Raw genomic sequence first — 69,166 nt, 5'->3', positions numbered from 1 at the left:
TATTCACCTGTCCATCCAGGAGCGCAGAACGAGATGTCAACCCACCCTGGTTACTATGGCGACTTAGTGGAACAGGCCATGGGACTGTGCTCATTGGCTACAGAGGAGATTGAGCGTGACCTCCATCGCTCGATGCCTGAACACAGAGCCTTTCAGAATGAGACAGGCATCGCTGCACTGCGCCGCGTCCTCACCGCCTACGCCCACCGCAACCCGGGCATCGGATACTGCCAGGTAATGTAAAGAAAAACTTTTATATTTAATTCGATTCAATTCAAACTGTATTTCAAACTCGCCAGAAGGTAAATTAAAAGAAAGACAAGACATACAAGATTTAAAAAGCTGATGGGTATTTAAAAACAAAAAAGCAGTGGGCGTGGCTAGCAGCCTACCTGTTGTCAGTTAGGTTAAGTTAATTCAGTTTTTTAAATAACTGTCTCCTCCCCTCAGGCCATGAACATCGTCACCTCCGTCCTGCTGCTCTACTGTACGGAGGAAGAAGCCTTCTGGCTGCTGGTGGCGCTGTGTGAGCGGATGCTGCCTGACTACTACAACACCAGAGTCGTTGGTCAGTAACACAGTCAACAGCCTGAGCTTTGACCTCTGACCTCCTGTCAGGATTGAGTGCTGGACTCTTGTCTGATGTGGTCTATGTACCTGCAGGAGCTCTGGTGGATCAGGGCGTATTTGAGGATCTGACCCGGGCCTTCCTCCCCCTGCTGTATGAACACATGCAGGAGCTGGGAGTCATCTCCACCATCAGCCTCTCTTGGTTCCTAACCCTCTTCCTGTCGGTGATGCCGTTCGACAGCGCCGTCCTATTGGTCGACTGCTTCTTCTACGAGGGCATCAAGGTCATCTTCCAGGTACTGGCCCCGGTTCTGACTGGTTATTTACTGGTTACTGACTGTTGACTGGTGAGAAGAGAAACAGTGTTTAGCTGACTCAGTATACAGTGGTGTGTTAGTGGTACTGATACCTGTCTGTCCAGGTGTGTCAGGTGTGTCAGTGTACATCCCTCCACTGACCTCTGCCACCTGTAACTAAACTACTTCCTGTCTACCTGCAGGTGGCACTGGCTGTTCTCCATGACAACATGGACGCCCTGTTGTCCTGCAGCGACGAGGGAGAAGCTATGACCATCCTGGGCAGGTAGTAGGAGTCAGACTGGAGTCAGACTGGGAAGGTTGCAGTGATAATTATATACTACTGTGTGTGCGTGTGTGTGTAGGTACCTGGATAATGTTGTGAATAAACAGACCGTGGCTCCGCCCATCCCTCACCTGCACGCCCTGCTGACGAGTGGAGACGACCCTCCACCTGAGATCGACATCTTTGACCTCATCAAGTCGTCCTATGAGGTCAGAGCAGAACGATGACACATCATGATGTCATCACACTCATTCACTGTCAGTTGATTATCATTGTGTGGCGCCCCCTGCAGGTGAGAAACACCTCTCTGACGTACATTACACAGAGTGATAAAGATCTGGATGAATAAACAGTCCAGTGACTCTGACTGTAGTCTGATTCCTGTTCCTGCACGGTGTCTGTCTAATTCCTCCAAGTGTTTTTGAGCTAATCCCATTTTCTTCTTCTCCGAGCAGAAGTTCGGTAGCCTGCGCTCTGATGTCATTGAGCAGATGAGGTTCAAACAGAGGTTAAAGGTCATCCAATCACTGGAGGACACAGCCAAGAGGAGCGTGGTGGGTGATGTAAGCGTGCTGCAGGCTAATGCTGACATGCTAATACAGATTGAGTGTTTACAGGTCTCGTGTGCGCGTGTGTGTGTGCAGGTGAGGGCGATGATGACGGAGTCGGCCTTCAGTATCGAGGAGCTGGAGGAGCTCTACTGTCTCTTTAAGGTCAGAACAAACACACAAAGCTGTTTACACCTGGAACCACGGAGTCTAAATAAAAACAACAAGTTCTGCAGGATGTAGTTTTAGTGTCATCTTTGTTTTTTGGCAGCACATGGTGGAGGTGTCGTTCAGCCCTGAGTTGTGTCTGTCAGGTTAGAGCAGCCTGTATGTGGCCCGAGGCTCACACTGACTGAAACTGAAAACTGAAGGACCTGTTGTTATTTGGGCAGTTGGGGGGGGTGTGATTGGTCTGTCCTGTTTGTGGTAAATCTCATTCTCAGTTTGTTCCGCGAGATGTTTCTGACAGCTGCTTTGACTTTTTGTTTTGGACCCCTTCAGTCCAAACACATGACCAGCTGTTACTGGGGCTCCAGCAGCTCTGCAGCTGAGCGACACGACCCCAGTCTGCCGTACCTGGAGCAGTACCGCATTGACCCGGCCCAGTTCACCCAGCTCTTCACCGCCCTCGCCCCCTGGATCTGTGGAGGCCACACCCCCACTCTGTCAGCCCGCCTCTTCAGACTCCTGGACCAGAACCAGGACGGACTGGTCAACTTCAAAGAGTTCATCACTGGGCTCAGTGAGTTCGGATCCGGATCCAGATCCAGGGGACACATCGATACACACACTCATGGGTGTATAATGAATGGATGATGACAGATAACAGATGAATGGATGATGTGTGTTGTTTGTCGGCAGGTGGGATGTATCATGGCGACATGACGGAGAAACTCAAGCTGTTGTACAAGCTCCACCTCCCACCAGGTAACACCCACACAACTCACCTGGACATGTGACTATTGAGGGATCAGGATCAAACATGGTGGTCTTGACCAGTGACACCCCCCTAAGAACTCACTGAGTCTCCTGATCGTCAAACTCATCAATTCACCAGCTTCCCCCAGTTAAATTCACAAGTGGTGTGCAGTTGTTCTTCTGCTGTGACCCTGTCTGCATATCGGACCATAACAGACCCCATGTAGGACCCAGAACCAACGTTTTAGAATCTCAGGGTTAAAGCCAATTGTTTCTTTCTCTCTGGAAAAAAAAGACACAAAAATTGTATTTAATTTAATGAACAGTGGATTTGTTCTTGATAACTTCCTCTTGTGTTTCTGTATTGTGGTTGTCTGTCTATTCTATTGGTTTTGTTTTGCTTTGTTTTCAGCTCTGTGTCCTGAAGAGGCAGAATCTGCTCTGGAGGCGACGCACTTCTTCACTGACGACGAAACACAAGGTGAAAACTGAAAAACACAGTAAATGACTACTGCTACTACTGCTACTCATACCAGTACTACTACTACTGCTACTACTGCTACTACTGCTACTGATACCAGAAGTACGACTACTGCTACTACTGCTACTGATACCAGTACTATTACTGCTACTACTGCTACTGATACCAGTACTACTACTACTGCTACTACTGCTACTGATACCAGTACTATTACTGCTACTACTGCTACTCATACCAGTACTACTACTACTGCTACTACTGCTACTGATACCAGTACTACTACTACTGCTACTACTGCTACTGATACCAGTACTACTACTACTGCTACTACTGCTACTCATACCAGTACTGCTACTACTGCTACTACTGCTACTCATACCAGTACTACTACTACTGCTACTACTGCTACTCATACCAGTACTACTACTACTACTACTACTACTGTTACTACTTTTTTTGATTTGCCTGAAAAATCTTTTCATTAACAGATCTGAGTGTTTCCTCTCAAACTGCTTCCTCTTCCTCTTCCTCTTCTTCGTGTGTTTCCCTCCAGAATCTTCCTTCTTGTCTGATCTGGACATTTTGGGGCAGCAGGAAGTGACATCAGGTTTGTCTTTTGTTGCTCAGAGGTCTGTACTATGAAGCAGGATCTGAGGTCAACGACGTAACTTCAGGGTTTACGTTGGTGGTTCAATTGTAACCGGGGTACATCACCATGGTAACTGCTCTGGAGCAGGTTCTGTTAGAGATAACAGATTAACATTTTTAAAAGCTCCGCCCACTGACCAATTAATTCTCTGGGAATACAGCATCACCATGCGTAGAGGATCCTGTGGCGCTCAGGGTACAGATGGCCAGAGGGTCTGAAAGGATTCTTTACATGAGCGACCCTCATATCAGAGCCTCGTAAGCAGGAGTGCACTCTAAACCTAACCCTGTTCACAGCCAGTGATGTCACAACACAGGTATCACTGTGCTATGACATCATTGATAGGGACGTGGCCAGAGGTGCAATGTGCTGCAGTGTTTGAGGCTGCAGATCAAAGCAGGAAATGGAAATTATTTTAACCTGATGTCTGTTATCAGGGTTAACTAGCTTAATTAGTTTAACTCAGATTTTAACAACCTCAGTGTTTTAGTTACTGTCACAGTCTTGATGATGATTCTTCTCTGTGAACAGGTGAGGAGGGGAAGGATGGAGGAGGAGACAGTGAGGAGAAGAAAGGTAAATGCCCCACCCCTGTTGACAGGGTGTACAGGTGATGTACCTGTCTCTAACCTTCACTCTGTGACTGTTCATGGAGGAGTGAGCAGGACATAAACAGAGTCTGAGATGCAGGTCCAGTGTGGATCAGGTCCACAGGAATCTTGTCCAGTAAAACAGATTGTGATCCGAAGTGAATTTTGGTTGAATACTGTACATACACCCTGGACTCTCTGACATCAGCAGCATTCCCAAGATTTTCAGCAACTTTTAGTCACTTTACAGAAACATGGCTCCTGACCTGTGACAAGTGACCTCTGACCTCTGACCTGCTGTTGTTGCAGAGGAGAAGGTGAAGGACTACAGGTACTACCTGAGAATGTGGGCCAAAGAGAAGGAGCCCAAGAGAGAGACCATCAAAGACCTGCCCCGGATGAACCAGGTGAGGACCCGGCCAGGTGTGGGCTCAGGTGTAGGCTCAGGTGTGGCAGTGGCAGAGTTAACCTGTGGTTGTGGTTGCAGGAGCAGTTCATCGAGTTGTGTAAGACTCTGTACAACATGTTCAGTGAGGAGCCTCTGGAGCAGGAGCTCTATCACTCCATTGCCACTGTGGCAAGTCTGCTGCTGCGCATCGGAGAGGTCGGCAAGAAGTTCAACAACGGGACGAAGAAGACTGACACTGCTGCCTCGCAGGCCCTGCCCCCCACCCAGACCCCGGCCTTAAACCCTCAGAGGGAGGAGGGGCCTTGTGAGGGGGGGTCAGATGAGTCTCAGGTGTGCCGGGCTCTGGCGGACGCCCAGCTGGAGCCGGCAGCTCTGCAGACATCTGATGAGGAAACCAAAGATGACACATCGGTGTCGTCGTACTCGGTGGTGAGCTCCAGTTCGCTGCAGTGCGAGGACATTGCTGACGACACCGTGCTGATTGGCGGTGAGCAGAGGCGGGGCAGCACCCTGGATGTTGATTGGTCAATCACCTTCGAGCAGGTACTGGCGTCGCTGCTGACGGAGCCGCCGCTTGTCGACTACTTTGAGAGGAAGGTGGACATCCAGAACAAGATGGCCGCCTGTAAGGCCCAGAGAGCAGTGGAGCGTCAGATAAGCTCCGCCTCCGACCATGAACTCACCCAGCACTCAGTATGACTCAACTGTACCAGTCCACCTGACCAACCTTTACCTGTCTACCTAACTCACCTTTAACTTTCCATCTAACTCACCTTTACCTGTCCACCTGACTCACCTTTACCTGTATTTGTTTCAGCTGGGAAGCTCCTTGAGAGCAGATCCTTGATTTCAAATCAGCTGATTGATCAAGTGGTTTATGATGACGTCACCTCCCGATTTGAGCGTTCCTGATTATCTCACACTCTTGTCAGCAGCAGACACTCTCTGATTGGCCGGTATGTCCTTAGACACACAGAGAGGAAACACGTCATCAGTCTGATTATTATGGTGTGATGTCACTACTCTGTGATGTCACGGACCCTTTTCATTCAGGCTATTTTGGACTAAACCCCGTTCCAGGACCAGACCATGGTCCAGATCCAGGTTTTATTCTTCATGTCACACTGACACTGAAATCGTCCCTGAAGTTTTTGCACTGTTTCCAGATCATTGTTATTAAATGCTCTCTCTATTGATCTGGTATTGATTTGGTATTGATTTATAGATCTTGTGTGTGCAGGTGAGACCTGTATAAAGTCTCTGCAGGATCAACCAGTCAGCTGAAAACTAACAAACTAACTGATGGACAGGTAAACAGGTCAACAGGTAAACAGGTCAACATGACACTAACACAACTACAGAAGCCCCAAAGTCCAAAAAGGTGATTTTGTTTTGTTGAACAAATGTTTTTTCACAATTTGAAATTCAGAATCTTTGAGGTCATGCGATCATGTGACCATATGATCAGCATGTGATGATCATGTGATTATGTGTCTGTGTCATGGAGTCCTAACATCTTATTATTAAATGATCTGACAGTGAACCTCAGATCCGACTGAATGAATTCCGTTGGTGCACCAGGTTTATCTCGGAACCTGGTCTAAAGAAGTTGGTTTCTGTTGGAAACAGGCAGAACTGAACTGATAGATTGATTTTAAGAAAATAAAATGCAAAATAGGGAAGTCGAAACTTTATTTAGAGGAAATAAAATAAACTTGTTTAATGTTTAATGTTTAAATGTTTTAGTTTCTGTACAGTTCACTTATATTAACTGTATATTGATAAAACCACAAGGTCGTATAAATGAAAAAATGTATGTTTCACCAGGTGAGTTCACACCTGTAGAATCTTATTTTGACGTCACTGAAGCCTTGTTTGTTTATCTGCCTGTGTGATGACATCACTCCTGTTTACTTCTTGACCAGTCTGACTTCTTTACTTGACTTGATGTAAGAGGATGTTTCTGTGCTTTTATTCTTCTCTGTATATATATTCACCAACCTCCTTTTAAATCTGTCATATCGATCAGTTATTGATCTGTATTCTGTTCTAATAAATACTACAGGAAAAAGCTATTTTCTTCTATGGTGTCATGTTTTTAAAATTATAAGAATTAAATAAGTTTCTGCTCATTTCACATGTACATTGAATTATTAAAAAAACAGAAATCTGTCAAATTTACTATATTATATTATATTATTTTATATTAATAGTCAACAGTATATACATCTATTCCTGGTCTTCGGGTCACAAAATCGGATCCTCCGGCCTGCAGGGAGCGCTCTGACGTAACACGTTCACTGCTGCCGCTTTGACGTAGGGTGTGACGTGCAATCTCGCTTCAAATACACCCGGGAAGAACAAGAAAAAGCTGGATTAGGACTCTGAAGACCAGAACCAGGGCTAGATCCGTTTCAAACCTTTTCGTCATGGTCCAGGAGTTTCACGTGGTCAGGTGTTTCTCGTGTGAGAGTTTTCAGGTTCAACAGGTAACACATTACACACACACAAATGCTGCGGAGCTGAATGCTAAGCTAACAGGCTAACACAGGATTCCTTGATATTATTGTTTCCCAGATTTACCTTGTTCAGTTCTATCGCCGCAGAGCACAGTGTTGTTGTGTTTTTATTAAAGACCAGATATTTATTCAAAATAAAAACCAACAGGGTTTTAGGACGAGGAACTATTTCCTCCCAACCTCATCAAATTAAAAGTACTTAGAAATATTGAGTGACGATTTGGTCTGATTCTTGTTTTATTCTGAAGGCATGACTGCAGAGATACTTTCCCCCTGTGTTGTTTTGTGTCTGACAGGTGAAGAAGGTGAACAGGTGGAGCTGTAAAGTGTGTGGAGATAAACAGTCGCTGCTCAAGGTCAGAAAATAACTTTATTGTTGAAACACAGGAAACCGTGAACACAGAGGTCCACAGAGTAAAGATTATTATTATTGATTATTAATCAGTATTTTGGTCATTAATTGTTTTGTCTTTAAAATCCCAAAGAGATTCAGTCATTGTGAATGTCGCTACACATTAGTCGCCTGAGCGTCCAGTTCAGGGGTCATCTAGCTGGGAACAGGTGTGACTCAGCTCTGTCTGGTCTACAGACCCGAGTCAGAGACCTGGTCTTGGGTTCTGTACTCTCGTCACTCAAACTGTCAGTTTGATCTGATCGATCAGAGAATTAAAACCAGTAGGGCAGGTGCTATCATGTAGTCCCACCTGGACAGATGTGACTGTGATGAAGCATGTGTGTCACCTGTCAGCCTGATTTATTTACCAATTGACAGGAGTTTGGGCGGGGCACTGGGGCCGACTGCAGACGTCATGTTCAGAAACTGAATGCCATCAGAGGAGCCATGATTGAGGAGCAGGAGCAGAACACTTGGTCGCTATGGTAACTAACCTGTCCCACAATACACTGCGGCTTCTTTGAGCAGCCTCAGTCTCACCTGTGTCTGACTGATGTTTGCTAACAGGGAACAGGTGGAGGCAGATGGAGAGGAAGAACCTGAGGAGGAGCGAGACAACCAGGTGAGAAGACACACACACACACACACACGAACACACTCACACTCACACTCACACTCTCTGCTCTGACTGTCTGCAGGTGAGTCAGACTCAGGTGAGCCGTTGGTTCAAGTACCTGGATGCACCAAAGGAGGCGAATGAAGAGGGGGAGCCGGAGGAGGACAATATTTTGATGGACAGACAACAGCTCCATGGCATCAACATGACTGACAGGTGGGCCCCACCCACCTACCTGTAGAGACAGAGCAATTCTGATAGATAACTGATCAAAAACTGATTGATAACCAGGTGAGGGGGCGCTGTGGCCTGTTCATTAAAGAATTACCTCTGACCTTTAACCCTCTGTGTTCCGTCAGGAAGAGGAAGAGAACCACACCTGTACAGGTAACGTACTGACATCACTGTAAAAACTAACACTACCTGTACAGTTATGGACACATCACTTACAGTTCCCCCTGCTGAATACAGTCAGGTACAGGTGAGTTGAAGCCGTTGTCATCATTAAATTCACTTAGGAACCAGTTTGTAATGACACAGAACCAACACCATGAATCAACACACTCGATTCTATAGAGGAATCTGGACTGATGTGTATCATGTTTGATGTGGACAGAACTTAAATTGATCTAATTAGTCAGAACCATCAGGACTCAGAACCATGAGGACTCATCATCTGCTCCATAAAACCAGTTTTTACTTCAAATGTTTACGTTTACAGATTTATTTACTTTGTACGAATCAAAGTCAAATTAAACCGCTCTGGTATTTGGATTGTCCCAGTCTGAACCTTGTGGACTCTGGACTGATGAAAACCTGGAGAACCAGTGTTGTGTTGTTTTTAATAAGAAGGTCAGAGGACCCAGGATGTTTCCCTGAGGAAACGCAGAACCTACAGAACAGGAACCTTGGACTATTAAGAATTAAACCTCCTCCTTCTTCTTCTTCTCTCTGCAGTCCAGCTGCTCCAGACCCTCAGCCACAACCACCAGCATGACCGACACCAGACCTCCCAGTCTGACCCACACTAGTCCTCCTAGTCTGAACGAGTCCAGTCTGACCCACACTAGTCCTCCTAGTCTGACCCACACTAGTCTGAACGAGTCCAGTCTGACCCACACTAGTCCTCCTAGTCTGAACGAGTCCAGTCTGACCAAACATCCCAGTAAGAAGAGAATTAATCCTCCTAGCCTGAGTACTGCTCCAGTCTCCAAGTGGACTTGGTTCCTCAGTTCTGACTGTCAGGTGCAGGTGGGGCAGGAACCTTCCATCAGTGGGCAGAATCAGCCAATGGATAGAGCCACCTCTTTGTCCTGTGATGTCATCAGGCCCCACCCCCTGCGTCCTGGTTCCTCCCTGTTTGAGACCGAAGAGGAGTTCAGCTTTGAGGACGAGGAGTTCCTGACGGATCTGAGCGTTTAAACCATAGAGTAGGTGAAACTGGTTCTGAAAGAACTGGAACTGAACCTGTTTCATCTGAAAAGTTCAGTCCTGAAACCTCTGGAGTCTCGTTCTCTGGTGAGAACATTCTCATGTTTCTGACTCTGGGTTCTGGACAGAATGTGAAATTAAAACTCACTCATCAGCAGGTTAATGAAGGTGATCAGCTGTTCTGAAATTGAATAACCTGCTGATTATTTTGTTATAAATATCAGTTTACTGATCAGAGAATGATATTGATCAAACATTAATTAGTTATTGAATAATTGTTGCAGCTCTAGAAGAAATAAAGACTTAAACTTAAAATAATATTTTGTTGATTGATTAATGAACTGATCGTTTCCTCTATGAACTGTAGCTTCTCTTTAGCCACTGATGTATTGATCAGAGCGGAGACAATATATAATCAATTAGTAGATGAATCTGATTATTTTCTAAATGGATTATTATAATGATAATAATCAACAGGTTAATTCATAAAAATACTGATTAGTTACAGCTCAGATAAAATAACTGATCAGAGACGACTGAGTTTCCTGTCAGTCAGAAAAGTAAAAACATCAGAATGAATTGATTATCAGAATTGTCTCTGCTCTAAATATCAAACGTGAAGTGAAAACTGGCTAATCTATCAAAATAGCAGCTGATTAATTTCAGCTCAGAAAAAACAGTCAGCAATATTTCACTTTATTTACTGATGATTTTAGAACCGATCTGTAATGATCAATAACAACTGAATCAGTTTAAAGTTGAGTTTAATAAAGTTTTTATTTAGAAACGTGACTAATACAAGGAAACACTAATCAATGAGTTAAGAGTATTGATTTATGATAACAGCCTCAGATTATGGGAAACGGTATAAACAATCTCATGTCATTGGTTTAGTATGGGTGATGATGTCACTGATGTCATCAGGGCTGGTGTGGACGAGGCTGTTTGGCGTACTGGATGGCGTCGAGTGCGGCTCCGATGTCGAAGTTTTTGGCCTGAAGGAGTCGAGTCAACCACCCCCCCTCGTCAGTGAAGCCCATGGACAGCATAAGGGACAGGGACTCCACCAGGCGAGGATCTGCCTCTGGGGGGGGGGGGATCAGAGGTCATTAAAGGAAGGGGTCAGTTGTCTCAGTTAGTTCAGACTCAGGTTCAGGATGTGGTCTTACCTTGAGGCAGGTGGGGGTATAGAGCTGCCTCCCTAAGACCTGTTGGACCCTGCTGTCCTCCTGACGGGGGCCCTTGCTGTCCCTCTGACGGGGGCCCTTGCTGTCCCTCTGACGGGGGCCCTTGCTGTCCCTCTGATGGGGGCCCCTGGTCCTGGTTCCCAGGCTGGAGGGACTGCAATTCTCCAGTGGAGGGGTCGACTTCTCTGGAGCTCAGGTGAGTCCACTCCTCATCAGAGTCTCTGCTCACCTGTAGACCACACAGTCCAGAGTCTGGTTTATACTGGGTTAGACTGATTTATAGTGGTTTATACTGGTTTACACTGGTTTATAATGGTTATTCTAGTGTCTGGTGGACCTGGTTCAGGTTTAGACCAGTCCCCTGTGAGTTAATCTCTGAACTAACACCTGTATCTCCATGGTAACAGACTGTTCTCTGACCTCTGAGCTTCACATGTTGAGTTCACTTGTTAAAATTGTGCCAATTAATTTCTGTAAGTAATCATTTCAGCTGGGGTTACCTGAGGTCACAACCTCTTGTTTCTGGTGATGATGAAGAACTGACCTTTGACCCCTCGCTGGCTCCATTGTCTTCACCGCCTCCATCAGTTTTCACATCGCCCCCCCCTCCAGTCTGAGAGGGAGGGGTCACCTTCGTCCTCTGACCCTCGTGCTCCACATCGATGTCCACGTCGATACCTGCACACATGACATCACTTCCTGTTTGAGGCCAGTCATGTTAGTCAAACTGATGTAAATCACTTCCTCCTTTAACTGAAATTTTATTTTGAAAAGAACACCATCACTTCCCGAGTGTCAACCAATCAGAAAGCGTTGTTAATCTCAGGTGTGATCAGTGACATCACTCACCCAGTGGGCTCAACATGGCCGCCACACCCTCCCCGATGTTCTTCAGGAAGTCCACATTGGCCTGAGAGGCTGCGGATAGAGGTCAGAGATCACTGATGATGTCATTAGTTAGGAGAGGTCAGAGGTCATCAAAGGTCAGTTATTGATTATTAGGTAAAAGCAGTTCCTGATACTGACCAGATTCATCTGCAGGTGTGGAGGGTCCAGCCTGGTCCTGGTCATGGTCCTTGTCCTGGTCCTGGTTGTGGGTCTTACCCTGGTTCAGGTTCTGGTTCTGGTTCCCCGGGCAGTTTCTGATCCTCTTCATCCACTTCCCCCGAGGAAACCACTGCTGGCAGACGGAGAAGGAACAGTTCAGCCACACACCTGACTGAGTGTTGAGGTCACCACTGGTGAGCTCACCTGTGTGTGTGTGTGTGTGTGTGTGTGTGTGTGTGTGTGTGTGTGTGTGTGTGTGTGTGTGTGTGTGTGTTTGTGTGTGTTTGTGTGTGTGTGTGTGTTTGCGCGTGCGTGCGTGCGACCCAGGTCCTGAACTGTTTGAGGAAACATTAAGAGTTGCTGTTCATGTCTGAAGCTGTAAATACAGTTTTAATAATAATAAAGTTCCTCTGGTGGTTATCACACTATGACATCATAGGTATCCCATGATCCCCCTCACCTGCAGTGGGTGCCAGATGGGCAGCAGAGCGTGCTCAGTGTGTGTCCCCTGAGCCTGGCAGGCAGAGCACAGGTCGTAGTTCGGACAAACAGAACATTTGAAGCGAGTTCCCACCACCGGACCCTCGCAGCCGTCACAGGTGACATTAGGGTGCAGGGCAGGGGGCGGGGTCAGGTGAGGAGCTCCAAGTGGAGGGGGAGGAGGGGGGCCAAAGGCGAAGGGGGGGAAGGCATGGAGAGGAAAGTCCCGGCGGTGCTCTTTTTTCTCTAAAGAGTTAAAACAGAAACACTGCAGTTTAAACCAGATCATTATTATTATTAATCTGATCAACTGTTACAATATTATTTTATTCTGACTGTCACCATCTGTCTGAAGATAGGTGAGCTCCAGGTGTGTGGATCATGTGTTTACCTTTGATGAAGAGGCGGAAGGTGTCATCCTTCATACAGGCCAGCCCCATCATCAGTTCATCATCAGAGGAAAAGGCCACCAGGTCTCCATCTTCATCTGGAACAATCATCATCATCATCATCATCTCCACTCTAATAATGACATCAAAACCTCTCAAGCTGAAACATAAAAGCTTCAGTGATTGTTTAATATTCACAGAATTAAACATCATTAAACTAACACATTTACATTATATTCATATTCAGTAAATTTATATCAAATCTACATAAAGAAACATTTTTTCAAGTTATTTTTTTGCCTTTAATCTGACAGTTAGCAGAGACGCAGGGGGTCAGGGAGGGGGGGGGGTCAGGGAGGGGGGGGGGTCAGGGAGGGAGGGGGGAGGACATGCAGTGAAGGGCAGCGGCCGCTGTGGTGAGGATTAACCCTTTGTGCTACCTGCTCTACCAGGTGAAACACCATTTATTTTATAAAATAAATCAGTGTCATTCAAACAGAGTGAAATGAGTTTAAGAGAATTACATTCTCCAATAATGCTTTTAATTTAAATGGAAATAAAAAGTTAATTATTATATTAGATTGTTACAGTAACATCATGATTTTAGAGTTAATTGTTATATTATATATTATATAATTATATTATATTATATATATTATAGTTTTATCTCCTCACCAACATATAATGGTTTTAAATTATTTAAAAGTCACAATCTGAAGTTTAACTTTATTATTGTTTGATCTGAAAAATAATTCTAATAAAAATAAATCTAACACTCCTCTGTTGGTCTGTCTGAAGGTGTGAGAACCGTAGTGGACCTGATCCTGACCTGAACCTGGTCTGACACCTGCGGTAGTCAGGACCATCTAGTCCTGGTCCCCACAAACACCCAAAACACTGCAGGGGGAGGAGTCAGCACACCTGAGCTCATACATAACATATCACCTGCTCTACTTGATTTTAGTGCAGCAGCTTCAGGATTCAAACTGTATGTTTTATTTAACACAAATCAGTTTTAATGACAGATATTTAACTTCAGAAACACCTGTTCACTCAGACATGTACACCTGTCCCTGCCCAGTGAAACCAGTCTGACCAGAATTCCTGAAATTAGGAGCAGGTGAAGGTTCACACCTGAACTCGAACAGAGAAACACCTGATTTAAATGTGCAGGTACATTACATGTTTATATATTTATAATCATCTCAGTGTTTTATCTTCAGTGGGACTTTTTATATTGACTGATCTGTATCAAACACGTCGATTCCGTTATCAGACAATAATCATATAAATGTCTTACCTCTGTAGTACAAGTTCAACCCGCTGTTCTTCAGGTTGTTAAAGACTCCCGCGGTTTTCTTGCTCAGGTACTCGAAGATGCAGGAAACGTCCTGATCCACCGCGAACCTCCGGATCTCCTTCACCGACTCGTCTTTCCCCAACAGGTAGGCCTTCACCGTCACTGACATGCTGCTGTGGGACCCGGGTAAACCGCACACTGAACCGGACCGAACCGAACCAGACTCTGAACCGAACCAAAGTGAGGCAGACAGAGGACTGAGACTCAAAGTGGACCAGACAACACGCACTTCTACACTCGTTGAAAAACTTTGTGACGCAGCGTTAAAACCTCTCAGCTTAGTTTATGTTTACTTCCGCGACTGACGTCACTGTCGTTAGGAGACGTAAATACTGTCGCGGCCTTCAATTGGTCGGCGCACATGACTCCGCCCAGTCGACCAATGAGAACTCAAGGAATGACTAAGCACTTTCCAATGAGGGAATTTCCCCAATGAGTCAGTGGACCAATTAGATTCACTCTGTGTAAAGTTCATGAATAATAAGATAAATAAAAATAAAACGGAGTCATCGTCATGAGACAAGATAGCAGATTGTTTAAGTGTTTAAATGGGAAGTGTTTTAGTGAAGCCTGAAATGTAAACAGACGGGTTTATTAAAATTGTATAAGGTTTAATACACAGGTGTAATAAAGTTTAATAAAGTTTAATAGAGATTAATAAGGTTTATTAGAGATGCATAAGTTTTAATAAATAGGTTTAATAAAGTTTAATAAGGTTTAATAGAGATAAATAAGATTTAATAAACAGGTTTAATAAAGTTTAATAAGGTTTAATAGAGATTAATAAGTTTTAATAAATAGGTTTCATGAAGTTTAATAAACAGGTTTAATAAAATTTTAACATGTTCTCAAACTGTTTCATTCTGTTTTCACATTAAATGTTTCTATTAATTGAACCATCAGTTCAACAAACAGATTTTTAATTTTAATTTCAATTTCAATTTCATTGATAAAATAGAATATGCTCTCCAATGCAGATATATATATATATATATATATATGGCCTGTTCTTCTGAGTGTCCGAGTGTCCTATTATAAACTAAAAGTCTAAATACACTGAAGTTTGATTTTGCGACATGAAACCTCCCAAAAATCCCCCTACAAGTACAAATACAATATAAAACATCAGTCCTTCATGTGGTTCTTCCCTGCTTGATTAAAATATTTCAATTTATCTTTGAAGTCAACTGTTTCATTTATCAGTAGATTAATCAATGAATTAATCATAAAAAAAAAAAATTTAAAAAAAGACCCAACAATTTTCACATGAATAATTGTTAAAACATTTTCTGTTACGGTTTGTTGCTGCTCTTTGTTGTAAATCACAGTAAATGTACGTTTTTTGGGTTTTGGACAGTTGGAGACCCAACATGAGACATTCAAAGACATCACTGGACCATGGGAAATTATAAGTTTTTACTATTTTCTTACATTTAAATAGACCAAAGAATTCATCAAAAACTAATAATCAGCTACTGAATTATTGATGACAATGATCGTTAGTTGCAGCTCCAGACCTGGAGCTGCAACCCCGTCAGAGGGACCAGCCAACATTTTTTTCATTCATCACTTCATTTATAATATTTTGTGTATGTCCATATTATTTTTCATGATCTATGATGTATTTGATTGTTTTATTTTAGTTTTTCCTGCTGATGGTCTTAAAGTGTATGACATTGTAGTTTTTTAAAGTTGTTTGTCTGTATCTGTTCTTCTTTTTAATTCTGTGAAATAAATTAAATGTATCTTTAAAAACAAATATTAACCCTGTTTACAGATATTCAGCTCTTCAGTTTCATTAAACTGATTAAACCTAAAATCCGTGCAGACCTGAACACACACGTTCACTGTTCTTCCTCCTGAACATGAGCTCTTCTTCATCCTCCTGTTGTGTTTGTGTTTTATTTCTGTTTCTTCAGATGAGCTCCCTTTTTTTTCTCATCTGTATTTCCAGAAGTTGCTCAGGTGTTACATCATGATATCACTCATCAGCCAATCAGCAGCAGAACAGGGGTCAGGTGACAGTGAGTCATCAGTCTTGTGATCAGAGAGTGTGAAGTGAGTCAGAGTCACAAGATGAAGCTCAGCATGAAAACAAACTGAACAGAAGCACTGGTCAAACACTGAGTACCAATACTAAAGTAATACTACAGTATGTGTGCTAATACTACAGTATGACTACTAATACTACAATAATACTACGGTGTGAGTACTAATACTCCAGTATGGGCACTAATACTATGTTATGATATTTTTCTCATATTTTTCTGACATACTATACTATGTGTAAGAAACTGCAGAGTCGTATTCCCTCCTCTCCACAAGGGGGCTCCACCTCCCACCTTGTAAATAGAGGACTTCCTCTTTGTCTCCAACCCCGTTACCTCTTGAATTCTGGTGTGTGTTTTTCATGCGTCTTTTGCTTTATCTTCTGTGTAAGTAGTATTTTGTTTATCTTTCTTCTTGGGGATTGTGGTTTATTCTAGTTTGATTTTGTTTACTCTATATGTTGTTCAATTTGTTAATTAAATAAGTAAGGGTAGGGGGCGACTCGGTGGGTCACCTGGTAGAGTGCATACCACGTAGCATGGGTTCAAATCTGACTAACGGCCCTTTGCTCAATGTCATTCCCTCTCTCTCTGTCATTTTCCTGTCTATCTCTCACTGTCCTATCAGTATCAAAAGGAATAATAAAAGGCAAAAATGCCCCCCCCCCCAAAAAAACAAAAACTTTAAATAAGTATGGCTAATAATTATTTGACACATTTATGATTTAAAGGCCAGATTTTGGATTTGTTGGGCAGATTCTGTAATGTTTTTCTCCTCTGGTGTTTAGAACCATAGAAGGCATCTGGAAATCAACATTCAATGTAAATAAATCAAATTACTGATTACACCCCTTGTTTCCTGGTGGTTTGTGGCTCCAATTAGAACCTTAAGTACCAAACACAACATTTCAATGACATTTTGATGACATACTATACTATGACATTTTTGTGATATTTTTTATGGCATACTATACTATGACATTTTTATGATATTTTTTATGACATACTATACTATGACATTTTTATGATATTTTTATGACATGCTATATGAAGAAATTTTTATGATATTCTTATGACATACTATATTAGGACATTTTTATGAAAAACTATGCTATGACATTTTTATGATACTTTTATGACATACTATAATATGAAATTTTTATGAAAAACTATACTATGACATTTTCAATGATACTTTTGACATATTAAACTATGTAATTTTTATGAAAAACTATACTATGACATTTTCTATGATACTTTAATAGCATACTATACTATGACATTTTTATGACAGACTATACTATTACATTTTCTATGATACTTTTATGACATACTATACTATGATATTTTTATAATGTACTATACTATGACTTTTTATATTTTTATGACATACTATAATATGAAATTTTTATGACATACTATACAAGGACATTTTTAAGACATACTACACTATGACATTTTTATGATATACTATACTATGAGATTTTTTATGATATTTTTATGGCATATCTTCTATGACATTTGTATAACATTTTCTATGATACTCGAATGACATACTATACCATGACTTTTTTATGACATACTATAGTATGACATTTATATGATATTTTTATGACATGCTATATGAAGAAATTTTTATGATATTCTTATGACATACTATATTAGGACATTTTTATGAAAAACTATAGTATGACATTTTTTATGATACTTTTATGACATACTATACTATGACATTTTCTATGATACTTTAATGACATACTATACTATGACATTTTTATGATATTTTCTATGATAATTTTATGACATACTATACTATGATATTTTTATAATGTACTATACTATGACTTTTTATATTTTTTATGACATACTATATTATGACATTTTTATGACATACTATATTATGACATTTTTATGATACTTTAATGACAGACTATACTATGACATTTTTTATGATATTTTTATGACAAACTCTTCTATGACATTTGTATAACATTTTTTATGATCCTTTAATGACATACTATACTAGGACATTTTTATGACATACTACACTATGATATTTTTATGACATACTAGACTATGACATTTTTACGACATACTATACTTTGACGTTTTTTATGATATTTTTATGGCGTATTCTTCTATGACATTTTTATAACATTTTCTATGATACTTGAATGACATACTATACCTTGACATTTTTATGACATACTATAGTATGACATTTTTATGATATTTTTATGACATGCTATATGAAGAAATTTTTATGATATTCTTATGACATACTATATTAGGACATTTTTATGAAAAACTATAGTATGACATTTTTTATGATACTTTTATGACATACTATACTATGACATTTTCTATGATACTTTAATGACATACTATACTATGACATTTTTATGATATTTTCTATGATAATTTTATGACATACTATACTATGATATTTTTATAATGTACTATACTATGACTTTTTATATTTTTTATGACATACTATATTATGACATTTTTATGACATACTATATTATGACATTTTTATGATACTTTAATGACAGACTATACTATGACATTTTTTATGATATTTTTATGACAAACTCTTCTATGACATTTGTATAACATTTTTTATGATCCTTTAATGACATACTATACTAGGACATTTTTATGACATACTACACTATGATATTTTTATGACATACTAGACTATGACATTTTTACGACATACTATACTTTGACGTTTTTTATGATATTTTTATGGCGTATTCTTCTATGACATTTTTATAACATTTTCTATGATACTTGAATGACATACTATACCTTGACATTTTTATGACATTTTTATGATATTTTTATGACATACTATACTATGACATTTTTTATGATATTTTTATGACAAACTCTTCTATGACATTTGTATAACATTTTTTATGATCCTTTAATGACATACTATACTAGGACATTTTTATGACATACTATACTATGATATTTTTATGACATACTATACTAGGACATTTTTATGACATACTATACTATGATATTTTTATGACATATTAGACTATGACATTTTTATGATATACTATACTATGACATTTTTTATGATATTTTTATGATATTTTTATGACAAACTATACTATGACATTTTTATGATATTTTTATGACATACTATGCTATGACATTTTTTATATTTTATTTACATACTATACTATGATACTTTAATGACATACTATACTATGACATTTTTATGACATACTATACTATGACGGTTTTTATGATATTTTTATGGCGTACTCTGCTATGACATTTTTATGACATATTATACTATGATATTTTTATGACATACTATACAATGACATTTTTTATGATATTTTTATTGCAAACTCTTCTATGACATTTGTATAACATTTTTTATGATCCTTTAAAGACATACTATACTAGGACATTTTTATGACATACTAGACTATGATATTTTTATGACATACTAGACTATGACATTTTTACGACATACTATACTATGACGGTTTTTATGATATTTTTATGGCGTACTCTGCTATGACATTTTTATGACATACTATACTATGATATTTTTCTGACATACTATACAATGACATTTTTTATGATATTTTTATGGCATATCTTCTATGACATTTGTATAACATTTTCTATGATACTTGAATGACATACTATACTTTGACATTTTTATGACATACTATAGTATGACATTTTTATGGCATACTATAATATGACATTTTTTAAGATATTTTTAAGATATACTATACTATCACATTTTTATGACATTTTTATGACATACTATACTAGGACATTTTTTTTATACTTTTATGACATACTAAACTATGACATTTTCTATGATACTTTAATGACATACTATAATATGAAATTTTTATGACATACTATATTATGACATTTTTATGATACTTTAATGACGGACTATACTATGACATTTTTTATGTTATTTTTATGACAAACTCTTCTATGACATTTGTATAACATTTTTTATGATCCTTTAATGACATTCTATACTATGATACTTTAATGACATACTATAATATGACATTTTTATGACATACTATACTATGACGGTTTTTATGATATTTTTATGGCGTACTCTGCTATGACATTTTTATGACCTACTATACTATGATATTTTTATGACATACTATACAATGACATTTTTTATGATATTTTTATGGCATATCTTCTATGACATTTGTATAACATTTTCTATGATACTTGAATGACATACTATACTTTGACATTTTTTATGATACTTGAATAATATACTATAGTATGACATTTTTATGGCATACTATACTAGGACATTTTTATGACATACTATACTAGGACATTTTTTATACTTTTATGACATACTAAACTATGACATTTTCTATGATACTTTAATGACATACTATAATATGAAATTTTTATGACATACTATATTATGACATTTTTATGATACTTAAATGACGGACTATACTATTACATTTTTTATGTTATTTTTATGACAAACTCCTCTATGACATTTGTATAACATTTTTTATGATATTTTAATGACATACTATACTAGGACATTTTTATGACATACTACACTATAATATTTTTATGACATACTAAACTATGACATTTTTATGACATACAATACTATGACATTCTCTATGATACTTTAATGACATACTATACTATGACATTTTTATGATATTTTCCATGATAATTTTATGACATACTATACTATGATATTTTTATAATGTACTATACTATGACTTTTTATATTTTTTATGACATACTATAATATGACATTTTTATGACATACTATATTATGACATTTTTATGATACTTTAATGACAGACTATACTATGACATTTTTTATGATATTTTTATGACAAACTCTTCTATGACATTTGTATAACATTTTTTATGATCCTTTAATGACATACTATACTAGGACATTTTTATGACATACTAGACTATGATATTTTTATGACATACTAGACTATGACATTTTTACGACATACTATACTTTGACGTTTTTTATGATATTTTTATGGCGTACTCTTCTATGACATTTTTATAACATTTTCTATGATACTTGAATGACATACTATACCTTGACATTTTTATGACATTTTTAATATATTTTTATGACATACTATACTATGATATTTTTATGACATACTAGACTATGACATTTTTATGACATACTAGACTATGACATTTTTTATGATATTTTTATGGCACATCTTCTATGACATTTGTATAACATTTTCTATGATACTTGAATGACATACTATACCTTGACATTTTTATGACATTTTTATGATATTTTTATGACAAACTATACTATGACATTTTTATGATATTTTTATGACATACTATGCTATGACATTTTTATGACATACTATACTATGACGGTTTTTATGACATTTTTATGACCTACTATACTATGATATTTTTATGACATACTATACAATGACATTTTTTATGATATTTTTATGGCATATCTTCTATGACATTTGTATAACATTTTCTATGATACTTGAATGACATGCTATACTTTGACATTTTTTATGATACTTGAATGACATACTATAGTATGACATTTTTATGACATTTTTATGGCATACTATACTAGGACATTTTTTATGATACTTTAATGACATACTATACTAGGACATTTTTATGACATACTATACTAGGACATTTTTTATACTTTTATGACATACTAAACTATGACATTTTCTATGATACTTTAATGACATACTATAATATGAAATTTTTATGACATACTATATTATGACATTTTTATGATACTTTAATGACGGACTATACTATTACATTTTTTATGTTATTTTTATGACAAACTCCTCTATGACATTTGTATAACATTTTTTATGATATTTTAATGACATACTATACTAGGACATTTTTATGACATACTACACTATAATATTTTTATGACATACTAAACTATGACATTTTTATGACATACTAGACTATGACATTTTCTATGATACTTTAATGACATACTATACTATGACATTTTTATGATATTTTCTATGATAATTTTATGACATACTATACTATGATATTTTTATAATGTACTATACTATGACTTTTTATATTTTTTATGACATACTATAATATGACATTTTTATGACATACTATATTATGACATTTTTATGATACTTTAATGACAGACTATACTATGACATTTTTTATGATATTTTTATGACAAACTCTTCTATGACAGTTGTATAACATTTTTTATGATCCTTTAATGACATACTATACTAGGACATTTTTATGACATACTATACTATGATACTTTAATGACATACTATACTAGGACATTTTTATGACATTTTTAATATATTTTTATGACATACTATACTATGACATTTTTTATGATATTTTTATGACAAACTCTTCTATGACATTTGTATAACATTTTTTATGATATTTTTATGACATACTATACTAGGACATTTTTATGACATACTATACTATGATATTTTTATGACATATTAGACTATGACATTTTTATGATATATTATACTATGACATTTTTTATGATATTTTTATGGCACATCTTCTATGACATTTGTATAAAATTTTCTATGATACTTGAATGACATACTATACCTTGACATTTTTATGACATTTTTATGATATTTTTATGACAAACTATACTATGACATTTTTATGATATTTTTATGACATACTATGCTATAACATTTTTTATATTTTATTTACATACTATACTATGATACTTTAATGACATACTATACTATGATACTTTAATGACATACTATACTATGATACTTTAATGACATACTATACTATGACATTTTTATGACATACTATACTATGACGGTTTTTATGATATTTTTATGGTGTACTCTGCTATGACATTTTTATGACATACTATACTATGATATTTTTATGACATACTATACAATGATATTTTTTATGATATTTTTATGGCATATCTTCTATGACATTTGTATAACATTTTCTATGATACTTTAATGACATACTATACTAGGACATTTTTATGACATACTAGACTATGATATTTTTATGACATACTAGACTATGACATTTTTACGACATACTATACTAGGACATTTTTATGACATACTAGACTATGATATTTTTATGACATACTAGACTATGACATTTTTACGACATACTATACTTTGACGTTTTTTATGATATTTTTATGGCGTATTCTTCTATGACATTTTTATAACATTTTCTATGATACTTGAATGACATACTATACCTTGACATTTTTATGACATTTTTAATATATTTTTATGACATACTATACTATGACATTTTTTATGATATTTTTATGACAAACTCTTCTATGACATTTGTATAACATTTTTTATGATATTTTTATGACATACTATACTAGGACATTTTTATGACATACTATACTATGATATTTTTATGACATATTAGACTATGACATTTTTCTGATATATTATACTATGACATTTTTTATGATATTTTTATGGCACATCTTCTATGACATTTGTATAAAATTTTCTATGATACTTGAATGACATACTATACCTTGACATTTTTATGACATTTTTATGATATTTTTATGACAAACTATACTATGACATTTTTATGATATTTTTATGACATACTATGCTATAACATTTTTTATATTTTATTTACATACTATACTATGATACTTTAATGACATACTATACTATGATACTTTAATGACATACTATACTATGATACTTTAATGACATACTATACTATGACATTTTTATGACATACTATACTATGACGGTTTTTATGATATTTTTATGGTGTACTCTGCTATGACATTTTTATGACATACTATACTATAATATTTTTATGACATACTATACAATGACATTTTTTATGATATTTTTATGGCATATCTTCTATGACATTTGTATAACATTTTCTATGATACTTTAATGACATACTATACTAGGACATTTTTATGACATACTAGACTATGATATTTTTATGACATACTAGACTATGACATTTTTACGACATACTATACTAGGACATTTTTATGACATACTAGACTATGATATTTTTATGACATACTACACTATGACATTTTTACGACATACTATACTTTGACGTTTTTTATGATATTTTTATGGCGTATTCTTCTATGACATTTTTATAACATTTTCTATGATACTTGAATGACATACTATACCTTGACATTTTTATGACATTTTTAATATATTTTTATGACATACTATACTATGACATTTTTTATGATATTTTTATGACAAACTCTTCTATGACATTTGTATAACATTTTTTATGATATTTTTATGACATACTATACTAGGACATTTTTATGACATACTATACTATGATATTTTTATGACATATTAGACTATGACATTTTTATGATATATTATACTATGACATTTTTTATGATATTTTTATGGCACATCTTCTATGACATTTGTATAAAATTTTCTATGATACTTGAATGACATACTATACCTTGACATTTTTATGACATTTTTATGATATTTTTATGACAAACTATACTATGACATTTTTATGATATTTTTATGGCGTACTCTGCTATGACATTTTTATAACATTTTTTATATTTTATTTACATACTATACTATGATACTTTAATGACATACTATACTATGATACTTTAATGACATACTATACTATGACATTTTTATGACATACTATACTATGACGGTTTTTATGATATTTTTATGGTGTACTCTGCTATGACATTTTTATGACATACTATACTATGATATTTTTATGACATACTATACAATGACATTTTTTATGATATTTTTATGGCATATCTTCTATGACATTTGTATAACATTTTCTATGATACTTGAATGACATACTATACTTTGACATTTTTATGACATACTATACTATGATATTTTTATGACATATTAGACTATGACATTTTTATGATATACTATACTATGACATTTTTTATGATATTTTTATGGCACATCTTCTATGACATTTGTATAAAATTTTCTATGATACCTTGACATTTTTATGACATTTTTATGATATTTTTATGACAAACTATACTATGACATTTTTATGATATTTTTATGACATACTATGCTATGAAATTTTTTATATTTTATTTACATACTATACTATGATACTTTAATGACATACTATACTATGACATTTTTATGGCATACTATACTATGACGGTTTTTATGATATTTTTATGGCGTACTCTGCTATGACATTTTTATGACATACTATACTATGATATTTTTATGACATACTATACAATGACATTTTTTATGATACTTTTATGACATACTAAACTATGACATTTTCTATGATACTTTAATGACATACTATAATATGAAATTTTTATGACATACTATATTATGACATTTTTATGATACTTTAATGACAGACTATACTGTGACATTTTTTATGTTATTTTTATGACAAACTCTTCTATGACATTTGTATAACATTTTTTTATGATATTTTAATGACATACTATACTATGATATTTTTATGACATACTACACTATGATATTTTTATGACATACTATACTATGACATTTTTATGACATACTATACTTTGACGTTTTTTATGATATTTTTATGGCGTACTCTTCTATGACATTTTTATAACATTTTCTATGATATTTGAATGACATACTATACAATGACATTTTTATGACATTTTTATGATATTTTTATGACATACTATACTATGACATTTTTTATGATATTTTTATGACAAACTCTTCTATGACATTTTTATAACATTTTTTTATGATATTTTTATGACATACTAGACTATGACATTTTTATGATATACTATACTATGACATTTTTTATGATATTTTTATGGAACATCTTCTATGACGTTTGTATAAAATTTTCTATGATACTTGAATGACATACTATACCTTGACATTTTTATGACATTTGTATGATATTTTTATGACAAACTATACTATGACATTTTTATGATATTTTTATGACATACTATGCTATGAAATTTTTTATATTTTATTTACATACTATACTATGATACTTTAATGACATACTATACTATGACATTTTTATGGCATACTATACTATGACGGTTTTTATGATATTTTTATGGCGTACTCTGCTATGACATTTTTATGACATACTATACTATGATATTTTTATGACATACTATACAATGACATTTTTTATGATACTTTTATGACATACTAAACTATGACATTTTCTATGATACTTTAATGACATACTATAATATGAAATTTTTATGACATACTATATTATGACATTTTTATGATACTTTAATGACAGACTATACTGTGACATTTTTTATGTTATTTTTATGACAAACTCTTCTATGACATTTGTATAACATTTTTTATGATCCTTTAATGACATACTATACTAGGACATTTTTATGACATACTACACTATGATATTTTTATGACATACTAGACTATGACATTTTTACGACATACTATACTTTGACGTTTTTTATGATATTTTTATGGCGTACTCTTCTATGACATTTTTATAACATTTTCTATGATACTTGAATGACATACTATACCTTGACATTTTTATGACATTTTTATGATATTTTTATGACATACTATACTATGACATTTTTTATGATATTTTTATGACAAACTCTTCTATGACATTTTTATAACATTTTTTTATGATCCCTTAATTACATACTATACTAGGACATTTTTATGATATACTATACTATGACATTTTTTATGATATTTTTATGGAACATCTTCTATGACGTTTGTATAAAATTTTCTATGATACTTGAATGACATACTATACCTTGACATTTTTATGACATTTGTATGATATTTTTATGACAAACTATACTATGACATTTTTATGATATTTTTATGACATACTATGCTATGAAATTTTTTATATTTTATTTACATACTATACTATGATACTTTAATGACATACTATACTATGACATTTTTATGACATACTATACTATGACGGTTTTTATGATATTTTTATGGCGTACTCTGCTATGACATTTTTATGACATACTAAACTTTTTTATGACATACTAAACTATGACATTTTTTTATATTTCTATGACATACTATACTATGAGATTTTTTCAAATAATATTTTTATGGCATTCTCTTCTATGATATTTGTATAACATTTTCTATGATAATTTAATGACATACTATACTATGACATATTTATGACATACTATACTATGACATTTTTTATGATATACTATACTATGACATTTTTTATGATATTTTTATGGCATATCTTCTATTACATTTGTATAACATTTTCTGTGATATTTTTATGACAAACTATACTATGACATTTTTATGATATCTTTATGACAAACTATACTATGACATTTTTTATATTTTATTTACATACTATACTATGATACTTTAATGACATACTATACTATGACATTTTTATGACATACTATACTATGACGGTTTTTATGATATTTTTATGGCGTACTCTGCTATGACATTTTTATGACATACTATACTATGATATTTTTATGACATACTATACAATGACATTTTTTATGATATTTTTATGGCATATCTTCTATGACATTTGTATAACATTTTCTATGATACTTGAATGACATACTATACCTTGACATTTTTATGACATACTATACTATGATATTTTTTTTGATACTTTAATGACATACTATAATATGGCACTTTTTATATTTTATTTACATACTATACTATGATTTTTTTTCATGATACTTTAATGACAGACTATATTATGACATTTTTATGACATTCTATACTATGACCTTTTTATTTATTTTCACTACATACTATACTATGATATTTTTATGACATATTATACTATGACATTTTTATGATACTTTAATGACAGACTATATTATGACATTTTTATGACATTCTATACTATGACCTTTTTATTTATTTTCACTACATACTATACTATGACATTTTTATGAAAGACTATACTAGGACATTTTTTTATACTTTCATGACATTTTTTATGATATTTTTAAGACATACTATACTATGACATTTTTATGAAATACTGTACTATGACCTTTTTATTACATACTATATTATGATATTTTTATGACATTCTATAGTATTAGTACTTTTAGTGCAGTATGCATACTTTAGTAATAATACTCACACTGTAGGATTAGTACTTTATAGTATGAGTACTAATACTAGAGTGTTTTAATATAAAATATTTATATTTATTATTTATAATATAAAATGATAAACCCTTGGTTAAGTTTTAAAAGTAGTATCTTTACTCTGCAGTATTAGTACTTCTATTGAAGTAGATGATCTCAGGTTTTCCTCCAGTACTGGTTTAACTGGTTCTGGATTGTGTGTGGAACAGAGGCCTGTACTACAAAAGTAAGTTTAACAAACCCATAACTTGTAGTTATCCGGTTTAACTGAACTTAATATTGACCATCCTGATAACCTGTACTACGAAGCTGGTTATCAACTGGTTCAGTTAACTCTGGTTTATCTGTCCAGGTATGAGCACGCTCACATGAAAGAGGCAGGGTTTTTAATTATAATCAACATCGTCAGAACCATGGGTAAAGTCCTTAATATGATCTGAGAAGACATGCCAACACCTGCAGGTAAGTTCAGTTAAAGTGATGTCATAAAGTGAAAGCCAATGAGGTGAAATGTAAACAATATGATCACACTTGCTGGTCTGGAACAAACAAAACAAAATGATTCCACTGATTTATATGAATATCTACTAATCGTTATTATTGATCGCCTGTGAACTCTTTTATTTCCATCAGGCTCCCGTAGAAATGATGACTCAGTGTTTCCAGTGACCTGATTGGTCAGTGGTTTGGCTGTACGGAGCAGGTTAGGAGTTCAGCACCAGTTACCATGGTGATTTACCTGGCCACAAGTGGACCACCAGTGTCGGACTTAAAACCAAGAGTTAAACCTGAAGTTACCTGATGACCTCAAACCCTGCTTCATAGTACAGACCTCAGGACTCTGATGTACTGGTGTGGTCTCTGATTGGTTCTTCTGATGAAGTTTAGAAAACACAAACTGTTTTCACAGTCAATAAATGTATTTATTAATTTCTACTTTTACACATGAAAATAAACATTTAACAGATGAAAACAAAGATGAGCTGGAAACTGAGGAATGGGACATCAATCAAATATCAATAATCAATCAGCTCTGACTGAAGGTTTCATGTTTCTGATAAAACACAAAAAAAATTAAAAAATAAAATTCAGCAGCAAAAAACATCCGATAATGTCACTGATGATGTCACTGGAAATATGTTGTCCAACAGCAGCAAATGTGTGTGGTGATGTCAGAGTGATGTCAAATGTAGAGGGGGTGGTACTGGCGATGGGTGAGTCTCTTCCTGCAGTTAGGACAGGTGTGTGATGATGTCAGAGCGTCTCTCAGACACTGACTGCAAAATACGTGACCACATTTAGTGGATACAACCAATCGGCCGCTGTCGACGATCTGTGGGGGAAATAACAACCAATCAGAGGGAAGAATACTACCTGCTGTTCAAACCAGCCAATCAGAACACAGGATTCTACCTGCTTTTCAGGTATCAATTAGTCTCACCTCAGAGTACGAGTCCAAACAAACGGGACAGCTGATCGTCCCCGGAGTTGACCTGGATCACAGAGAGAGAGGGAGAGAGAGAGGGAGGGAGAGAGGGAGGGAGAGAGACAGAGAGAGATTGTCAGCAGGGATCGGTCTATTACCTGGTTCTAATCTAGAGATAATGTAATGATGGATCCATCTAATACCTGGAAGTGTGAACAGAGGACACTATGGCAGCGTTTAGGACAGGAGACGTGTCCTCATCTTCATCACTGCTGACGATGTAGCTCTCACCTGTGGGGACTCTTCTGTTCTGAGGACCTGATGGAGGACACCCAGACAAATGTTAGACTGTCCCTTTAATTAAACCTTAAAACAACATGTTGTCTGTCGAGTTTTTTACCTTCATCCAGCAGCTGGATACAGCAGCCGAGAAACAAGAGAAGAAGAATCAATGTTTACATCAACAAAGTCAACTGTTACAACTCTGAGCACACAGATACTGACTGACTGATCCACTGACTGACTGACTGATCAACTGACTAATTCACTGACTGATCACCTGACTGACTGACTGACTGATCACCTGATTGAGTGAGCCACTCACTGACTGACTGACTGACTGATCCACTGACTGGTCATCTGAGTGACTGGTCACCTGAGTGACTGATCACCTGACTTACTGACTGGTCATCTGACTGACTGATCACCTGAGTGATCCACTCACTGACTGATCAACTGACTGACTGAGTGATCCACTGACTGACTGACTGGTCACCTGACTGACTGAGTGATCCAATGACTGACTGACTGACTGACTGACTGACTGAGGTTAAGATTAGGACTGACTGATGAATGTTGTTACCAGCACTGAGTCGTTGTTTGTGAGGTCGACCACAGCAGCTTCTGATCCTTCACAGGTCAAATCAACCACCTCCTCCACAACTGAACACATAACAATATATACGTCACTTGTTGATTTTATGTGCGACTACATTATTTTCAGTTTTCTGATGTATGTCATTATTGATTATTGGTTTATTGTCCTGACAACACTAATCAATAAGAGTACTGATCTGTACTAACTGTCCTCAGTGTTGTCCATCACATCAATGGTCTCTGTGGGGGGGGCAAGGTCACCATCAGCCATCCTGCTAACGTTAGCCATCCTGTCAGCTGTACTTCTAACTGTCCTGCCAGCCGTCCTGCCAGCCGTCCTGCTAGCCACTCTGTTAGCGTTAGCTGCTCTGCTGTTCTTGCTGCTAGGTCTGGAAACCAGAGGACTTCCTGCGGTCCTCCTCCTCCTATGAGCCTGAAAACACACACACACACACACACACACACACACACACACACACACACACACACACACACACACACACACACACACACACACACACACACACACACACACACACACACACACACACACACACACACACACACACACACACACACGACATCACAGCTGAGGGTGGGGCTTGATCCATCTGAACAGGTACCCTGGAGTCGTGTTGGTCCGGTGTGTGTCTAAAACTGTGATGTAATTAAATCAAAAGGCTCTGATCCCTCCAACAGTTAAGGTGCATGTTAAATAATCAGTACAGATTGATACATCAATGAAGGTGATTTCATGGCCATTGATGGGTTACCTGGTTAACTGGTGATCTATGTAGAATTGAAGACTGATAAAATAAAATGCAGCACCAACTTTGTTTTTAAAACATAAAAGTATTAATAAGAGCCATCACCTGTACTGATTAGTCAATTCAGATAAATGATGAAGTGATGACTGGATGAACAGATGAAGTGATGAAGTGATGAATGAATGTTCAGGTGCTGCAAATCGAACTACAAACTGTCAGAGAAGAAGAGGAATTCATCTTACAGAGCTGCTCATATCATCAGAGGCACCAAGGACTGACGACCAAGGACTGAGGACCCTGAGGACAGGAAACAGAGACAGACTGGGTTAATAAAAGACTCACCATTCACCATTTTAACCTCATCAGATTAAACCAGATTAATTCAGATTTGACTTTCACAGAAACACACAGAACATTAACGACTAAAGAAAGTTACCATTGGTTACTTTCAGTAACCCTCAGTTACCATCACTTAGCTTCAGTCACCGTCACTTAGCTTCAGTTACCATCAGGTAGCTTAAGTCACCATCAGTTAGATTCAGTTACCATTAGTTAGCTTCAGTCACCGTCAGTTAGCTTCAGTCACCATCAGTTAGCTTCAGTTACCATTAGGTATCTTAAGTCACCATCACTTAGCTTCAGTCACCATCACTTAGCTTAAGTCACCATCAGTTAGCTTCAGTCACCATCAGTTAGCTTCAGTCACCATCAGGTATCTTAAGTCACCATCAGTTAGATTCAGTTACCATTAGTTAGCTTCAGTCACCGTCAGTTAGCTTCAGTCACCATCAGTTAGCTTCAGTTACCATCAGGTATCTTAAGTCACCATCACTTAGCTTCAGTCACCATCAGTTAGATTCAGTCACCATCAGTTAGCTTCAGTCACCATCAGTTAGCTTAAGTCACCATCAGTTAGATTCAGTTACCATTAGTTAGCTTCAGTCACCGTCAGTTAGCTTCAGTCACCATCAGTTAGCTTCAGTTACCATCAGGTATCTTAAGTCACCATCACTTAGCTTCAGTCACCATCAGTTAGATTCAGTCACCATTAGTTAGCTTCAGTTACCATCACTTAGCTTCAGTCACCATCAGTTAGCTTCAGTTACCATCAGTTAGCTTCAGTTACCATCACTTAGCTTCAGTCACCGTCAGTTAGCTTAAGTCACCGTCAGTTAGCTTCAGTTACCATCAGGTATCTTAAGTCACCATCACTTAGCTTAAGTCACCGTCAGTTAGCTTCAGTTACCATCAGGTATCTTAAGTCACCATCACTTAGCTTCAGTCACCATCACTTAGCTTAAGTCACCATCAGTTAGCTTCAGTCACCATCAGTTAGCTTCAGTTACCATCACTTAGCTTCAGTCACCATCAGTTAGCTTCAGTTACCATCACTTAGCTTCAGTCACCGTCAGTTAGCTTAAGTCACCGTCAGTTAGCTTCAGTTACCATCAGGTATCTTAAGTCACCATCACTTAACTTCAGTCACCATCACTTAGCTTCAGTCACCATCAGTTAGCTTCAGTTACCATTAGTTAGCTTTAGTTGGCATCAAATAGCTCCAGTTAGCTTCAGTCTAATCCTCCTGACACTTAACACTTCATTAATTCAGTGTTTAAATAAAACCTGATGATGTTAGCCTCCGTTAGCTAGCAGCAGCTGTAGCAGGTACATAAAAGCAGGTGTTGTGATAAAATATTTTGCCTTTTACAAACTGTTTCCTGTTGCGCTGCTATCTTAACGTTTGGTTACGTTGTATAATAGGTGTACTGCGGGCTACGCGTCAGGTACAAGTGACAGGTAAGAGGTGACAGGTGGGGTTACTTCTGTGATCAAGTGGTTCAAGACTCAGAGTTTGGAAGAAAACAGATTTTGACATTTAGCAGTTAGCTTCTTAACCTCACCGTCAGTGTATTCCCTGTCCCGTTAGCAGGTAACAGGTGGCGGGTATGGTTCCGCGGCAATTTTAAGGTGTGTAGTTCTAAACATCAGAACCTCAGAATAACGAATATTTGACCAATTTATTCCCGCCGAACATCTGATGCTAACGTTAGCTGCTACCACCGCCTGCTTCCGGAGATTCTTCTTCTCTGACTGAAGTTGATAACAGCGTTGGAGGAGCTTCAGCGCCCCCTGCCGTCTCTGAGTGAAGCACAGATTCAAATGTGTGGTCACAGTCCGCAGCAGATCAGTTCAATAATTTTTGATAATGTGTTTTTAATACACATCATTAATGCCTCATGTTTTAATAAATCTCATTAATGTATCTGGGTTTTAATAAAGATAAATAAATGCATGTTATGTTACTGTTAAAGTTAAGTATTGAGGTGTCTCCTCAGTAAAAGAACACAATCAGTTTGAATTATGATTATCAGTTATTGAGCCGTGATTAAACAGGACATTTAACCTGCAGAGGTTCACGTTTTCTCTGACATGAACATGATGTACCTGTACCTGGATCGGGTGTCACATTAGAAGAACAAAGAGACACATGATCAGCACTCTGTGAAACCCCACCCACATAAAGTCTACCTGTACACGTGAAATCTCAAAGCGTCAAAGGGGAGAAGAAACACGGAGATTACTTCGGCAGTGATGGATAAAATCAGGACGTGGTTCAATAAACCAAAGAAGGTAAAAACTTTTAACTTTTATTTTATTGTTATTATTATTGGTGTATATTTATATCATTATAACTGCCCTTTGCTTAAAGGGACAGTTCATCATATTAATATTAGCTTATATTCATTTATTGAGAGCAACAAATTGATGGTGCAATCAACAGCAGGATCAACCTAGTAACTAAACCTGTAGAAAATCCTCAGGTCCCATTCATCAACCCATACATCTCTGACCCATCACACCCACCAGATCAGGGTGAACTGTGTGTGTCTAAATGTGTCTAAAACAAATTCCCTTGGGGAATCATTCTCTATGAACAATGACTGAACAGCCACAGATGAAAAATAAACAGACGAAACACGCCAAGAATAAATAACTAAACAATAAATAAGATAACAGTAAATCTTTCACTGCTGAAATTAGAATCAATAAAAACTAGAAACAGGAAAAACAGTGAAGGATTTAAAGAGAAGAAAATAAGACTCAAATATAAAAACAGCGGATCAGACTTATTCTGATAACTTACTACAGGTGTACTTTGTGAGGCACACCTCTAGAGTCTAATGTAACATCCCAGCTTAGCTCAGAGTTAAAGCTGCTGTGGTTTCTAATGTTTACACCTGAAGGGACAGAACACCTGATCATAACTCAGTCCACTACATCAACTCACTGATAAAACAACAAACTCAATCAATCACCTGCAGAAACATTAGAACAGTCCACTTTATGAAGAACAGGTGGGTAAGACTGTATACAGGTGTAGGTGTAGTGACTTTTCTGTCCCTCCTCAGCTCCTATATCTCTCTCAGTTTGTGTCCTCTGGCAGTTTAACAGAGTTTGAATAGAAAGTTAGAAATCTTAAACCTGGGACTGAGAGACACTTAAGGTCCAACATGTGAGTCCACATGTTGAAGAAACATGAGACCCAAGACCTGAAACTCAAATCTGAGGACACAGATTCAGTTTCTACAGAGGACAGTCTTTGTTAGATTCTCAGATTATGTTCAGATCTGATGTTTGTTTGCAGTGAATCAGACTGATGTTAAACCTGCTCATAATAAATATGTTGTACCATTTCCTAATAAGTCACCATTTAAAAAAGATAACCTTTTATTAATCAGACAGATTGATGAAATTTTAAAACTCCTTACCAAGGGCAGCCAAGAGGCTAACCTGGTAGACCACATACCACAGACTTAGTCCACAGGGCCCGGGTTCGAGTCTGACCCGTGGCCCTTAACAATAACCCTAACCCTAACCATGAATGGCATTCAAGCAGTTCATTCATTTTTACCTTAAAATAAACAATTTTAAGGTTTAAACTATACAGAAAATTCATGATTACAATTTTAACACATTACCGTCTTTTATCTTTGCAACCTCTCAATAATAAAATACCTTAAATACAGCATCATTACTAGGTGAATGAATGTGATTTCAAAGCAAAGGTTAGATCATACTAATAGTAAGCAGTAGTACTAACAGTGGTAGTAGTGCTAACAGTGCTGGCAGTAGTACTAACATTAGTACTATACCTTTTTTGTCATACTCCAACAGGAACTAAAAAATCAGCTGAGTCAACCTTTGACCTCAGAGGTCTGTCATCATGTCCCGGTCGTTACGGAGATCCTGAGCACCCCACAGCAGCAGGACACTCTGGTATTGGGCACCAGGTGATGATGTAATCGAACCATTAACACTGTTGTAAAACTATTAAAACTTTATTAGTCACTGCATTAATAGACCTTTCAATCATTCTGACAGGAACAACAATGTCTTATCAAGTGGCTTTATTTTTGGTGGTGGGTGGGCCATTTTAACAAGATTTAAAGTAATTAAATTTTGCTGAAAATATTCATCAAGCCACAACTCATTAAACTTATGAAGACAAATTATTTTAAATGATTTTTCTAAAATAAAAATGCCATTAAATTTTATTGAAGGTCATGTACCTGTAAATTCAACATTTTCAGGAGACGTTGGAATGAATTTTATCTCAAACTGAGAAGTTTCAGAGAAAACATGAAGTCAGCAAGAAACATTTCGAGTTTTACTTCCAGCTCATTTCAGATGACAAACATTATCAATCATTTGAAGCATTAAAATTTCAATCATCAGGGCGTCGAGTGGTGCAGTGGGTTGAACAGGCGCCCCGGTTTGAATCCCGCATCCGGTGGCCCTTTACTGCATGTCATTCCCCCTCTCTGCCTGCCCATTTCCTGTCTCTCTCCACTGTGCTATCCAATAAAGGCATAAAAAGCCCAAATTCTTTTTTTAAATCATCAAAAAACAAAAACAGACATTAAAATACAGAGAAAAATGTAGTTCATTCACTTTGCCCAAGGATGTCAGACTGTAGTGCTCAACAGTGGCTTAGAAATAAATAACAGAACATCCATATGTGTATGTAACTGAACATTGAAGAGTTGTGTGATTGTTTTTGGTTCTACTGGTTCTACTGGTCATACCCTTTCTTGTGTTTCTGTTGCAGAGATCTGGATGGAGGAATTATCAGTCACACAGGGACGGATGGATCTGATCCAGATCTTAGCCTGCCCACCAGACTGGGCATGCTCAGGTGAGACAGACAGGTAGAGAGACAGACAGGTAAACAAACAGAAAAGTAAACAGTCTCAATCTGTGACAGGACTTGCTGAGAACACAGACTCTGGTTATACAAGGATGGAAGGAGTCATAGGTAAGATAATGGTCCTGGTACCCCAGACTCCAACAGTGCCCCCCGGAAGACGTCCCAGGGGAAATCTTCTCCAAGTCCACTCATATAGACTGGATGGTCAAACTCCAATGACTCCCCCAGGATCCCTGCATGGGTAAAAAGCTGATCCAGGACCAGAAATAAAATCCACATTAGTCCTCCTGAATCTGATGCCGAATCATCAACTGATGATCTTTCTAGCCACAACTCTGGGCATCCACCTCCACAATGGAGGATCTGATCATGACATCATATTGTCAAAATTCACTAGGATGCAGCAGAAATCCAATACCAGCACAGAAGTCCAATCAAAACACACCATTCAGGTTCAGATCGGACTGTTCATGTGAGCCTTGAAGTCCAGGGTCTTAACTACAGAGTCCTGAGGCCTAACCCTCTCCAGGACTCTACCCAGAGACTTCAGCTGCAGCTCAACACAGTTATGTTTTTTTAAACCAACAAACTTCACTTCCCACCATCCTTTCAAAATAAGTATATTCTTTCACGGCACCTGTTCACCTGAAATGCATGGAATCTGATCCAGAAAGGTCTCTCATACCAGAGGGGAGTTGACCCTAACCCCAACGATCTTGGTGAGACTCATGGAACCTGACTTGGCCTATCAAGCCAATGAAGCCGGCCACTAGATACTGTAGAGCACCTGCTGTCTGCTGGTCAAAAGTAAGTTAGGTCGGGTTAGAGGTCTCCTGTCAGAGGGTTCAATAGATTTGTGACAACCATTGCAGAACCTAAACATTTAATATTGGGCTTTCCAGAGGAAGGATCACCCAGCCTTTTTGCACATTTTACTGTGTTCTGATAAGAGCTAGTAATTTTTGTGATTGTTTATTTTCAGGGAACTTCTTCAGGGAGAGGAAGAACATCTCAGAACAACACGGTCAGTCTGCAGACCTCAGCCCTCCGCTCCACCTCCTGTCTGGAGGTCACTGTTCCTGGTAGAACAGGTGACAGGTGAGTCGACCCTGATTCACCGGAATGTCCCAGAGGCCACCGACACTCAGAGTCCTGGTCCAGACTATGATCCCAGATCTGACTCAGGCAGTCTGACACCCGACACCTATGACATCATCAGCCTCAGACCCAAAGGGGGAGGAACCTCAAACACATCAGCGTCCTCTCATGTACTTCCTGTCCGACCTTTCCTAAAGACAAGAGACGACTTCTTCCTCCCCTCCTCCCCTCATCAAGGGGCAAGGGGGAGAAGGCTTCCTTGTTCCATGCCCTGCTCCCCCCTACTGCGGGGGGGACGCTGGAGGTCCTATCCTTCTTCCCCCGCTTCCCCCTCTCCCTCCTCAGGTCTGTCCAGGCTCTGCGTAGAAGCAGCTCTGCAAAGAAGCAAAAACAACCAACAGGTTAAACCCAATTCACCTCTATCTACACCGCACTCCGCTACTCCATGGTCCCCACAGGTGAGGGAGGAGGAGGGGCAGGAGGGGGAAGGGAGCAGTAGTAGGGAGACAGGTGAGGAGGCTGAGGAGGAATGGAGTGATAAAGAGGAAGAAGAAGAAAACCAGGTGAGCACGGTGAACACTGTCGGGATCAGACTGTCGAACATCTTCAACTTCAGATCAACTGACCAACTGCAGTGGGAGGAGGAGGGGAAGGAGGAAGGGCATGAGGAAGATTCAGACCTGTGGTGTTTGGAATCTGTGAACTCGAGGTACTGTCTGCAGATGCCCTGCACTTGTTTCAGGTATGAAATGTCATTCATTCATAAGATATAAGACACTTTATTTGTCACTGTAGGCTTACAAGCTGTTCCTCAGTCTGTTAGTTCGGGCTTTGATGGTTCTGCATCTCTTCCTCGATGGCAAAGGGACAAACTGTGATGTGATGATGTGAGTCTGATTGGGTGTGTTGGGTCCTTGCTGATGTTTTTTGGAGTAGGCAGCTAGTATACATAGTGTCCAGGTTTGGGAGCCCATTTCCCACAATCCTCTGTGCTATTTGCACCGTTTGCTGGCATACCACACTGTGGTGCAGTGGCAGAGGATACTCTCTGCGGTGCTCCTGGAAAGGTTTAGAGGTTTCTGGTACAACTTCACAGAGAGAGGAAAACTCTTAAGAGGTCAAACAGCAACACTTGCAGTAAACAGAATGAGTTTATTAGACTGATGTGTTTTGGCTTGTGGCCTTCATCAGGGTCAGTGCATTGGTCTAATAAAGTCTTGACCTCCTGTAAAGGTTTACCAGAAGCTGAGAGTTTAGCCTGTTTGAGTCTCTTAAGGGAGAAAAGCCCCTGTTGAGCTCCACTAGGTGGGAGGTGTTCAGGGACCATATGAGGTCTTTTCTTATGTGGATTCCCAGGAGTTTGCGTGGAGAGGGGGATGTGCAGTCTTCCTGGTTCTCCTAAAATTTTAATTTATTTAACCTTGAATGGTCTGAATGTTATTGATTCTAATCTGAAGAATCAGTTTGACTTTGTGCTGCTGATGACACATTGTCAGCTGCTGAACTTTCTGACAGAGCAAAACAAGTAAACGTAACAGACATTTCTGGGCGTTGATTATGGTAATGAGCACATCTCAAACAGGCAGAGTTCATACAGTTGGGTATGACTGTGAACACCGAGAAAAAAAACTGAGTTTAAGGGTATAATACAAACATGTTTTTGCATTAGGTCCAAAGACTTAACAAAGTTGACATACCTTTGTCCTACCCTCAGGTGTCCCAGTGCTCCTCCATATGAAACTATAGTTTTCTCAGCTGGAGACGTTCAGACAGTTTCTTCATTCAGCTCTGAAGATGAGAGACACAGCAAGAGATTGACTCAGCTGAGGACAGACGTCCAGAGGACAAGGGAGGACAGTGAGCAGAGTTTACAACTGAGTACCAGCCCCTGTCTTTACCCCAGTCTGAGTCTGTGGAGGATTACAGGAGACATTCAGGTGAGATGACTTTTCATCGTTTGTTCACCTGAGACGTGGCTCAGAGTCAGAGCGAACCTCAAACATTTGATTCAACATGTCAGCAAACTCGTCGTCTCTGATGGCGTCACATTTCTGACATTACGTCAATAGACAAACTGAGACTTCAAACCCTTTCAGGTCTCAGACCTTCACAATAAACCTCTTCAGCTCCTCTAACTCCAACCCTTCCATTGTTTAAATAGTTTCTCAACCCGTTTACACTTGAACTGGCACCAACTACACCTGGAAACACTTTTCAGTCTTTTCACATAAACTTTCACCTCAGCTTTGCTCACTCTCCACCATTTTAACTGCCACTTTCTGTCAGTATTTGAACTATTTCAAAAACGAAGATTTAATCTTTTCCACTTTAAAATAAAGTTCTTAGTTGTTTTAATTATTAAATTGTTTTCAGACTGAACACAACAGGAAACAGGGAATAAACTCCTATGGCTCCGACAACCCCAACAAGTCGTGTTCCCATAGCAGCAACACTGATGATCACCTGCAGCAGTTAATCGCAGGTGAGTAGAAAACTGTGATTTTGATTTAAATATTTCAACCCATGACAGAATATTTTTGTTCTCACCTGTCTGCACCAGGTAATGTTCTGAAAAAAATGATTTGATTTGATCACCTGCAGTAATAATACAGGTGAGAGTCTCACACCTACCAGACAGGAAAATCTTCATTTACCTGAGTCTGTCCTGAGTTCAGGAGTTCAGGTGAGCTGCAGGTGAAGTGAGTCATGTTGTAAACTGTTGTGTTTTTTTGTCTTTCGGCAGCTTGTCCTGTTGAGTCCTGCAGCTGCTGTTCAGACAAATTCAGCATTATCAAACATCACTGCAGAAACTGTGACCAGGTGAACACTCACCTGTGGTCATGTGAAAACTGACCGGTGACCAGGTGAATACTGATCAGTGACCAGGTGAATACTAACTTGTCCTGAAGTAAAAACAGTACAGGTGTATATGATTTACCTGTCCTGTGTTTCAGGTGTCCTGCTATGTTAGCGATTGATTATTAGTGGTTGAACTTTATCAATAAAAATCTGATTTGACTGTTTTTGATCAGTAATCAATATGTAAATGTTTATCAATAATAAGCATCTGATGGAAGATATCATTGGTTTCCACTGACTCATCTCAGCTGATATTTTAATTAACAACACATTGACGACTCAACAGATCAGTTCAGGTTTATGAGAAACATCAACAACTTGTCTGTGGTTGTTTTCTGTCAATAAAGTTTGATCAAACTAAAAAAAGTGTCCTGATGAAAGTTTCTGTTCAATAAATAATTGAAGACGATTTCCTCCACACCTGATTATTGATTATTTACAAAGAGCTGAAAGAAATCCAGGGCTGAGTCATGATTAACTAGACTGACAACCAATCATTTGAATAATTTTAATCAGTTTCAAAGTAACAACACAGTTCGTTTCCTGTTTTCAAATTAAAAGCCTGACATTAGTTTGATGTTGAATTCAAACTTCAAAAGTCACAAACTGAAACTTGTTTTTATTTCAGACATTTTGCAGATTGAATTAAAAACAGACTGACACATTAAGAGCATTTTAATTATTCATTACATTTCTGTTTCCTGTCTGTTACTTCCTCTCCAGACAGAGGCTAATTAGCATGAAGCTAAGAGTGGTACTGTAGTTTAATATTGTTCCTGCCGAAAAAACAGAACCCCAAATTAAATAAATAAAATAAACCTCAACCGACAAAAACCTGTCCTCATCCTGTCAACAGACTCCACCTGCTGACAGCTGCATTGTGGGTACTGTAGTGCTGAGCTGTGACCAGGTGTAGAGGGAGCGCTCGTTTCGTGGCGGGGAACATCCGGCCGGGCCCCGCAGAGTCTGCTTTAGGGCCAGACCTTCATGAATGCCAGCTGCTGAACGTCCCGCTGAGCTGGGACACCTGAACACAGAGAGACAGGCAGGTGAGAGAAAGGTGAGAGAAAGGTGAGAGGACAATCCATGTCAAATGACCTGTGCAGACTGCAGGGGCGGAGTCTAAGCAGACTGAATTCCACTTCCTATAGCGTTGGTGAGCTCCGGGCGGCTCTCACGGTGTAACAGCAGTTCTTTGGGCTTTGTTTCCCCCAGCTTCAATATAATTTCAATGGCTCAATTTTCTCTTCTTCTCTTCATTTATTCCTTTAATATTAGATTAAAGTTGGTTTAAAAACCAAGTACAGTCTTCATGAACTCTGTGTATGGTTTCCTGTGTGTGTTTACCTGTGTGTGCAGGCCTAAGTGGAAGAGAAGGACATGTGATCCACCTGGTTCATCTTCAGTTGGGTGTCGAGGATCTGACAGATCTCCTGGATGTTTGGGACGTAACCCGACTGAAGCTTCGACCACACAGGGACGTCTGAGAGACAGAGAGGACAATAATCACCATTACACCATCAGAGAGGGGATGATAATCTCTGTTACACCTCCCAGACCCCTCCAGGGAGGCGGTGGAAAAATCCTTTTTACTTCAGAAAGAATCACTCACTGTTCAGAGTAACATCATGTTGACTTGAACCAATCAGACTCACTGTTCAGAGTGACATCATGATATTTTGAACCAATCGGACTCACCATTCAGAGAGACCTCAAAGGCTCCAGTCGACAGGAAGTGAGTCTCCATCATGTTGCAGAGGAAGAAGGCCATGAGACAGGAGAAGATCTGAGAAAACACAGCCATGTGATGTTAGAGCCATCACCGTGGTAACAGCTGCAGCATCTGTTACCATGGTAAGAGGTACCTTGTTGTCCTGACTCCAGGTCCAAGCTCTTGGAGTCTCAAGGCCGAGGAGGAGGAAGGGGTTCTGACCACTGACAATGAGGAGGATGGACAGGAGCTTCAGGTAGGAGATCAGGTTACCCACAAACCTGGAGGTTGAGAGAGAGAGAGAGAGAGAGAGAGAAAGAGAGAGAGAGAGAGAGAGAGAGAGTGAGAGAGGCTGGAGGCTGTGTAGATGTCACAGCTCACCTGTTGAAGGGCGGGGGGCAGTGTGGTGATGTCACAGCTCACCTCTTGGGGGGTGGGGGGATGGGCAGTGTAGTGATGTCACAGCTCACCTGTTGAAGGGGGTGGGGGGGTAGTTTTCCCCCTCTATGCGGATGTCCGGGTACAGCTTGCTGATGGTGTGAGAGTAGTCCTGGAACACTTTGCTGTAACCTCAGGAGATGCTGGAAATATGTACAGAGGAAACACCCGGCAGGGGAGGTCAGTTGAAGTCAGATTTTATCTACCAGACTCAGTAGATTCCCTGTCTTTTGTCACAATCAGTTTTTACACTTTATCCAAATCAGTCAATCAACTGAGAGAAAAATCACCTGCAGTTCTGATCACTAGGACAAAGTCAAACGTACCATGACCCATTTGCTGCGGTGTAAGAATTTTACTGAGAGTTCATAGTAAATTTAATATGCCTGAGTTTTAGAGAGTGTCAGCTCAGACTGTAAACATTTCACATATCAAATCATTAATCCAGAAAATAATCGATCATGGAATGAACTGTGATAACTGATGTGAAACCAGCAGCTATCTATAGCTGATCTGATATATAACTCTGAGTCTCACAGTCTGTCCCCAGTCTCTTTCAGTCTTTATAAAACCTGTCTGACAAGCTATTAGCCTGTTAGCTGTTAGCCGTTAGCCTGCTAACGAACTCACCAGTACTGGAACCTGAGCACTGGCCCGGTGTAAAGGGAAGACTTGGCGGGTTTCCCGGGCTCTGCGTCCGGGGGAGAGAAGCCAGGGCTGTTGACCGGTGGATGTCCGCGCTGCGGGCTCGATCTACCGAGGTAAACGTCCCGGACAGTGAGAGCCGTGAAGAGGAGCAGAGCCGCCAGGAGGCCAGCCTGGCTGTATTCCGCCATGGCCGCTGTCCCACTTGAGGGCGGTGGGGAGGAAGGGGAGGAAGGGGACGAAGGGGAAGTGATTTCCTCCTACAAAGCTGCCGGTGTCAGACTTCACAATAAAAGACAAAAAGAGACTAGAGGATTACAGTAACTCAGCTGTCCTGTACTGCACTTAACTACAGTTCCAAGATACTTATACGTTACGTGAGTTGTTGTATTTCGAAGTACTTGTGCTTTACTTTTGATGAAATAAAAATTTGTAACTGAGTTATGAATTGTAGTTTTACTACTTTTACTGAGGTAAAGGATCTTCCACCTCTGGGTTTTTAATTTGAACCCTGAATAATTTGAGATCAATAGCTGTAAATGTCGGTGTTTTGTTTGAGTTGTCCTTCCTAGCCAAATGACATGTTCACCAATGCTCCAGTTTTAATGTTTATGTTTTCTTTGATTGTCTTGAAAGACCACTAAATAAAACGTCTGCTTAATGGAGTTATGAACATATTTTTATTAACTGTTTTAAAAAGCACTATTCTGATCCATTTGCAGTAGCTTTTCAATACAAGAAACAACATAATGACATTTAATAAGACGCATATATACAGTACGCTGCCCTCCGTTTCTACGCATTACGGTTTCATGCTTTTATTGTGAAAGTTCGATTGTGCATATTCCGGTTTGAGTTTGGCGTGTGGAAGTTTCCGGTAAATTCCCGTCTGTCAGCTGATTATCTGCTCATGATCTGCGTTTTTAGATTTTCTAAATAATTATACTTTATCGTTTTTAATTTTTTTTTTTTTTTTTTTTAAATAACGACCTCTATATGACATCACATTTGCCTGTCACACGGCGGTAAACAGAATGACGTCATATGTGTGGGACGCTGAGTTGCCGGTGGATGGAGGAGTGAAGGTGACAGAATAATAATAAAATTGAATTTAGTGATTTATTCTCCTCCGCTCTGAAACTCGGGAACTCCTCACCTGAGCGCTGACGTCACAGAGGTTCGTTCAGGTTTATTTTTCACAGTAGAATGATCTTCAGTGAATTTGGTTCGGTTTGTGCTGTAATAACTGATGATTAGATAGTTATTGATCTGCCAGATCTGTACACATAGTTATTGATTAGATAGTTACTCAGATAGTCTTTTATTCATAATGTAGTTTGAACTGTGTGTTGATAACCAGCTTCTTAGTACAGGTTATCAGGTTAATGTTAGGTTCATTCAAGCCAGATAACTAAAAGTTATCCTGGGTTTGTTGAACTTGCTTCGTTGTTCAGGCCTCTGTACTGAAAAGGCCTGCTCAGGTTTAGGGACCTGGACTCAGTCCTGTTTGTCTCTTTGTGTTTTAGGACTTTGTGGGAGGTGGGGGTCACCATGTGGAGTGTGGGGGGATCAGTGAGGTCCAGCCTCCTGCAGCTCCGCCTCCCTCAGCTTCCCGTTCGAGGAGTCTGTTCAACTGTGATCCACAGGAAGTCAACTGCACCTGGTCTCACCTGGTCTGCACCTGCATCTGTTGGACTCACTTCAGCCTGCTGTCAGAGGTCACTTGTCAGGACTGCCTCAGGTGTCAGTGGTGGGGATGTTGCTGGTGTTGCAGGTGCATCCGGCTGGTACAGCAGCCTGGCGGACTCTGCTCTGGTTCACCTGTGTGAACACTTCCTGGTGAGTGTGCAGCAGGTGAGCGGGCTGCCATGGTGGATGAGTATTGCTGTGGCAACGTTATCAGTCAGGACACTCATCACCCTGCCGCTTGCCGCCTACCAGCTGGTCATCGTCTCCAAGGTGAGTCTGGAGGGGTGGAGTGGGGCTCTGATAGATCAGGATGACTCTGTGGTCTGACATGGTCTGACAGGACGATTCAGAATCCGTCAAATGTTCTGAGTCACTGATCTAAACTGATAATATTTGTATCAATACAAACTGCATTTAAAACCCCAGAATCGGTCAGATTGTGATTAACTGATTGATTAATTAAACTGTCAGAAACAAAGAGGAAATGTTTTTATGTGTAATGATTCAGAAGCTCAGCTGTTATATGTTAGTGTGCTGAGCTTCACTTCCTGCAGGGGGCGACATGCTGCCCCCGCTGTGGCTGAACCTCCAGCAGCTCTTCATGATAACAACAACAACAACAACAACAACACATCATTCAAACAGCAATTTATGTTTGGATCAGATGTTTTTATACGTCTGACGTCAGAGGCTGATGTAAATCCATCAGATGAAGTGGACCAGGACCAAGACTGGATGTTCAGCAGCCACACATCACATACACACTGATAAATGTTCACACACACACACTCAGCCCCGATGTGTCTGAAACCACAGTGAGCAGATGTTTTAGTAAATGAGTTTTTATTAGATTTACAGTACTGTGCAAAAGTTTTAGGCAGGTGTGAAAAATGCTGTAAACTAAGAATGCTTTCAAAAATATAAATAATAATTGTTTGTTTTTATCAATTTACAAAATGCAAAGTGAGCGAACAAAAGAAAAATCTAAATCAAATAAATATTTGGTGTTACTACCCTTTGCCTTCAAACCAGCATCAATTCTTACAGGTACACTTGCAAAGTCAGGGATTTTGTAGGATTATAGTCAGGTGTATGATCAACCAATTATACCAAACAGGTGCTAATGATCATCAGTTTCACATGTAGGTTGACACACAGTCATTAACTGAAACAGAAACAGCTGTGTAGGAAGCTTAAAACTGGGTGAGGAGCAGCCAAACTCTGCTACCAAGGTGAGGTTGTGGAAGACAGTTTCATGTCACAGATGTGCTGTTTTGAAGAAGCACAAAGACACGAGCAACGTTGAGGATCGTAGACGCAGTGGTCGGCCAAGGAAACTTAGTGAAATCAGAAGATGTCCAGCAGCTCCATCGGCTCATAACTGGCAGAAACCGGCGGGACCCAGTTACACCCGTCTACTGTCCGGAGAAGTCTGGTCAGAAGTGGTCTTCATGGAAGAGCTTCAGCCTAAAAGCCATACCTCCGACATGGAAATGAGGCCAAGTGACTCAACTTTGCACGAAAACATAGGAACTGGGCAGCAGAAAAATGGCAGCAGGTGCTCTGGACTGATGAGTCAAAATTTGAAATATTTGGCTGTAGCAGAAGGCGGTTTGTTCTGCGAAAGGCTGGAGAGCGGAACAATAATCAGTGTCTGCAGCCAACAGTGAAGCAGGGTGGAGGTTCCTTGCAAGTTTGGGTCTGCATTTCTGCAAATGGAGTTGGACATTTGGTCAGGATTAATGGTGTCCTCAATGCTGAGAAATACAGGCTGATACTTATGCATCATGCAATACCATCAGGGAGGCGTACGATTCCCCCCAAATTTATTCTGCAGCAGGACAACGACCCCAAACATACAGCCAATGTCATTAAGAACTATCTTCAGGGTAAAGAACAGGAAGTCCTGGAGGTGATGGTACGGCCCCCACAGAGCTCTGACCTCAACATCATGGAGTCTGTCTGGGATTACATGAAGAGACAGAAGGATCTGAGGAAGCCTACGTCCACAGAAGATCTGTGGTTAGTTCTCCGAGATGTTTGGAGTTCCTTCAAAAACTGTGTGCAAGTGAAACTAGAAGAATTGATGCTGTTTTGAAGGCAAAGGGTGGTCACAGCAAATATTGATATGATTTATGTTTCTCTTCTGTTCATTCACTGCATTTTGTTAATTGATGAAAATAAACTAACACTTCAATTTTTGAAAGCTTTCTTAGTTTACAACATTTTTTAACACCTGCCTAAAACTTTTGCACAGTACTGTACATCTTCAGTAGGAACCAATGAGCTCAGAGCTGAGAGACACAGAGGAGGGAAGAGTTAAGAGACGGATCAACACACTGTTGGTTTGAGTCCTACCATGAGATTTAAACACAGAATAACCAGAGGTAAACTTTCATTCCAAGTCATAATATTGTTTTAGGTTGTGTTGTCTAATATACAAACATTTAATTATGTAAATATATAAACTTGTGAATATACAAACTGAGGTCAGTGACTCATGTCTGTAAATCTGAACTGTGAGTTTAAACAGTTTGTCCTCCGAGTAATGAAACATTTCAGGAATGCAGACATCAGCCACACTCTCCCACGATTCTCTCCTCCTCCTCCAGATGTTCTCTCATCCTCAGGGACATCCACATTAAATGTGTAAACATCTTTTTCCTTCATCTAGACTAAAACTGAGTTTTTTGTAGACATGTGTGTTGAAGAACCCCCCACCCCCCACCCCCCCATCACCCGGTTCAATCTCTGACTGAAATAGAGGGCCCCCTCCCTAACAGCTCACTTTCTTCCGATTGGCCGTACATCTTGAAGCTGTCTGTCTTTATACATGATCCTGTTTGCATGTTATTTCGCGTGTTCGCATCCACACAACTACCTGTTCCTCCATCACGGTAACCATAGTAACCTCCAGCTGATGTGTAGGTGGAGGCGCTGCAGATGGAGATCTCTGAGCTGGCGAAGAGACTTCGATACGAAGTTTCAGTCCGAGCAAGAGAGAGAGGCTGGACCGACAAACAGAGCCGGTAACTAACAAACAAACAAAAAAAACCTCTGTCAGTAGGTTCTTATCTTAATTTACTCTATCTCCTCAAACTCATCATCCTGCTGTCTGGTGTTTGTGTTGTTGTTCTCTGTTCAGGTTCCACTTCCAGAAGAATCTGCGTCATCTTGTTTCTCAGCTCTACATCAGAGACAACTGTCACCCCTTCAAAGCCAGTCTGCTGGTCTGGGTTCAGCTGCCCCTCTGGATCAGCCTCTCTCTGGCCCTTCGAAACCTGAGCCTGGATCAGTCTGGTAAGGACAGAATGTGGACTGGAATTTGGACCAGTCATGGATTAGTCTGGCTTAGTCCTGGTCCTGAGGTCTGTACTATGAATCAGGATCTGAGGTCATCAGGTAACTTCAGGTTTAACTCTGGGTTTTCAGTCCTACGACGGTGGTTAGCTTGTTACCAGATAAGTCACCATGGTAACTGATGCTGAACTCCTAACCTGCTCCGGATCAGATCAAAACCTGTCAACAGCCAAACTACTGAACAATCAGATCACTGGAAACACTGTGACTAGAATCTCATCTTTCTACAGGAGCCCGACAGGGACAAAAGAGTTTACAATAAAGTGATCAATAATAATGATCAGTATTGATATTTGTATTGATCAGTGAATGGTTTTAAAACAGAGGAGAGTGTATCACTTAATAACTCCATAATAACTGGTCTGGTAATAAATAATAAATAACAGTCTGACATTCACTTAAACTGTTTCATCACATGTTCAAACAGTTTGTTCTTAATCAGACAAAAGAAGGAACTTGATGATTCATGATCTTATTTACAGTCAAATTATTATTTGTTTACATTTCACATGATGATGTCACTATAACTGAATTTACCTGCAAGTGTCAGTGTTTCTTCTGCCAGACTAATCCAGGACTGGTCCATATTCATACTTTATTCATGGTTCTGATGATGTTGTTTGTAATTAAAACTCTTCCTCTGTCACATGAACAACCTTGTATTTGGACAGGTAAACCAGTTACCTGAACCAGGTGATAACCAGCTTCATAGTACAGGTTATCAGGACAATGTCAAGTTCAGTTTAACCAGATAAAGACAAGTTATCCTGGATTTGTTGAACCTGCTCTGTAGTCCAGGCCTCTGGACTCTGGATCAGTCCTGGTCCAGGACTTTAACCTGTGTATTATTTGTGCAGCGCTGCAGTGTGATCTGGCAGCAGGGGGCGCTCTGTGGTTCCCGGACCTCACCTCACCTGACTCCACCTGGATCTTGCCGGTCTGTCTGGGACTCATCAACCTTCTCATTGTGGAGGTCAGTCTGTCAGCAGGGGTGTGATCACCTGACCTATGATGTTATGTCTAACTCCCTGTCCTCTTCTTCTTCAGGTGTTTTCTCTTCAGAGAGTCAGTCCGACTCGGTTCCAGAAGCTGGTCCTGAACTTCATCAGAGGATTCTCAGTCCTGATGATCCCCATCGCTGCTACCGTCCCCTCGGTGAGTAGAAGGCCGGTCCCTCACTTTTCACCATTTCCTCTACAGTGTCATTGAATCAGCAGGTTTATGAAGATTAATTAGTGACGTGTGCTCGTGCTTCCAGCAATGGTAACATTATTAGTATTTATTATTATTATTATAGTAACAGTATGTTTCAGACCTTCTGTGCTTCATCTGTGAAAGATTGAGTCTGAAGGTCTCAGGGTGGATCCAGGTTCAAGTTCAGGTGCAGAAGGAATGCAGGTTTACATGTTGGGATCTGTTCACATTCCTCTCAGTGTTGCGTGTTTGTCACATGTTGATCAGATTAAACACATACAGACATGTTTTTTCTGAGATCAGGACCTGCACCAGGGCCCGCAGCTCTGAAGACATGTTTCTGATGGAGGACAAAAGTCTTTACAGTGACTTAGACCTGAACCAGACCAGAACCAGACCTGAATCAGACCTGTATAAGACCTGTAGAGACCTGATAGTTTATTACTTTACTTTGTATTTTATTTTGAATTGCTCTTCCTGTATGGTGTCTCTCACTCTTTAACATCACTTTGTTTTTTGTTTCTGCCCCCCCCCCCCCTCCAGTCCATGGCTCTGTACTGGTTTACCTCCAGTCTGTTGGGATTCAGTCACAACCTTCTCCTTCGTTCTCCTGCGATCCACAAAATCCTCAAACTCCAAACTGCTCGCTCAGACTCTCCATACAGAGACCTGCTGTCTGCATTCATCAGCAAATACTACAAATAAATACACAGACTACTTCAAATATAAAGTACTTCAGCTGTATATATGTTTTCTATCAGTGTGCCTCAGACCTGTTCCATGTGATTTATGGTTTAAACATTCAAACTCTTGTTAAATTATTATCCATGAACATTCATAACACTCTAATACTCATTGTTAAAATTTCATAATATTACAATAAACTCTGCAGTTAAATCCTGCTCTGTAAGAACTGAACCAAAAAGAGTTTGAACAATAACAGGAAGAATAAATGTGACCTCTGACTCTGGGATATTTCCTGTTTGTTTTTATCCCACCGACCAGCTGACAATTGACATCCTGCCGTTTTATAAAGCCCTCAAACATCCATGAACGTCTCCTAAATGTCTGAAATGTCTTTGAAACATCTCCTGAACATCTCTTACTCCATTTACACCTGGCATTAAAATGTGTTTTGGTCAAATGCACACAAAATGGATTGAGGACGGATTGTGATCCGATCGACTAAACCACCTCTAGAGATGTTTATATTAAAATTATATCTAGATACAATTACAATAGAATTAACACCTGTGAAACGTCTCTGAAATTTAAAATGACTTAATGAATCAGCTATATGTTTGTTTACAATCTTAGAGGAAGAACTCATAAAACTTGAATCACAGCAGTTTCCCATTCTTCCAGCTGATCACATCATTTAACTGTTGTTTCCATTTATGATACATGATATTCTACAGAAATTCATTGACCCTGATTCAATAATGAACAGATACAACACGTCCTGGATGATGCCGCCAGTTTGACATAAAGACTAAATCTCATCTTTCAGTTATTTATTGTTAAAAATTTTTAAATTCCCCCAACCTAATCAACCCCCAACCCCCTTTGCTTAAAGCTAATTGTATATTAATGAAAGTATTTTAAAAAAACCTGCAGCAGTTTTTATTAAAAACATCAGTTCAAACACTGAATATATATATATAATATATATGAAATATTTTCTTCACTGAACTCAGATTAAGTCTGGACTTTTAATGTTGATTTCATTTTTTTATCATCCAAATCTTTTCATTTATTATTATTGTAGTATTAGTAATAGCAGTAGTACTACTAGTAGTACTACTAGTAGTACTAATTTTAGTATTCAGTTGTTCCTGGTCTGTGACTGGGATCAGTTCTGGGTTTGAGGCGGAGTCTGCAGCTTTTAACAGCTCAGTCTGCAGATCAGACCTCAGACTGTTACAGACTGTCACAGAGTCCAGATCAGAGATCTCCATCAGACAACAATGAAGTCTTTCATCTTTCTGTGTCTGCTTCCGGTCCTCACGACCCTCCCGGTGCTCTCGGTCCGGGTCTCATCGGGTTCGAGCTGCGGACAGTGTGACCCGGCTCAGTGCGCTCCTCTCCCGGCGGAGGGCTGTGCCGCCGGTTCTCTGCTGGACTCCTGCGGCTGCTGCTCGGTCTGCGCCGCGGCGGAGGGAGAGCTGTGCGGCGGCCGCCGCGCGGCAGCGCGCCGCTGCGGCTCTGGACTGGAGTGCGTCAAAAGCGATGAGGACAAGAAGAACAAGCTAGGAGTCTGCGTTTGTAAAACCAACTACGAGGTCTGCGGGACCGACGGGGTGACGTACAAGAGTGGCTGCACCCTGAAGAGCGCCAGCCTGAAAGGCCAGAGCGAAGGGAAAGAACCCATCAACGTCCAGAACAAGGGCCGCTGCGCCACAGGTGAGTGACATCATACAGGTGAGACTGCTGATGACAGGTGAGGTCAGGCAGACCGGACACAGGTGTGTCAGTGTGACAGAAAGAGTTGATCAGAAAATGATAGTGTGCAGTATTGATGAGAATCAGTGATCAGTGATCAATGAACTGTGTTCCCGCCTTGCTGATGGTCTGACAAGAACAGGCTCTGATCTCTGATAATCCACCATGATCCCTCTGAAATCACCAAATTCCTTTCTACATGAAAACCCTCTGAGAAAACTGAATTCCTCTGATTCCTGGGACCTGCTGCATCCTGCTGCACCCTGAGTCTCTGCAACTAAACTTTATTTAAATTTCTCTAATTTAACCCTGTCTGTTACCTGTCTGTCTGTCTGCAGCTCCGGTCATCGTCACTCCTCCAGGTGAAGTCTACAATGTGAGCGGCTCTCAGGTGTACCTGAGCTGTGAGGCGGTGGGCGTACCCACACCTGTTCTCACATGGAAGAAGGTGAGTGAGTCCCAGTTTAAACCTGATAGGAACATGAATATGTGCTGGTGTTTCTCTGAGCTGCAGTGCCTGCACTCTCCCTCTTCCTGTTTCTGCTGATTTCCTGTTTCCTGCTAGTGTTTGTTGAGACAATAAAAGTCTGCAGGGACTCCACCTAAAAATAAAAAACAGGAAATAAATCTCAGCTGAACTGAACTGAACGATGGAGGAGCTTTTATTTTTTTGAAAACCTCGTGCTGGACTCCAGACACTACCTGTACAAATCAACCAGAGGACAGAAAGTCCTCCACTCTCCAGTAACATTTAATGTCAGTGAAGTCTGCTGGTTATAAACAACAGTATATGTACACTTAGGGAGCAGTTTATTAGGAACACTGACACTGGGTCAGGCCTCGTTACTCTGAGACTCTGCTCCATGTTAACTACATCACATCCTCCTGTTTTACCACATCCACTTCAATTTAACTTGATTTGTATAGCACCAAATCATAACAGACATTATCTTCACAGAGTCAGGTCCAGACCGTAGAACATTATAGAGAGAAACCATAAGAGAGGAACAACTCCTTTAAAGTACCAGACTCAGTATCTGAGGAGAGAAAATACAAAGTTAGGGACATGAAGCAGTTTGATATAAATGTAGAGAAACATCTGGATCCAGAGGTTTAATTACTGCAAACTTAAAGGATTGTGGTTCATGTTAATAAATGTACATTGATCAGATCTAATGTAGAAGTGTTGATTAAAGGTCTGGACTCAGAAGTTCACTGTCATGTTGATGAAACCAGTTTGTGACATGGAGCCTGATCCTGCTGGAAGGAGCCATGAAGGATGAACATGTTCAGCAACAACTATCAGATATCTGACCTCTCTTATCAACACAGAGCTGCTGCTCACTGGATGTAAAAACTCTAGAATGTGTTGTGAGTGAAAATCCAGGAGATCAGCAGCTTCAGATACAGGTCCAGGTGTTCCTAATAAAGTGAAAAAAAGTCGAGAACATTTTATTAATTTAAGATCAACAAGGTGAAAAAATAATGTATATGTAGAAATTTTCCTGATATGAGCTCATATGTCAGCTCCAGCCTCAGGTCTTCAGGTATGTGCAGGTGTGTTCAGGTGTGTTCAGGTGTGTTCAGGTGTTAGTGCATCTGTCAGCAGCTTCAGACTCTGCTGAAGCTTGAACTCACTGAGCTGTGGAGGAGACAGAGACGAGCTGCAGCCTGTTTCTGATCCCGTCAGAGATGAAGGACGAGGGCGAGTGCGAGCAGGTTGACGAGTCTGAAGGTAACAAACTTCAAAGTAAAACAGACAAGTGACATCATCATGAGGCCCCGCCTCCAGCAGAGCGCAGATCACTTGATGAACTGTAGCGTCCAACCTGAGGCTCAGGGCCCTCAGTGGGTCGTCACTTCACTCTAACAGGGATTCAGTGAATGAATTATAACGAAGTAAAGCTCAGATTATATTTAGTGACTGACAGTTGTCTGTTAATATGAAGCATCTCGGATCAGTTACATGTGAAGAAATTAACTTCACGCTTTAATTTAGTCTGAAACTGTTTGACAGACACAGTGAGTGAACACAACTGTTCATTTGTCTGTGAAAAAGAAATATTATACACAAGTCAGAGATACAGCCTGTGATGATGATGATGATGATGATGATGCTCGGTGTCTTCCCTCAGGTCCTCAATGGGAAGAAGAAGATGGAGCTTCTTCCTGGAGACAGAGACAATCTGGCAATTCAGACCAGAGGAGGACCAGAGAAACATGAAGTGACCGGCTGGGTGCTGGTCAGTGATCTATATATACACTCACACACATATATATATATACATTATACACACACACACACACACATATATATATATATATATATAGTGTACATGATATGACAGCAGCTCTCTGTTGGACCGATGAGAAGGATCTGCTGTTTTTATTTCAGATCTCTCCTCTGACCAAAGAAGAAGAAGGATCGTATGAGTGTCATGCCACGAACTCTAAAGGTGAAGCTTCAGCTGTGGGAGCCATTCACCTGGTCCAGTCCATCGATGACATCATCGTCAAGACAGGTATTGACAAAAAACAAACACAAAGTCACAAATACGACAAATTAAACAACATCATTGTAGAGAGATACCAACAACATAACCAAAAATCAGTGATAAAAAATAAATAAACAAACACAAAGTCAGACGAAGAGGAAGAAACTGAAGAAGTATATCATTGATCTCACTACTGATTTAGAAAATACCAACACTCCCTGAACTCATCACGGTAATGTAAAATATGCTGAGACCTTTAAATTTGAAGAATAAACGTCAACATTAAAAGCGTTCCACATTAATCTAAGAGCATAGAATAAAAACATTTTCACATCAATTATATGAATTAAGTATTATAAATGTAATAATCTATAAATTATATTAATTAAAAAAAAGAGAGAGGTACATTCATAGGAAATAATAATTTGAATTTCACATAAAAATCTCTGACTGATGATGTCATTTCCTTTCAGTGACGAAGGAAGATGAACTGTGATCAGCTGGTCAGAGATCAATGAAGACGATCTTCACAGGAAACATTTTTTAAACTTTAAAACTGAATTTTCTTATTTTCTTTCTTTGAAACTTTATTTAGAATTTTAGTTGCAACTTTGTTGTTTACTCGTTCTAAGTTTAGAGGTGAGATTCAGGGTTGAGGGTTTTCTTCTTGCTTTCAACTGACGAAACATCTGGATTCAAACTTTTTGTTAAAATAAACTTTTCTTCTTTTAATGTTTTACACTTTTATATTTCATCGTTTTTTCCCTCTGAGCAGCAATTTAAGTCAATCAGGCTTTTATTTTGGAAAGACTTTAATCTGATTTTAAGATTAATTCATTGATACAGGTCACCATGGCAACAGCGCGGATGCTTCACTGATGTGTCTGAATGTTTTCACGTTGACGGAGAACAAACGTTTTGTTTTTATTATTTCTGATAAATTTATTGATCTGAACAGTTTATTTCTGAAACTTTATTGATCAATTCTGAATTGACGTGAACATTAAACTCTTTCCTCTGAACTTCAGTTTGTTTCTTGGTGGAAAATGAAAAATATTTTCATGTTTTTCTCTGAATAAAATAAAATGTCCTTCACTGTCATGTTTTGTCATTTTTATTGCGTGAAACTGATCAATAATCAATATTTTCACTTTCTGAGAGGTTTTCTGGAAACAACATTTTATGATTAAATATTCAAGGGATGTCTGAATTTCTTTGACTGAAAAACTTTTATTCTCCGTACATGTTGAACTGAACCCTTATTTTAATTATTGTTTGCATGAAAGAGCTTTTTCCAGAAAACCTCCTGATACATTATTAGTGATGTTACTGCAAAATAAAGTGTCAAAGTGTAAATTCAGCAGTTAAACTGAATCACGTCTCACGCAACCTTTGACCTCTGATCTGGTCGTGAGTATATTGAGTATTTATTTTAATACTTGAAGTACATTTTCCTGAATATACTTTCACTACTACTTATACTTTCACTGAAGCAACACTGAATGCAGGACTTTGACTGGTGAAGGAGTATTCTTATAGTGTGGTGGTAGTACTTGTGTGAGTGGTAGTAGTACCAGTAACTTCCTGTTTAACTCTGGGTTTTCCGTCCTACGATGGTGGTTCAGTTGTAACTGAGGTAAATCACCATGGTAACTTACGCTGAACTCCTAACCTGCTCCGGCGCAGGTTAACTTCAGAGGATCAGATCAAAAGCTGTCAACAGCCAAACTAATGACCAATCAAATCATGGGAATAACTGAGTCATCATCCCTACAGGATCCTGACAGGGACAAAAGAGTTCACAATAAAGTGATCAATAATAACAAGCACTAGATATAAAATATAAATCACTGGAATAGTTTTCCTGTTTGAGTCTTTCCATGTGTCAGTCTGGTTTTTAAAACAAAACTTCTAAAGAATTCACAGTTTATCACACTAAATAAATATACAATAACTATTATAGCTTCATTTTAATTGAACAAATATTCTTTAATCGACAGGATTCCTGACAGTGTAGATGATTTTACTCTCTTCTTCATCACTGCAGCTCAGAACATGAAGAGACTGTGACAACTGGAGATAAAAACTAAACCTGACTAAACCAGACTGACTCATCAGACAGCAACTAGTCCTCTCGTCTTCCTCTCCTCTCTGCAGCAGAAACAGTCTGACATTAACTTTAACTGTTTTATCTGCACCACATGTTCATTAGTTTGTTCATCATCAGACAAGAGCATTAATACTCAAACATAATGACAATTCATGCACTTATTTACAATATATCTTTAGTCTGACTTTAATAGAAATTACATTTAGACATGGAAATAATATTTTTTAATTCCAGTCATCTGATCATATTGTTTACATTTTACCTTGTTGAATATCACTTTTGGACGTTGCTATAATCGAACTTACCGACAAGTATCAGTGTGTCTACTCATATCATATTAAGAACTTCATGTTGCTTATAACTAACTAAACGGACAGGTAAACCCAGAGTTAACTGAGCCATTTGATAACCAGCTTCGTAGTACAGGTTATCAGGTTAATGTTAGGTTCATTCAAGCCAGATAACTAAAGTTACATGTGTCGTAGTTCCAGGCCTGTTTTGTTAACGTGTCATTTGTTACCATGTTGTCTGTTTCTTGACGTGTTATCTTTTCACGTCTTGTTGTCTGTTTTTTTTCTGTTGTCAACAAGAAAAAACAAACATGTCAACAGACATGTTGATACCTGCCTGTCTGTTGACATTGTCTGTTGTTTGAGTGCAACTAATGAAGAGTCAAGAACAGACTCGTGACCAAGAAAATCCGATTTATTCTACTTTTACAAAAACAAAGTGAGACGACAACATGAAACTGTAAAAACATAAGCTAAACTAAACTTAAACTTCACTTCCTGCTGATGATCTCACACTTAAACTCTGCAGGGAGGTGTTTGATAGGCCGAGCCACTCTATGATGTCATCATACGAGGGGCGATGCTCATCGACATCAACTCCTGGAAGAGAAGTTTACAAGCATACGGCATCCGGACCAAAGAGATCTGAAACCACCAGAGACAAATGTTATTGATCACTGTGATTGGTTATTGATGGTGTTTACCTGTGTCTCACTGTGACTGGTTATTGATGATATTTACCTGTGTCTTGTTCCGGCAGCCTCGACACTCGTACGTGTGCGTCCGTGTGTTGGCGATGGCCATTAGTCCACACAAGTTACAGACGTGAACTTGATAAGGATCAGACGCCTCGAAAAGACGCTCTCGGAGGAATTGAGCCGCTCCATGAGCGATCTGACAGTCACGCTCCATCTCCCCGAACCGCAGACCGCCATCACTGAGTAACGACAAGTGGGAGACAGCCAGGTGAGAGACAGGTGACAGACGGGTAACTCAGACAGGTGACTCAGACAGGTGTGTCACTCACCGTGATCGTCCCTCCATCGGCTGCCTGTTGAGTATCTGGACGGGGCCCCGGGCCCTCGAGTGGATCTTGTCATCCACCATGTGTTTCAGACGCTGATAATACGTTGGGCCGATGAAGATCTGAGAGGTCAGCTTCCTTCCCGTGAAGCCGTTATACAGAACCTGATCACAGATCAATTATCAATCATCATCGACATGATGATGTTCAGCAGTTTGAAACCTCTTCAGGTAAAATGTGTGTCTGTTTCTCATTTTAAAATTTTTACAGAATATATCCCAGCATGCACTGCGGGAGAGCGTCTGGTGTTTCTGTTAAAGATTTTAAATGGTGTTAAATATGATGATCATGACTGAAAGTTCAGGACGTGAATCGACTTCACCCTGATGTCACAGTGACATCATACAAACAGACACAGTCTTTGTTTGATGATTTCAAAATGACATCATCACACCAACAGATGCAGGGTTTGTGTGTTTAGCATGAAGTGAACAGTGTGACCTCACGCTCACCTCATTTCCTCTCAGGTGGTATCCGTACTCTGACAGCAGGTTCGATACTTTCTGTACGTTGACGGCGTCGTTAAATGGTGTCGCGTCACCGATCTCACCTTTGTTTGCAGACACCTGAAACAAAACGAGCAAAAATACTTAATATGTTCTGTCAATGTATCAATATAAATATGTGATTGATCAGTAGCTGCAGAGAACCTATAAGTCAACAGAGAGGGGCACAATAACCCACCTCTTTCCAAATAAAAGCTGCTATAATAATAATTATTATCATAGAGACTGATCATTACCATGATGTAATAACTGATTATTACCTTGTGATCAGTCACCTTACAGTTATTGATTATTGCAGAACAGAATGATTGATTAGTACCTTCCCCTGCAGACACTCGATCAAATGACCGACTGTCATTCTGGACGGGATGGCGTGAGGATTGATGATGATGTCAGGTGTGATTCCCTCACAGGTGAACGGCATGTCCTTCAACACAACACACACACCAGAGTCAAACTCAGTTTACAGATGATCAATGAGACGATCAATGAGTCGATCAATTTCCTGTTTACCTCCTGTCTGTACTGGATCCCACAGGTTCCTTTCTGTCCATGTCGGCTGGCAAATTTGTCTCCGATCTGAGGAATCCGGACTGAACGCACCTGGAGGAAGAAGCTCGTCAGAAAACATCTCAAAACCAACGTCACTGACTTAGTGTCAGGTGTCTCAGGTGTTGTGTCGGGTGTCTCAAGTGTCGTGCGTCTCAGGTGTCTCAGGTGTTGTGTCGGTTGTCTCAGGTATAGGTCAGGTCTCTCAGGTGATGTGTTGTGTGTCTCAGGTGTCATGTCGGGTGTCTCAGGAGTCGTGTCAGGTGTGTTGGGTGTCTCAGGTGTGGTGTGTGGTGATGGGTGTCTCAGGTGATGTGTTGTGTGTCTCAGGTGTCGAATCGATGTCTCAGGTGTGGTGTCGTGTGTCTCAGGTGTCGTGTGTGGTGTCGGGTGTCTCATGTGATGTGTTGTGTGTCTCAGGTGTCAAATCGATGTCTCAGGTGTCAAATCGATGTCTCAGGTGTCGTGTGTCTCAGGTGTTGTGTGTGGTGTCGGGTGTCTCAGGTGATGTGTTGTGTGTCTCAGGTGTAGAATCGATGTCTCAGGTGTCGTGTGTCTCAGGTGTCGTGTGTCTCAGGTCGTGTGTGGTGTCGGGTGTTTCAGGTGATGTGTCGGGTGTCTCAGGTGTCGAATCGATGTCTCAGGTGTCGTGTTGTGTGTCTAAGGTGTCTCAGGTGTTGTGTGTCTCAGGTGTCGTGTGTGGTGTCGGGTGTCTCAGGTGATGTGTTGTGTGTCTCAGGTGTCGAATCGATGTCTCAGGTGTCGTGTCGTGTGTCTCAGGTGTCGTGTGTTTCAGTTGTCGTGTGTCTCAGGTGTTGTGTGTCTCAGGTGTCGAGTCAATGTCTCAGGTGTCATGTCGGGAGTCTCAGGTGTTGTGTCCCCTCACCCTGATCTTGCAGAACTTGTAGCCTTCCTGGTTCAGGGTCACCATCACCTGGTCCACAATGCCGGTCTCACTCGTTCTCAGGAAGGTGCTGCAGTCCCTTTTGGTGTAGCGGCGGTTGGTGCTGTCAAGCTCGTCGTCATTCTCTGGCAGCGTCACCGTTTTCCCAATGATCACGTCTTCACCTGAGACACGGACTCCGGGCGCGATCAGGCCATCGTCATCCAGCTTGTCATAGATGGCGTGTCTCATACCTGAGAATGAGTCAGTTTGTTATCACTGTGATTTAACCCCGCCCACCACTAACATCTGTGACTGGACACTGCAACCACACCTGAGATAACTGACAGGTGATTCCACACTGCAAACTGAGACTACAACTAAGAAGCAGATTCTGTGTTTGATCAGTTCTCACCCTGACAGGTTTCACGTGTCGGCTTCTCAAAAATCTCCTCCTGGTCAAAACCTTTCTTTGACTCTTGCTCTTTGTAGGACCGATAGAAAACAGACCTGCAGGAGGAAAACAGCAGCGTCAGACAAACCACAGACTGAAACAAGCACTCAGGTGTAGTCAGAAGATTAGAGACTCACCTGAAGAAGCCTCGATCCACAGCCGACCTGTTCATGATCACAGAGTCTTCCTGGTTGTATCCTGTGTACGAGGCAATCGCCACGATGGAATTGATACCTGAAAAACAAAAAACAAAGTTTCAGCTACAGACACAAACAAGATCTCTGCATGACAATCAGTGAGCAGGGCAAACAGGTGTCTGAAACACAGAGTAAACAAACTAACTTTCCTGGTTTCAGGTAAGTATAGAAACTCACCTGACAGTTGATCTAAGAGGAAAATACCTAGCTTGACCTCAATCTCATTTTCTACATCTGAACACCTGAGGAGCATCATGTCTTTCTACCTGAAACTTCCTGACATCATTCCTCTGAACTGTCTGACTGTACAGGTGTGTTTACCTGCAGGCAGCTCTCTGAAGCGCAGGTACTCCATAGATCGGGTGGTGACCAGCGGTTTCTGAGGGTAGTACAAAACGTGAGCCAGTGTGTCCATTCGTACGTGGAAGTTGGTGATGTAGACGCCCATGGCCTGTTTACCCATGGCAGACTGGTATGTGTTCCTGGGAGACTGATAAACAACAAACGCACAACATCTTCAACACGTCACTGAGAGAAGAGTCACTACATCATCCATCATTAACACATCCCAGGACTTTTTAAACCAGACCTCCTTTGTACCTGGTTGTGGTCAGGGAAGGGGATGATGGAGGCACAAACTCCGAGGATCATGGACGGGTGAATCTCACAGTGGGTGTAGGTGGAGCAGTATGCCACGCCCTTCTCCTGGAGGTCATCAGGGGTCATGGCGAGCATCACCGTCTCCTCCTCCAGAGTGTCGATGTACTCAACCACGCCGCTCGCCACCAAGTCCTGCCAGCTGACCGTCACAAACAACAACAACAACAACAGTTCAGCCAAGAAAACATCTACTGCAACAATTCATTGAAAGAAATCCATCAACTGGAACGACTATCAGGGCAACAACCAGCATACCAACAAAGTACAGAAACACCCCACAAAGGGTCTGAGAGCAGTTTAGGTTGGGGGACAGGGTTTGGTCTCCTGTGGTCTGAGGAGAGACTTCGTCTGGACCCTCTGACATAAGGTCCAGATCAGTGGAGAAGCAGTGATGGTTGTTCATGTAGAGGTTTCTCTGGAGCTAAGAGAAACCATCAGGGTCTGGCTCTGGGGTCTCAGTTAGTCCAGGTCCAGGTCTAGAGGAGTCCTGGTTCCAGACTTCTTCATGTCAGAATGATGGAGGACACTGAGCCTCGACACAATCCTGTCTCTGAGCTCTGACCTTATAGAGACAGGTGTGTCCACAGGTGGACTCCAGTCAAGGTGTAAAAACATCTCAGGTGATCCATAGAAAAGGAGGAACCTGTAAAGTGTCTGAATACTTCTGTCATCTCTGTCTCACCTTCAGACTCTGTCTCACCTGTAGTTGTTGTACTCTCTCTCCTTCAGCTGGTCGATGTGTCGTCTCTTCAGCAGTAGTTTTTGTTTCTCGACGATCAGCAGCGGTCGACAGATTCGCCCAGCATCTGTGTAAATCCTGATCTCACGTTCTCTGATGTCTCTGATCATCGACACCTGAAAAGTTCAGAAGCAGCAAGAAAAACAAGACATTCACCTGTTTAAAGGACACAGCTGCTGATAGTTTATCTCATGTTGGACACATGATTGTCTGTTAGCATGAATATGACGGTTTTCCATTCCAGGTGAAAGGTGTCGTTACCTCAGACACGATGATGTCCATCTGTCGCCGCAGTTTCCTCAGTGTGTTCATCAGCTGTTCGGGATCTTTGTGGATTCCGACCCAGCAGCCGTTCACAAAGATCTTAGTGGCACTAAAACATAGAAAACACAGGTGATGCTGCCATCCGCAGGTGAGTTTCGGACATGCACTCGTGTCCTCACCATCAGAGACTCAGACACAGGAAGGATGATCAGCTGATGGACAATTTGACATATGACAGTTACTGACTCTGCGATGGCGGCAGGTGAGATCTCCTCCAGGTTCTCCATGCTCCACTCCTCTAGAAACTCCAGGATGGGGGATGGCTGAGAGCCCACAGAGATGTAGGCCATGAGGGCCAAGTTCTTGACCAGACCCACAGCATGACCCTGAATCACAAAATGTGTTCATCAATAAACTGATCAATGTGATCAACCACTGAAGTAACAAACAGAATTCACTGTCTGAGGTTTTTATTTGACCTCGGGCGTCTCGGCTGGACACACCATCCCCCACAGTGTGTTGTGCAGTTGTCGGGGTTTTGCCAGTTTGCCGTCTCTGCCGATCGGAGAGTTGACTCGGCGGAGGTGGGACAGAGTGGACGCAAAGGTGAGACGGTTCAACACCTGCAAACAGGAAAATTTTCAGAGGCTGACCTCAGGACGTGATCCAGTCTGACAGAGACAGACTGAGACCAGCTCACAAAACATCTGTCTGAAAACTTCTGATGGATCTGAGCCTCATCTCTGGCTCAGTGAGAGGACTCACTGCTCAGCTTCAGTTCAGCTGATAAAAACCGATGTGTGGTGATTGGTTGTTTCACATGGAGGCCTGCAGCCAGGTGATCTCACCTGTGACACTCCGGCTCGGGCCTGGTGAGCCTTCTTGACGTCGCCCCAGTTTCCGGTGGCCAGAGAGTATTTGAGTCCATCTGAGATGATTCTGGTTTTAATGGCGAGCTCCAGGTTAAAGTCTTTTCCTCTGTCTATGAATTTCTGAGCGTAAATCCTGATCTCCTTCAGCAGGTTCTTAAACATCCTGAAGGACGAGAAAAAAAGAGGTCACAGGTTTTTTATCTCCAGTTAAACCTCATTACACTTCAATGTTACATCAAATAGATATTCTGTCTATTCACATTTACAGTTCTGTCTAAAGTTTCACACATAAAGTGAAGGTTCTTTCAAAATAAAACCATGAATAGTTTTCATTTCTCAGTGAATCTCACAGTTGAGAAGCAGCGTCAGTTCTTCTTCATGTGACCACAAACCGACTCTGCTCAGTGCTCTACTCGTGTATATCAGAGTTTACACTTGATTAATGAAACACAGAATAATAACGTCTGTGTTTAAAACATTTGCCTTGAATACTAGTTAAGTAGTTGGCCCGACTGAACTGTCTGCTGTCATGTCAAAGACGAGCGTCATAACATGACCAAACACAGTTCAAATTTAAGTTGTCTTGGCAACATATTTAAAACGTCAGATAATATTGTACTAATGCCATTAATTATTTATTTGGCTGTTGATATTTTCATTTAATGGATGACACGGGAACTCTGGTGTGTGTGTTGTTAAAGGTAAGATGTGATGAAAGTGAAAAGCCCCACCCTCTGAACAGAAAAGCCAACAGTGGCCCAGCGAGGTCCAGCCTCTTGTTGCCATAGTGATCTCTGTCGTCCAGCTCCCGTCTGCCGAGAGCAGCGAGCAGCAACCTGTGGACCATGTACCTGAAAACATAGGAATACACACAGTGATACACACATACTACACATCTGTATCTCACCTGGGACTCACCTGTACAGGTGTATCATCTGAGGTAGGACTCACCCTAAAAAGTAAGCCTTCTTGGTCTCACAGAAGTCGCTGACTCCGACGTGCGGCAGCATTTCTTTCTGCAGAACTTCTTTTGCATATTTGATTCTTCGTTCTTTTGTCACTCCGGGTTTCGCTCCTCTAGAACCGATGAAGTTCAGCGCCACATTCTGCTCCTGGATCACAAACGCTTCGTCCAGAGACGGCTTCACCTGGAAACACCGTGCCATCGCAGGTGACATTACTGACTACCTGAAGATTCTCCTCTAGTTTGTTAACTGCCCAATCTCTGAACAAATAAAGTCGCAGTCAATAACTGATCGATGACTAACCATTTCCATCATCTCGGGGTCGTCAAAGTCGTAGATAATGTGTTCCAGGATGTCTCTGTCCGACACGAAGCCCAGAGCTCGAAACACAATGATGATGGGAACTTCCTGTCTGATGTAAGGCAGCGTGGATACGATCCTCTGACCGATCGCACTCTTCTTCACTCCCTGAGTAATACAATCAATGTTTATAAATCAATAATCAACATTTTTGTATGCAGTTGAACGTCAGGACTCACCTGTCCTCCCCTGGCCATCATGCTGACCCAGATGGTGCTGGTGGGACGGGATGAGTTTTCCAAACACGACCTACACTCAGCTGTGTAGGCGTACTTCGAGTCCTTCTTGGCGAAGACGTAGACTGTGTTGGTGGCCATCTTCTCCTGAGCGATCAGAACCTGAAAAACCAGGACAGTCCAGATCACATCAGACCAGCTCAGGTCGATCTCACTTTCCTGTCCGCACAGCCAGGAGCTGTTAGCTTAGCTTAGCATTAAGACTGGAAGGAGGGGGAAATGGCTAGCTTAGCTTATCTTAGCGTAAAGCTGCTGGATGATGTCACATGGTGCACCATTTCAGAGCGTACCTTCTCTGAGCCGTTGATGATGAAATAACCTCCAGGATCTAGTGGACACTCATTGAGCTCGCACAGGTCTCGATCCGTCAGGCCGCTCAGCAGGCAGTAGGTGGAGCGAAGCATGATGGGAATCTTACCGATGAAGGTCTTCTGGTGCTGGGTCTGCAACTGGTCCTCTCCCTCCTTTATTATGGTCTTTGTGATGTCAACATACAAGGGGGCCGAGTACCTGTGGGAGGGGGAGTGACCAGATGAGACCAGGTGAGAATGAAGAGACCTGGTGAGATCAGGTGAGAGTGAGGAGACCTACGTGAGGTTTCTTAGTCGGGCTTCATTGGGCATCATGGGAGAAGGAGCTCCATCTCTCTCCCAGTGTGTGGGCTTCGACAGGTAGATCTGCTCGAATTTCAACAAGTAACGAGGCTGAAACACAAAACAGGTGTCAGAGTGATGCCACAGTGATGTCACCGTACCCTCCCACACTGACCCTGAACACTATTAAAGCAACTCCCTAAACACCAGCCAAACCAGGTCCTGATCTAGATGATCCAAGCCTGGGTTCAGGTGTTGCGGCTCACCGGCTCCTCCACCTCCCCTGAGGTGTGCTGGGCTTCAGCCTGCAGGTCGATGGGCGGAGCATCCTCCACAATCCTCTGAACCGACATCTGAATGAATTCATCGAATGAATCCAGCTGCTGCCGCACCAGACCCTTCTCGTCAAAATAAGAGCTGAAAGATAACAGAGAATCTTGTTCATTCTTGGTCAGCCTTTAAACACCACTTTCACCTGGACACAATAGCAGACAATAAATTGATCTGTATTGCTGATGTCTTTTCATTTTTTGTGAACGGATGTGTGATGTGTTTGTTTTATTGATCTTTTATTGAATCGGTTATGTGTTGTTAAATCCATTAAGTTTTTACTGGTCCTCTCTGTGCCCGAGTGTGCTGCGTGTCTGTGTCTCCCATCAGCAGAGTCCATTTCACTGAGAGCATGTCTTATTGCTTAATTAACAATCTGTTACAGTTTATATCAATATTAATGATTATTACAAGGATTTTCTCTTCAGTACACTGACACAGGTGAGGTGAGATCTAGGTGAGTTTACCTGATGACGATCCAGCAGGCTTCCTGCCACAAATCCGGAGTGATTTCATCCTCATCTTCATCGTATTGATTATCTGACAAAGGAAAATTTGAGATCATTTTACTGATGAATATCTGAGTGATCAATATCAGTGGGCTGACCCCCAGCTCAGAGAATGTTTTTTGGTTTCTGCTGTTTGTTGACACTGAGTATAATTTTACACAATGTGAACAGTAAAGTTTTCACCAACTAACTAACAGCAACACATTAGCTTCACTGTGCTGATTCAGAGACATGTTGATTCTAGCAGCTTTAACTTCTGTTTGCTGATGATATTTCTGGACTTTTACTGCAGTAACACTTTACTTGACGTTGTGTATTTAATACTTGAACGCTGTAGTATTTGTTCTTTTCCTGTAGTATCTGGAACTGAGTACTTCGTTCATTACAGTTTGTGAGTTTCATTATGTGTACTTTAACGTGTATGTGTGTATTTTAATTGATGTGTATTAATAACAGCAGCATCTGATCAGACTGTTAGCCTGTTAGCTGAAACAAAGTGCCGCGCCGTTAGCTGTTATTAGCATGTTGGTAATTGGTTACCGCTAGCAGATGAAGCTAACGTTAGTGTTTTGGGTGTTACCGACGTTAGCATGTGTTCATCTCTTTTCAGAGGAGAGGCTAACAATAGCAGCTAACCGCTAACTAACAAGAAGCTAATGTTGTGTTGATAAAGTGTAATCAGCCTGGGTGTCGATTAGGTTGAGTGACAGGTTGTGCAGGTAATTGTGGCTCACCTTCGTCCTGATCGTACATGATTTATCTCCGGGAAATATTAAAATCGACTAAATGAACACTCCAATACTACGAAACGACAAGACCGCGCGTCCCGGAAATGAAATTACACTTCCGGTTCTCTCTTCTTCTTTAGTGGGGCCGGACGCAAAGATAACGCGCCGCTGCCCTCCTAAGTCTGCATCACGACACTGCAGCCCTTACCTTAACCAGCTGATACCTGAACCAGCTGACACTGTAGATAGGTAAATTGTGTACATAGATAAACACATATATAAATATAAATTAGACGCATTGGGAGAGTTGATCTGTAACATAAATAATTATGATAATAACTGGTTTCATAAAGCTCGAACTGGTAACCACTGTCTGATGTTTGATGTGTATGTTTTAGTGATCTTTTATTGAATCAGTTATCTGTTGGTAAATCCATGTCAGTCAATGGTGATAAGAGAATAATGATTATTGTGTTTATATTTCCTATCACACACCATATACTTTTCTGGTGTCATGAAAGTAATAAAATAGAAGAAAATAGAAGAAAATAAACATTAAATGAAGAAAAGTTCATGCTGACAGCTGAACTGTGATCGCAGAGGAAACTCTTCAGTTTGGATCATGAGTTCTTATCATGGAAAATCTCGAGCAAAGATGAAGAAGCCTTAGGTCATTGATAAAGTCAGTCCTCAAACATTAACACCCCCCCCCCCGCCCCCACCATCTTTTACCATATTTGTTGGTGTTTTCCACCTTGTCATTCATATATTTGTCTAAATGTTTTCAGATCATTTCATGTAAAGCATTTAGAACAGCATTAGTATTAATTTAAAGTTTACAATAATTATGATTATAATGCTGTAGGCCAACATTGTGTTTGCTTTGTGTAATTATGATCATGTCTTTGTATTCAGAACTTGTTTTTCTGCAGTTGTCTTTTTGCTTGCCAACTTTTAATGTCTGTATTCGTGTGTATGTTGTTGTGCAGACTCGTGATAGAGCTGGTTGCTTTTCTGCTGTTGTGTTTGTGTTGGAGTCACTGGATGTTTTCCCTCAGTCAGCGATATGTTGGAGCAGACAGTATTGATCCCGAGATTAAAGCCTGAACAAAGGACAGCAGACAACAACACAGAGCCCATCCTCTATATGACGACAGCACACCAACGGCAAACATCACAAACACAGAGTGTGTGCACACAGACACATCAGCAGCCAATCAGACGACAGAAAAGATTCAAGCTCCTCTCAGACAGTTTCATTTGATTCTGAGTTTCCAACCAGGATGGTTAGCAGGACTCTTCTCTTCATTTGTGTGGCTGCATTCTTCTGCGCAGGTAAGACTGGACCAGAACAGGTGTACAAACAGGGTCTGATGTATTTACAGGGTCAGGTGTATTAATACGGTCAGGTGTATTAACAGGGTCTGATTTGACAACAATGAAAGCAGCTCTTCACTTTTTCAAACTTAGCTTCATTGTGAAATATACATTTTAACCTGTCCGCTCAGTTTGTAATTGTTGAGCTTCCTTATCATCAAGCAACATGAAATAGCTGCTGCAATGTCAACAGGGATTCCTACAGAGATAGACCTTTTTATTAAAGACTAAGATCATATCTGTTCATCAACTGTTGTATTGCTCTATTCAAAGTCACCAGACACAATTCACAAATATGGTAATTTTACCTCACAGCGGTTACTGTTTACCGCTACCTTGATCAGTTAGTTTGTTTGTGTTGTGTGTGCTTCAGTGGTGGCAGAAGTATTCAGATCCTTTACTTAACTAAAAGTACCACACAATAACACTAACTAACTAACTGACCGAGGCAACTGTATTCCAGTAACTCCCATTTTATGTACTTACAAAGTCAGGTGAACAGTCCAGGTCAGACTAAATATAATACACTGGGTAATTAACCTGTTTCACTTAACTGTCTTTTTTAGATGCGGAGGATAAATCCAGCCTCTACAGGAGGGTATGAAACAGACATTTTCTACATGTTTTAGAAACGTATAATGACAGAATTAAAGAAAACGTAACCTAATTGATCTGTTGAACCTATAAATTCATTTTCAATTTCTATCCCCAACGCTTAAGGGAAAACCATAAACCTGTTTTCTTTGAGTGTTCTTCCCAACTAAATTTAAATTTACACAAAGTAACACAATTTCTCTCCAG

At 39.6% G+C, this 69,166-nt stretch overlaps 9 protein-coding genes across 14 annotated transcripts in view; 5 read left to right on the top strand and 4 right to left on the bottom strand.

Moving 5' to 3' along the window:
• The window catches only part of LOC130173968 (TBC1 domain family member 9B), a 14,519-nt gene extending 7,697 nt beyond the window's left edge, over positions 1-6,822 (top strand). The window contains exons 10-23 of one of the 2 annotated variants that reach the window (XM_056383552.1): positions 20-234; positions 451-568; positions 664-866; positions 1,070-1,152; positions 1,232-1,361; positions 1,608-1,706; positions 1,797-1,865; positions 2,202-2,442; positions 2,562-2,627; positions 3,031-3,099; positions 3,653-3,706; positions 4,280-4,324; positions 4,648-4,745; positions 4,826-6,822. In XM_056383552.1, the coding sequence (XP_056239527.1) occupies positions 20-234; positions 451-568; positions 664-866; positions 1,070-1,152; positions 1,232-1,361; positions 1,608-1,706; positions 1,797-1,865; positions 2,202-2,442; positions 2,562-2,627; positions 3,031-3,099; positions 3,653-3,706; positions 4,280-4,324; positions 4,648-4,745; positions 4,826-5,446 (2,111 nt within the window). In that variant the 3' untranslated portion in view covers positions 5,447-6,822. The remainder of the gene's footprint in view (positions 1-19; positions 235-450; positions 569-663; positions 867-1,069; positions 1,153-1,231; positions 1,362-1,607; positions 1,707-1,796; positions 1,866-2,201; positions 2,443-2,561; positions 2,628-3,030; positions 3,100-3,652; positions 3,707-4,279; positions 4,325-4,647; positions 4,746-4,825) is intronic. The other variant, XM_056383553.1, reaches the window with a different exon arrangement.
• Positions 6,823-7,081: 259 nt separating this feature from the next.
• On the top strand, positions 7,082-10,025 carry mrnip (MRN complex interacting protein). Its single transcript, XM_056383323.1, has 7 exons — positions 7,082-7,236; positions 7,563-7,622; positions 8,039-8,145; positions 8,228-8,282; positions 8,359-8,492; positions 8,636-8,663; positions 9,234-10,025. The coding sequence occupies exons 1-7, from the start codon at positions 7,177-7,179 to the stop codon at positions 9,696-9,698; spliced, it is 909 nt and encodes a 302-aa protein (XP_056239298.1). The 5' UTR covers positions 7,082-7,176; the 3' UTR covers positions 9,699-10,025.
• A 440-nt stretch (positions 10,026-10,465) lies between these two features.
• Positions 10,466-14,475, bottom strand: sqstm1 (sequestosome 1). Of its 2 annotated transcripts, none has more exons than XM_056383321.1 (8): positions 14,111-14,475; positions 12,813-12,908; positions 12,402-12,667; positions 11,921-12,074; positions 11,744-11,812; positions 11,439-11,572; positions 10,877-11,123; positions 10,466-10,791 (listed from the first exon to the last, which is right to left on the bottom strand). In XM_056383321.1, the coding sequence occupies exons 1-8, from the start codon at positions 14,277-14,279 to the stop codon at positions 10,628-10,630; spliced, it is 1,299 nt and encodes a 432-aa protein (XP_056239296.1). In that variant the 5' UTR covers positions 14,280-14,475; the 3' UTR covers positions 10,466-10,627. The 2 variants fall into 2 exon arrangements, with proteins under 2 accessions (XP_056239296.1, XP_056239297.1); XM_056383322.1 differs by having other exon boundaries at positions 11,921-12,071.
• A 14,344-nt stretch (positions 14,476-28,819) lies between these two features.
• Positions 28,820-33,600, bottom strand: rnf4 (ring finger protein 4). Of its 3 annotated transcripts, none has more exons than XM_056382054.1 (8): positions 33,421-33,600; positions 31,762-31,816; positions 30,960-31,185; positions 30,739-30,818; positions 30,277-30,289; positions 30,080-30,194; positions 29,892-29,943; positions 28,820-29,783 (listed from the first exon to the last, which is right to left on the bottom strand). In XM_056382054.1, exons 2-8 carry the CDS (start codon positions 31,771-31,773, stop codon positions 29,634-29,636), a joined length of 648 nt encoding a protein of 215 aa, XP_056238029.1. In that variant the 5' UTR covers positions 31,774-31,816; positions 33,421-33,600; the 3' UTR covers positions 28,820-29,633. The 3 variants fall into 3 exon arrangements, with proteins under 3 accessions (XP_056238029.1, XP_056238030.1, XP_056238032.1); XM_056382055.1 differs by lacking the exon at positions 33,421-33,600 and adding an exon at positions 33,046-33,340; XM_056382057.1 differs by lacking the exon at positions 33,421-33,600 and having other exon boundaries at positions 31,625-31,765.
• Positions 33,601-34,029: 429 nt separating this feature from the next.
• LOC130173443 (uncharacterized) lies at positions 34,030-41,024 on the top strand. Its single transcript, XM_056382722.1, has 7 exons — positions 34,030-34,150; positions 35,696-35,811; positions 36,630-36,716; positions 37,711-38,568; positions 39,541-39,763; positions 40,200-40,308; positions 40,570-41,024. The coding sequence occupies exons 1-7, from the start codon at positions 34,112-34,114 to the stop codon at positions 40,677-40,679; spliced, it is 1,542 nt and encodes a 513-aa protein (XP_056238697.1). The 5' UTR covers positions 34,030-34,111; the 3' UTR covers positions 40,680-41,024.
• A 155-nt stretch (positions 41,025-41,179) lies between these two features.
• Positions 41,180-43,716, bottom strand: selenot2 (selenoprotein T, 2). 2 transcript variants are annotated; one of them, XM_056382725.1, is made up of 6 exons: positions 43,465-43,716; positions 42,867-42,977; positions 42,551-42,677; positions 42,384-42,471; positions 42,077-42,168; positions 41,180-41,712 (listed from the first exon to the last, which is right to left on the bottom strand). In XM_056382725.1, the coding sequence occupies exons 1-6, from the start codon at positions 43,668-43,670 to the stop codon at positions 41,671-41,673; spliced, it is 666 nt and encodes a 221-aa protein (XP_056238700.1). In that variant the 5' UTR covers positions 43,671-43,716; the 3' UTR covers positions 41,180-41,670. The 2 variants fall into 2 exon arrangements, with proteins under 2 accessions (XP_056238700.1, XP_056238701.1); XM_056382726.1 differs by having other exon boundaries at positions 42,033-42,168; positions 43,465-43,712.
• Positions 43,717-43,811: 95 nt separating this feature from the next.
• On the top strand, positions 43,812-50,770 carry LOC130173444 (cytochrome c oxidase assembly protein COX18, mitochondrial). Its single transcript, XM_056382723.1, has 7 exons — positions 43,812-44,656; positions 45,006-45,438; positions 48,097-48,197; positions 48,314-48,468; positions 49,386-49,501; positions 49,576-49,683; positions 50,266-50,770. Exons 2-7 carry the CDS (start codon positions 45,031-45,033, stop codon positions 50,425-50,427), a joined length of 1,050 nt encoding a protein of 349 aa, XP_056238698.1. The 5' UTR covers positions 43,812-44,656; positions 45,006-45,030; the 3' UTR covers positions 50,428-50,770.
• Positions 50,771-51,619: 849 nt separating this feature from the next.
• Positions 51,620-55,760, top strand: igfbp7 (insulin-like growth factor binding protein 7). Its single transcript, XM_056382724.1, has 5 exons — positions 51,620-52,125; positions 52,503-52,612; positions 54,300-54,407; positions 54,560-54,686; positions 55,133-55,760. Exons 1-5 carry the CDS (start codon positions 51,690-51,692, stop codon positions 55,153-55,155), a joined length of 804 nt encoding a protein of 267 aa, XP_056238699.1. The 5' UTR covers positions 51,620-51,689; the 3' UTR covers positions 55,156-55,760.
• A 1,696-nt stretch (positions 55,761-57,456) lies between these two features.
• Positions 57,457-67,118, bottom strand: polr2b (RNA polymerase II subunit B). Its single transcript, XM_056383399.1, has 25 exons — positions 66,995-67,118; positions 66,219-66,291; positions 65,688-65,838; positions 65,420-65,532; positions 65,119-65,338; positions 64,772-64,930; positions 64,536-64,700; positions 64,219-64,415; positions 63,999-64,118; positions 63,244-63,430; positions 62,875-63,018; positions 62,642-62,781; positions 62,393-62,504; positions 62,093-62,247; positions 61,333-61,531; positions 61,054-61,222; positions 60,673-60,769; positions 60,497-60,591; positions 60,085-60,335; positions 59,163-59,252; positions 58,969-59,076; positions 58,596-58,709; positions 58,087-58,247; positions 57,801-57,996; positions 57,457-57,704 (listed from the first exon to the last, which is right to left on the bottom strand). Exons 1-25 carry the CDS (start codon positions 67,011-67,013, stop codon positions 57,615-57,617), a joined length of 3,525 nt encoding a protein of 1,174 aa, XP_056239374.1. The 5' UTR covers positions 67,014-67,118; the 3' UTR covers positions 57,457-57,614.
• Between the last annotated feature and the right edge of the window lie 2,048 nt (positions 67,119-69,166).

Source organism: Seriola aureovittata, chromosome 8 (genome assembly GCF_021018895.1).
Source record: "Seriola aureovittata isolate HTS-2021-v1 ecotype China chromosome 8, ASM2101889v1, whole genome shotgun sequence".
In the NCBI taxonomy this organism is placed as follows: domain Eukaryota; kingdom Metazoa; phylum Chordata; class Actinopteri; order Carangiformes; family Carangidae; genus Seriola; species Seriola aureovittata.
Note: the sequence above shows the minus strand (reverse complement) of the source record. Positions and strands in the feature narration are given on the sequence as shown.

What these genes read in the sequence shown, in the direction of transcription:
- polr2b (XM_056383399.1), bottom strand. An exon ending in TGATGGCCAGGGGAGGACAG is followed by an intron (nt 64,701 to 64,771) that starts GTGAGTCCTGAC and finishes TGTATTACTCAG; the next exon opens with GGAGTGAAGAAGAGTGCGAT. An exon ending in TGGACATCATCGTGTCTGAG is followed by an intron (nt 62,248 to 62,392) that starts GTAACGACACCT and finishes TGAACTTTTCAG; the next exon opens with GTGTCGATGATCAGAGACAT.
- igfbp7 (XM_056382724.1), top strand. Translation starts at nt 51,690, where the DNA reads ATGAAGTCTTTCATCTTTCTGTGTCTGCTTCCGGTCCTCACGACCCTC. An exon ending in CTGTTCTCACATGGAAGAAG is followed by an intron (nt 52,613 to 54,299) that starts GTGAGTGAGTCC and finishes GTCTTCCCTCAG; the next exon opens with GTCCTCAATGGGAAGAAGAA. An exon ending in TGACATCATCGTCAAGACAG is followed by an intron (nt 54,687 to 55,132) that starts GTATTGACAAAA and finishes ATTTCCTTTCAG; the next exon opens with TGACGAAGGAAGATGAACTG.
- rnf4 (XM_056382054.1), bottom strand. An exon ending in TCCTCTGTTCACACTTCCAG is followed by an intron (nt 29,944 to 30,079) that starts GTATTAGATGGA and finishes TCTGTGATCCAG; the next exon opens with GTCAACTCCGGGGACGATCA. An exon ending in GTTTGGACTCGTACTCTGAG is followed by an intron (nt 29,784 to 29,891) that starts GTGAGACTAATT and finishes TTTCCCCCACAG; the next exon opens with ATCGTCGACAGCGGCCGATT.
- sqstm1 (XM_056383321.1), bottom strand. Translation starts at nt 14,279, where the DNA reads ATGTCAGTGACGGTGAAGGCCTACCTGTTGGGGAAAGACGAGTCGGTG. An exon ending in GAGCCAGCGAGGGGTCAAAG is followed by an intron (nt 11,124 to 11,438) that starts GTCAGTTCTTCA and finishes TGTGGTCTACAG; the next exon opens with GTGAGCAGAGACTCTGATGA. An exon ending in ATACCCCCACCTGCCTCAAG is followed by an intron (nt 10,792 to 10,876) that starts GTAAGACCACAT and finishes CCCCCCCCCCAG; the next exon opens with AGGCAGATCCTCGCCTGGTG.
- LOC130173443 (XM_056382722.1), top strand. Translation starts at nt 34,112, where the DNA reads ATGGATAAAATCAGGACGTGGTTCAATAAACCAAAGAAG. An exon ending in ACCAGACTGGGCATGCTCAG is followed by an intron (nt 36,717 to 37,710) that starts GTGAGACAGACA and finishes GTTTATTTTCAG; the next exon opens with GGAACTTCTTCAGGGAGAGG. An exon ending in ATGCCCTGCACTTGTTTCAG is followed by an intron (nt 38,569 to 39,540) that starts GTATGAAATGTC and finishes TCCTACCCTCAG; the next exon opens with GTGTCCCAGTGCTCCTCCAT.
- LOC130173444 (XM_056382723.1), top strand. Translation starts at nt 45,031, where the DNA reads ATGTGGAGTGTGGGGGGATCAGTGAGGTCCAGCCTCCTGCAGCTCCGC. An exon ending in TGGACCGACAAACAGAGCCG is followed by an intron (nt 48,198 to 48,313) that starts GTAACTAACAAA and finishes TTCTCTGTTCAG; the next exon opens with GTTCCACTTCCAGAAGAATC. An exon ending in TCAACCTTCTCATTGTGGAG is followed by an intron (nt 49,502 to 49,575) that starts GTCAGTCTGTCA and finishes CTTCTTCTTCAG; the next exon opens with GTGTTTTCTCTTCAGAGAGT.
- mrnip (XM_056383323.1), top strand. Translation starts at nt 7,177, where the DNA reads ATGGTCCAGGAGTTTCACGTGGTCAGGTGTTTCTCGTGTGAGAGTTTT. An exon ending in ATAAACAGTCGCTGCTCAAG is followed by an intron (nt 7,623 to 8,038) that starts GTCAGAAAATAA and finishes ACCAATTGACAG; the next exon opens with GAGTTTGGGCGGGGCACTGG. An exon ending in AGGAGGAGCGAGACAACCAG is followed by an intron (nt 8,283 to 8,358) that starts GTGAGAAGACAC and finishes GACTGTCTGCAG; the next exon opens with GTGAGTCAGACTCAGGTGAG.